A 72089-nucleotide genomic window follows, 5' to 3' on the forward strand; every position below is an offset into this window, starting at 1 on the left:
GTTGGCTTTTTACTGAGTGGGGGCGACCATCCTCCACACACTGGCACACAGAGCTACAGTTACCAGCATACATATGGATCAAATTGCTTGCTTTTGATTGCATGAATAACACATGCCATGCTTGATGCAAATTAGTAGAATTGTTTTTATTTAGATAACCTGGTGCCCATGGGTTCACCTTGTTCACGAAATTAGATGGTTTCTGGTTGGGTTCCACATACATGGGGGAAGTGTCTAATCACACAGCCCATAGTCACGTTTGAATGCCCTGGGATCAGGGGGGAGGGTAGGCCCTTTGAGTGAAAGGATGCCAGGTTTTAGAATTGGTAACCATACATAAATGCAATAGTGCATTGTAGATTAGACTACACTGGATTGCCTTGACATTCTAACTGCATGCTGCTTTTTAACTGACAATCAGTTATACAATAATTATTTAGGTATTGTTGTGTAGGCCAGGTTTTGGCTAGAGTAAATGTCCATGTTCACTTTGTGTAGGTATTTTTGTGTAGGCCAGGTTTTGGCAAGGGTATATGTCACTGTTCACTTTGTGTACATTTTTGTTTAGGTCGTGTTTTACCTTGCATGCCACGCTAACTAACCGCTAGAAGATAGTTTGCTTAAACCTCTTGCAAAGCCCCAAGGTCTTTATCACTGCACTAAATACTATATTGATGTGTATTAGTCAGCATTTGTCGCACACACGTTGAATAGGGGTGGAATGTAGTGATACACAAAATTGCAACCTTGCCAATCAGGGCTTTAGATGACAGCATTAGCCGCTGAAAGCCAATAGTGTATTCAAAGTATGTGCTAAAAATGCTGACAGTAGTCTGTTGTAGCACTTCCATTATGCAGTAGTGAGCTACAAGGAATATGCAGGCCTAGTATGAGTGATAGGTCAGATTATGCATTGTTGATAGACAGGCAGGGAGAGGGCCCTAGCTCTGTAGCTAATAGACATTTTTGGAGTGTTTGGAACATTATGGCACCTATATAGCGCTTAGATAGCCAGTCTTAAGCGCTATGAACACTAAGCTATGAGTGCATGTCTTTTAGAGCTTGCTCTGCCTCACTAACGGTAGCCCTGCATGGCCCCTAAGCTAATCTTCCTTTTCTCTGGGAAGGCACTGATAAGACATTCCTGAGCTTTCACGCAGATGGGCTCCAGGGAGGGGCTCAGAAGAAGGAGCATAGTGGAAATTAACAGAGCTGGGTTTTTTCCATGAGCCAGCCTATATTTTGCACAGGGAAAGTTCTGGAACTGTGCGTCATGGACGGACAGCACGAGATTATAAAATGCATGCTCACATGACTCGGGTCGGAGATCGTCCTGTGGACTTGGTTCGAGCAAGATCAAGTGCCCGGAATTTGGAGCTCTGCCGGCACCCAGCAGCGCTGTCCTCTGAGCGGGGCTTGTTACAGCTAGCTTATGAGGGCCAGGGTCTCCCAGTGCTGATTGAAGGGGCGTAAGACTGTGTTTCTCTATGTTTCTCTATGTTTTTCTAAGTTCTATGTTTCTCTATATTTTGCATTTCTCTAAGTTTTGTGCTTTGTAATCTTCTCTAACTTGAATCGCAAAATGTATATTCACTCACTGTTTAGAATAAATACTAAAACTTATTGAATGTGTCATTTGTCACTAGCATGAGTTCACTGCTCAGCACAATAGAACCTGTATTTTGGGCTGAATTGGGTATTTTTTGCTCTCAAAGGGCTGGCCCCGAGGAAGATTTTGCCCATATCAAGACACCCCTCTCGCAAACAGCCACCAGATTTCAAGAGCATATTAAACTTGTTTGAAATCTAGTCTATACTCATAGGGAAAAAGCCCAAGCACAACATAAGTCCACTTACAACAAAAAGGTAATCGTAAGATAATTTTCAATAGGACAAAAGGTATTAGTCCTCTTAACTAACTTGGGGGAAAAAAACTTGTCTCAAAGTAGCATGGGCCATATAAAATATTATAATGAACAGGGACCTGTACCTATTAAGGGAGCCCAACCTGACAGGAAACAAAAGACCCATCTCTACCACGTAAATCTCTTAAAAGAGTGGAAGGAAAATCCTTCTGCCGCCAATGCCATGATACTATCTTGTTTGATAACCGAAGAAATAGCAACTTTTAATGAATTCCCCAAGAGCTGTCTAGTCAGCAACAAGAAGATTAAAAAGATTTAGTTACAACATTCCCCGATGTATTCTCTGAGAAACCAGGAAGAGTGCAAGTTACTTATCACTATATCAGAACTCCCAAGGGAAACGTGGTCCATCTGAAACCATATAGACTGCCAGAAGTCCGCAGACAGATAGTGGTTGAGGAAGTGAACAAAATGCTAAGGGCGAATTTCAACGATCCCTCTTCAAGCCCATGGTCCTCCCCTATAGTATTGGTCACAATACCTGACCATTCCTGGAGGTTTTGCATAGACTTCCTCCAAGTCAACACCATCTCCGACTTAGATGCCTATCCCATGCCGCACATAGACAAATTGATCGATAAATTCTACCTTCCTATTAACCCTAGACTCATCCAAGGGGTACTGGCATGTCCAAGTGAATGGACCTGATAAGGAAAAAACAGCTTTCTCAATGCCCATGGGGCTATTCCAGTTGAAAGTCCTCCCTTTTGGTTTACACACTCATGGACAAAATATTACAGCCCTACTCTGATTTCTGTGGGGCTTATATTGAAGATATAGGCATTTATAGTAAAACTTGGAAAGACCATCTTTTCCATTGCTTTACTGTTATGGAAGCCCTCAGAGATTGTCAATTCATCCAAGTGCAAACTAGCTCAATCAGTCATGAAATACCTCAGCTTCTTTGTAGGGAATGGTAGTGTCAAACCTCAACGCGAAAAAGTGAAAGCTGTCCTAGATACCACCATGCCTAAAACTAAGAAATCTCAGAGCATTCTTCGGGTTAATCGGTTATTACCATAGATTTTTCCCTAACTTCTCGGACAGAACAGCTAGGCTGACAGACCAATTAAAGAACACTGAACCCCAGAAGATTAATTGGACTGACAATGACGATGTAAGTTACAACAATCTAAAACAAACCCTGTGCCAGAACCCGATCTTAAAGGTAGTAGATTTCTTGAAGGAATTAGTGCTGCAAACAGACGCCTCCCTTGCAGGGCTAGGAGCAGTCTTCTCACAAATTCTGGTGGCTTGGAACACCCTATATTATTCACTAGTCGCAAACTCTTCCCATGTTAAAACATGTACTCTGTGCTGGAATTAGAGGGCCTTGTTATCAAGTGGGCCATCACCCACGTTAGATACTGCCTCCTGGGAAGAAAGTTCACACTCATCATGGATCATTCTCCATTAGTATGGATAAGCTAGCAAAAGGTGTCTGGTCAAAGGATCGAATATAAAGGGTCGACAGGTCAAAGGATCGACACCAAAGGGTCGACAGGTCAAAGGATCAAATTTTTTTTAATTATATATTTTTTTTAGGTTTTCGTTTTGGAAAAAAAGGTGGGTTTTGCCACAAAAAAGGGTTTGGGGGGGAACCCCCCCAAAAAAAAAAGATGTAAAAAAAACGATCCTTTGGTTTTCGACCCTTTGGTGTCGATCCTTTGACCATTCGATCCTTTCACTGTCGATCCTTTGACCTACAACCCTAGCAAAAGTATCCTAACCATCGAGTCATGTCATGGTCCTTAGATCTGCAAACCTACTATTGCACTGTGGAGCACCGAAAAGGCAAACACCAAGGAAACATACATTTCCTTTCTCGGTTTCCTTGTGAAACAGATGTGGCTACAGTGAGTGCAGAAGGGGAACACTCATACCAGGGCGCTCGGAAAACCTCAAATAACGAACGTTGCAGAAACTATTATATACATTTTAGAATACAGTGGCAAGTATTTGCAAGCTTGAAAAAACTGAAAGCATTACTAAACATGTGAATTTTAAATACCAAACAAACTGAAAGCCTTACTGAATACTACACAGAATCAAAACAAGTAACAAGGATGACAGAATAAGTATTTTTTTAATGCTGCACAGAAAGAAAGCAAATGATGATCATATTCTGATTGGAATAAAAGTAACAGTACCACATAATGAATTGACTGAAATGCAAGTATGGGCAAAGCAAGTTAAAATCCCAAGAAAGGTTGAGAAGAGCATTGACTCAAGCCAAGCGGTCAAAGGGCTGCAGGTTAAAAGGAGACCTGTATTGTCAGGAGCCAGAGAAGTACTGAGAACATAATTAAGAGAATGGTGAACAAGGCAGCCTCAATAAGGTGCTAGAAGAAAAGTAAACATGATGCAAAAAATGACTCTTTACTGTTAAAGGAAAGCAATGAACAATGGTTGATAAAGCAGATGGAAAATGGGTATTGGTTGCATGACTTGTGATGGGTAGACTGTGTGGTCTGCCAACTGCACCTAGACCGAGGGGACTCCTGAAGGAGAGCAATACTGATAAATCTCGACCAAGAAAGGAGCATCGGTTGCGTGACCTGCGATGGGTGAACTGTGTGGTCTGTCAACTGCACCTAGACTGAATGCCCAACATAGCAAAGTGATTAAAAGGAGAAGGTAAGAGTGTTGGTCTCAAGAGAAGCAAGTCAGTAAAAATGTACATGAAGAGACTTTTGTGCTAACAAACGTGGATTGGTGAACCAGGGAAAAGTAACCCTGGTAAGAAGGTTGGGGATGATCCCAATCCTTGGTGAACTGTTTTGTTTTGAACTTTGGAATTTCTTAAACTTGGGGAAGAGAACCCTGATACTCTGTGTAACTGTCTCGAAAATGGGAAGGGAACCCAGAGAGACTTTGTGGAACTGCTTTGAACTTGGGGAAGGGGAGCTGGAAAATATGTCAGGAGCTGGAAGAAGCTCAGAACTTTATTTGGAAAACTATTGCCATCCCTTCACAGTGTTTCGCTGTAGTTGTGAGGGCAAGTATAGGTTTTGGGCACAGACAGACTTTTAAGTTGAACTTTCTAACTCAGACTTTCCTTAGTTTCGTTAGGTAGGGAAATCCCACATTAGCATATGGCAAGTTAGGCTTTCAACCATCCTGACATTTAAGTTAATTAAATCTTTCTGTTTGAATTTTGAATCTGCTGTCTGTATCTTGCTTCATGATGCCTTCACAAATGGTATCAGTAGTGGGATCCGGCTCAACCGATAGAAGTTAGGTTACCGTCAAATTTGAAAAGCTAAATGCCAGAGCATCGAACCCTGCAGGAGCCACAAAGGGCTCTATTGGGTTTGCTATCTGTAGCGGTAGGGATGAGCCTATTCCTCCAGGTGAAAGGAGACTGATACCCACTGATTTGATCCTAATTCCACCCCCTAATACCTACGTCATGGTGGCACCCAAATCAGGGCTGGCATGGAGGTTTGGAATTGATTTATTAGCTGGAGTTATAGACCCAGATTTCAGGGTTGACGTTAAGGTTTTGTTACAACATTGTGGGAAGGACCAGTCCCAAATCCATCAGGAGGATTAATTGTTCAAGAGGTACTTCAGAAGGTCTTATGCCCTAGGGTTAAGGAAGAATCCAGGGAGAATAAAACAAATAGAAGAACTCAAGGCTTTGGGGAGGCCAATGAATCATCCAATGGCCCTCCCAACCCGGAACCCAGAAAAGCCAGAGGACAAACCTGAGACAGTTCCAGACTTAGCATTTCCCTAAAGAATGATCCTATATAGGCAGAGGCATTTTTACAAGGCCTATCTGAACCAGAGGGTCATGAGAAAGGGGACCTTTTCATTTTTGAGGCATGGACTTCAATATAGAGGAGACAACCCTTGGGAGGGCTTGGTGAAAACGCTGTTGGTTGTCCCTAAGAGTCACAAGCAGGTGGTTTTAGAGATAGCCCATTCACATCTAACAGGAGGCCATTTGGGAAAGTCCAAAACTCAGGCCCAAATAGCAAATACATTTTACTGGCCAGGAAACCATGCGGAAATAAAAAAATGTCATTCAAGCCTGTGGGATATATGCCTCCACCAGTCTCCCTAAATCCGCTACCAATAATTGAGATTTCCTTCTCTGAGATGGGTATGGACATTCTAGGACCTCTGAAAAGCTTGCAACTGGGAAATAAATACATACTAGTCATTGTAGAGTATGGTGCCAGATATCCTGTGGCCTTCCCCTTGAGAGCCAACACAACATATCCTGAAATACCTGCTCCCTTTCTTTTGCCAAGTAGGGTTTCCAAAGGAAATATTAACTGACAGGGCTCTACTTTCATGAGTAAGATTATGGGGGAAGTTAGACAACTATTGCATATTACCACACTACAAACATCGGTGTATCATCCCCAAGCAGATGGCTCTGTCGAGAGATTTAATAAAACACTAAAAGCAATACTTCGGAATTTAGTGGAACAGGATGGTAAGTACTGGGATCAAATGATACCCTGGGCTTTGTTTGCAGTCAGGAAGAACCCTCAGGCATATACAGGATTTTCCTCGTTTGAACTCTTTTATGGACGAGAACCTAGGGATGTTCTGGACATGCTAATGGAAACATGGGAAGAAATGAGAGCAGTACCAATTCCACTCTCCCAAACTGCAACTAGGCTTAAGGAACATATGATGGATGTTAGATATTTAGTACAGACTCACATGGTTTTAAGCAGAACAACAACACAAGATCTCCTATGATAAAAGGTTTCTTTGAGATCTTTTTCCATAGGTGAAAAGGTGAAAGTGGTGTTGCCCACTTCTGAAAATAAGCTTATATCCAAGTGGTATGGACCATATGAGGTTCTGGAACAAATGGATCTGTTTAATTATAAGATCGCACAACCGGACCGCCGTTTTAAAACCCAAGTTTACCAAATAAATATATTAAAGGAATAGCAAGAAAATCCTTCGGAATCCCATGCTGTAATACTATCCTGTCTATTACCAGAATTGGACACAGATAACAACGCCTCCATTCCTCCTGATCTCAGTATAAATCAAAAGCAAGACCTGTATGACCTGATATGACAATTCATGGATGTGTTTAAAGAGGCACCCAGAAGATTGAAAGATATTTATCACCATATCCGCACTTCCATAGGCAAAGTGGTACATTTAAAACCTTACTGATTACCCGAAGCTAGAAAAAAAACTATCATGCAGGAAATTAAAAACATGCTTGAGGCCAACATCATCAAACCTTCTAATAGTCCCGGGTCCTCCCCTATCGTGTTTGTGGCAAAACCAGATGGAAGTTGGAGGTTTTATATAGACTTTCGAAAGGTGAATGCCATCTCTGCTTTTGACGCTTACCCAATGCCTTGTATCAATGATTTGATTGATCACCTTGGTAATGCTGTCTACCTTTCAACAATAGATCTAACGAAAGGTTATTGGCTAGTTCCATTGTATGGCCCTGATAAAGAGAAAACTGCCTTTGCTACTCCCATAGATTGTTTCATTTCAAAGTCCTGACCTTCAGTCTACATTGTGCTCACGCAACATTTCAGAGGCCGATGGATAAAATCTTACAACCATACTTAGATTTTTGTGGACTCTATATAGATGACATTGAAATCCGTAGCAAGACATGGGAAGACCACCTGTACCACCTTTACACAGTCATGAGATTATTAAGAAAAGCGGTCCATCGAAATAGTAGTAGGACTGGGTTGCTATGACAACCCATGTAAACTCAGGAAGTGAGCCCGCTTTCTCGCAACAGACGGCAGGACATTTTTATGCGCTCTGCAGGTAAGCCTTGGTACAGTTGACTGAGCAGATTCTCAGCCACTGATCAACACCGCGGCATTTACGCTTGATCGTCACTAAGACTATATTAGTGTACCAGTACGCCCTCCATGCATTTTTGCATACTGATTTAGCAACACGTGGAGTTTAACTGACGCGTAGCTCGTCTAATTTTAAAACGAACATCAGTCACGTATACTTGTCGTTCCAACAACGACGCTATAAGTTGTGATATCAGCACCACGGCACCAATGTTCGCCCGGAAAGAAGTATTAATGTTATTATTTCCGTGTACCAGTAGCATTATCCACGTAAGCTCGAATAGGAATCAGTCTTTCTGTTGAGATTCACTCGTGCCCTTGTCTATCATTGCTCAACTTAACTTGATCACACTGACAATGCTGCAGTTTGCTAAATCAATGCATCTTAAGTAGTGATACATATATGTATCACTGCATGAATGTATTACCTAATCCGAGATTTTTTGACCTGATTTTGTATAGGGGGATTCAACCCGGGATATTGTGCATCAACTAATTGGTACTATATGTTATGGGAACATAGGTAAGGCAACCATGGGTGTAAATCAAACCTTCTCATTCATTCTAAGGATTGACAATATCTTATTTGACTTGTATTTTTGATAGTGACATTCATTAATACTCTGTTTCTCTTTGTATTGTATTTTCTTTTGTTCATTTACCTCAAACCTCCTACCCTTCCGCCCCTCCTGTACTTTCTGTGATTATAGTGTGGCGCAGTTTTTGAAGTGTGGAGAAATACTTTGTACTGTGTTTCCAAGGGGTCGGGGTCAAAGCCCCTTACTTCCCCCACACCAACAGCGACACTAAATTGTATATCTATCACAGCGCATGGGAACTGTGTAGTTGGTACGGATCAAAAACCCCGGAATTGTGTTACTCTATATAGATGACATTGAAATCCGTAGCAAGACATGGGAAGACCACCTGTACCATCTTTACACAGTCATGAGATTGTTAAGAAAAGCAGCTCTAACCACCAACCCCAGAAAATGCAAGCAGGCCCAATCTGCGGTTAAATGATTATGGTTCTTTGCGGTGGTTTTTTGTGGTACTGTCTAGCACCAGCAAGAGAAGGTGAGAGCTGTTCTCGATACCCCCACTCCAAAAACCAAAAAGGGCCTTTTTGCGGCTAATCTGTTACTACTGTAGATTTATTCCGACACTGTCCATTTTACTAAAATTGCTGTTCATTTATATCACATGCTCATTATCAAAATAAATGAGCTTTGCAATTTCTGTACTGCTGCGCCCAGCTACCTTCGGGTCTGGTGCGCATTATAAGTGAATAAAACAAACAAATGCAAGTATACCTTATGTTGGTTGAGTTTCTACCAGAATGAGTCCATGGTGTGTCGCATAAAGTTTGAAGCCTGAGAGGGGATGGGGGTGTATTTGGGCTGGACCCAGAAGGGAGCTCACACTCATAATACAGGAACCTATGGCAAGTAGTAATTTGTCATAATTGTATCGTCTTGTTTAGCCAGATTAGGCATAAACCAGTGCTCACTGATGTCAGCAGCAATGTGCTGCTTGGGTGCATGCATAGGAAAGTGGAGCTGTTCGTGAGCAATGTGTAATAGCTCTATGGGTATCACTACTTTACCTGTGCTGTATTGTCTCCATATGCTATATGTGGGGTATAGGGGACATCCTCATTTTGCCCATAATGCTTTTTCCTCTGCCAGGGCTCTCTTGAAACCCAATTATATGCTCCTTTAATAATGCACTTTAAGCTTCTGGCAGTCTTCCTTACTGAACTGCTGTAACAATGTTTGGCTTTACTCTGAAAAGGGCATATATAACCTACCTGTTTTGCAGCTGCATTTCCACATGATATCAAGTCTTTCCCTTTAGAGAGTACTGCACACTCCTAATGGCTGCATGCATTTATTTTTTTATTGTTCAATTGTAAGGCGCTTATACATTAATGCCCAAAGGGCAACAGAGAGGGATCATGGGAGAAAAGAGATCGGGCATCAGCTCCCTGTTTAGTGAAGGATTTAACAAACAGAGAGTTGGTGCCTGAGGAACATAAAGACCTGGAGGGTGAGTATTTAGTGAGAGGCAGTTGTAGATAGCGTGGTCCCCGGCCCCAGACAGCCTTGTGGCTGATGCAGAGGGATTTGAATTTGACCCTTGCAGCAACCGGGAGCCAGTGGAGAGTTTTTAGCGCTGGAGAGGGGTAGTCCCTGGGCTTGAGGCCAAGGATAAGTCTTGCAGCCCTATTCTGGATTAGCTGATGGGGCCATAGGGAGGAAGAGTGAAGATGAAGGAAAAGGCTATTGCAGTAGTCTAGCCTAGAGAGAACCAGAGCTCTAGAGACATTGAGCTTCTGGAGGAAAGTGAGAAAAGGAATAATTCCTTGAGGAGATGGATTTTAAAGTGGGACTTCTTGGCAAGGTCCTGAATGTGTGGGATGAATGAGAGAGAGGAGTCGAAGATGACTCCATTGTTTCTGGCTTCAGATGAAGAAGGGGGAGAGCCCATAGAAGATGGCCAGAGTGAGGGAGAAAAAGAGGGAGCAGGAGTCCTGATAGGAAGGATCTCAGTCTTGCTGGCTTTGTGGCAGAGGTCATTGGAAGTACACCAAGACTGGATGGCAGATAAACAGTTTGGAATGATAGATGAAGGGAGAAGAAGATCAGAGGGAAGTTTGAAGAAGAGTTGTGCGTCATCTGAAAAAAACTGGAAGTTTGGGGAGAAGGTGGAAATGATGTGTGCAAGTGGGGCAAGACAGTTTTTAAAAAGCCAAGGAGAATGTTTGGAGCCCTGGGGGACTCAGTGGGTGGAGAAATAGGTGGGGGAGAATAAAGAGCCCAGAATTACCTGGGATGGACGGTCACTGAGGAAGGAGTTCAGCCAGTGCCTGCTACGAGGTTCCTATTGTATCATGGAGCTGTTTTATGAGGATGGAGTGGTTGACCATATCAAATGCAGAGGAGAGATCAAGTAGAATGAGAACAGCTAGAGAGTTGGAATCAAGAGATGCGAGTAGTTCCTCTCAGGAGTTCAGATCAGTTTCTGTGCCTCTGGATGCTTTGAATCCAGATTGATGGTCGTGGAGGCAACCAACAAGTTCAGTATGCTAGGTCAGTTGGGGGAAGACCAGAAAGAAAGGGGGTGATGGGTCTGCAGAAGGTTTTTTCAAGAGGGGCACACAAGGGAGTGCTTGGGGGAGATGGGGAAGATCCAGTAGCAAAAGAGTGGTTGCAGAAAACAGTAAGTGCAGAGGCAGAGATCAAATATCGTGCTTAATGGTTATGGAGGAGCAGGGGGAGACCTGTTTGGAAGAGACTTTCATGGAGCAGACAACTCTGTGAACCTCACCAGGTGCACCAGGCGAGGAGGAGGAGAGAAAGGCAAGAGGAGGATGGGAGCCATAGGAGGAAGGGGGTGGAGAAAGGGGAGAGGGATGCAAGGGTGCTCAGGATGTCCTGAGTTTTTGCAGTGAAGTGTGAGGCCAGTGCGTTGCAGAGGGCCTGGGAGGGAAGAAGTGAGGAGACTCCAGAAGGATTGGCTATTTCCTTGAAGATTTTAAAGAGTTCAGCTGTGTTAGATGCACCAGAGATGCAAGCCTGGATGTGGGCCCTTTTCTTCGCATGAATGTAGAGTCTGTATTGCGTTTGGAGTAGGTGACAGACCAGTTTGTCAGAGGGTGAGCCTGAGATATGCCACTTCTGTTACGCAGCTCTGCACTTGCATTTCAGGGCTGCAAGTTCGGAGTCATACCAGGTGTTACGCTTGTAGGCATGTTTCAGGTGGAACCTCATGACTGGGGCAAGAATGTCAATGGTATTAGTGAGGGCAAGATGGAGGTTGCTGAGAGCAGTCAGAAGTAGAGTCTGTTGTTGGGAGAGTGGGGCAGGTAGAGGTAGATGTGAAGGCAGGAGCTGACACTTGCTTCATTGGATGGATGTTCGTGGTTGAGGGTGGTAGGGCTGGGGGTGGTGCAGTCAGAGGGCTTATGGGACCCATGTGAGAGGAGAGTGGTCTGACCAGGAGAGTGGGGTGATCAGTGGGGAGGAGTGTGGATGAAAGCAATAGTGTCCAGCTGAGTGGGTAGGACCAGAGGGGAGGATGGATAGGGAGAGCTAGGTCATGGAAGAGGGTGGATGCTGTGATTGAGGAGTCAAGGTTGATGTTGAAATCACCCACAAGAAGGAGTTTAGAAGTGGTTGCGAGGTAAGAGGAGGAGAAATCAGCACATTCAGCAAGGAACAGGGTGGTAGAGCCTGGAGACATGTAGATTGTGGCAATGGCCAGAGGAGGGAGGAGTGATGACCAGCTTGCAGGCAGGCTCTCAAAGGAAGAGTAGGGCTGGGTGGTATGAGGGAAGAACGGACCCACTCAGGGGAGATCAGAGCAACTCCACCACCAGCACGGTTAGGGCGAGGCTTGGAGACAATCTTACAGATATCGGGGGGGAAGGGAGTCAAAAGCAGTGACAGAGCTGGCATTGAACCACGACTCGGTAACAGCAAGGATATCTAGGTCAATGTCTTCAAGGAGGAGGCAGATGTCAGCAGTGTTTGATGGCAGAACGAGCATTAAGTGGCAAGAGGTCTCCACCTTTGAAGATTTTCCAAGGAGGGGCACTGAGGTGTGGTACATCAGTCGGAGGAGGGGGGGACAGAGAGAGAGTGGAGGAAGAAGTAGCAGGCGCTGGTCAAAGAGGGGGTTGGGTTGAGGACCCTGAACCAAGGTAGTACCAGTGTGAAAGACATTAATGATACACTGGATGATGCGAAACCTGCCAAGAAGACTTCCCATTTGGTGCCACCATTAACGGGAGAGGATGTGTAAGGCGAGAGTGTAGAGATGAGTAGTCCATAGATCTGTCGAGGGGACAGAGAAGAGGTTATCAGTGAAGACCTGTATTTAAATTGCACAGACAGGTATCTGTGATAAGTAGCCCAGGGCTAGTGGTCAGGATGTCTTTTTTATGCTTTTTTATTGCAGACTTCGTGAGAGGTAGGGTAGGTGATAGTGTAGCAGTTAGAGAAGATAGGTGAGATGGTAAGTTCCATAGGGGCGGCAGTGGATAGTTGAAGGAAAGAGGAGTGGCTACACAGCACAGTTCTAGCACATACTCACCAGGTGGCCTTGTAGTTGCAGAAAGGACACAAATTGCAATGCAAAAGGGGTGATGTTAAAAACACACCTAGATGTGCATTTCATAAAGGGACACAAAATGCAGTGGAAGAAGAGGTAGATTAGGAGGTGAGAAAAGGCAGCAATAGGCACAGTTTCGGTTCAGAAGTTGGTAGTGGAGGAGGCAATTGAAAATTTCAACCATCACTCACGGGTAGATCTGTAGAGAGCATAGAGGTGCAGGAGTTCAAGTTCATGCGGTAGCAGGCTGTAAGTCTGGAGCCTGCTTCATAGTTTGCAGAGGGGGGGGGGATGGTGGAGGCCATCCGAGCCCAGATGTCACGACCCACATCCAGAAACCCCCCCCCTGGCAAGCCCATGGGCCAGGAGGGGTCTTGGCTCGGGTCTCCAACAAATTTAGGCATCCTTTGCCCAGGCCCTCTTGGGGCCAGTCCTGGTGCCTTTGGCGCCAGTCTCATACTTAATAAAGACGTGTGTTTAGGGAACTACTTTATTTCAAGTGCCAGCCAAAATGGAGGCATCCACATAGATTGGCTCCTTGGAACCAAGCTATGCGGTATAGTGTTTTGGGTGTGGTAGCCTAGGAACTACTTTACCTGGACTACTTTCTTGAAGCTATTTAAACCACACCCGACTTGTTTAACACGCTTCGCGTTACTTTGCAATCCTGCAACGCGACGCTCATCGTGTTCAGCTGTACCCACGAACCTCGGAAGAACAGCATCTGTAAAGAGACAAAAGGACATCGTTAACAGCAGCAGCTTACCTGTAATTTCATCGTTAGCTGTCCACAGGTCCTGCGAACAGCATCCTAGGATCGAGTCTCCCGAACCGGCGGATCTGCAAAAAAGGAAAAAACAAGACATTAGACACTTTTACAACATAACGAATTGTGCCGAAAAGCTTACCTCGCAAGTCGCCCCTTGACCAGCATCGCCTCGGGATTTCATACACCGGGTGAGCACCGCGATCTATGGGAAAGAAAAGACAACAGGTTAGCAAAGGCAAGGCATCATAGCGCTGTGCATAGCACCTACTTACCGCAGGAAGGCGCTCTTAATACGCCATAATTTACTGGCGAGACCCAATTCAGCCAATGCATCACATTGGACTTCCGCGCACCTATGGAAGAGAAAAAGACATTGTTTAAACCAAGAAAGGCATGGAAGAATAACAATATACAACAGCAATAAGACCTACCTGAAAGACTCAAAACGGGCCAGCATCAGTGTAGTAACTAGATTGCATTCGCCCACAAAGGACAACACGCCCCTGCCAAGTAGGCAGGACGGAGAGCACACCTGAATTAACAACAAAGTGAGGAGAGGTCCAGAGGGGCTGTGGGCATACGGGGTGGTGGGGGGTTGGTTACCCCAGTTGCCCAGTCTTGAACATTGCTCACCTGTATTCCAGGCAGAACTTCCCCGCTGGTCACACCTGGGAAACGCAGAGAAGGATACCAGAGTCCCTACGGCTGGGTGGCATCCCCGTGGATAGACGCCTCTACCTGGAAACAACCCAACGATGCAAAATCCTACCATGCCATCCACTACCTCTACTCCGGTACAAATCATGTAACCGGGAACAGTTCCTTGGGCTCCACCGGAGAGATTTGCAGGTGATCCACGGAAATACGCAGCTTTTATGAATCAGTGTCGCCTTCACTTTCTTTGCAGACCTGGAGCATTCTCAAATGACCAAGTTCGGGTAGCCTTTGTTTTATCATACCCGAGTGGTAGCGCAGCAGATTGGTCGGTACCATTGGTGACCCATGACAATCCTTTATTACATGACTTTGGGGGATTTTAGAAGGAAATGGAAAATCTTTTTGCTTGCTTACCCGAGAACAAGCAGTGGACAATGAACTCCTTTCCCTCGACAGGGGAATCAGGACTTGTTAACATACATTGCTACTTTCAACAGATTGGTTGCTGAAGCTAGGTGGCCTGAAAACAAAAGAACCACGTTGTTTCATCGGGGCTTACGAGGCAAATTAAAAGACGTTCTAGCTCAAGTGGTTGATCCTCCTAGAGACTGTTCTGAATTCATAGATTTGGGCATTCAACTAGACCACCGGTTGCAAGACCGAAAAGCAGACCGTTCCAAAATGGACCCTCGGGCTGTGTAGGTTCGATCTAGAGACAACGTAACTCTAGTGCAAGAAAATACTGTGGAGCCCATGCAAATCGGAGGGGTACGGCCTCCACTAACAAAACAAGAGCGAGATAAAAAGAGACAACTATGTCTGTATTGTGGAAAACCAGGGCATTTCCTGAAGGACTGCCCAGTGAAACCTTCAAGAAAAATCATCAGGGCCACGGAAAAAGATGAAGAGAAGGAATCTAAGTTGGAAAACTACCCAGCTCGGCAAACGTAGAGGTCAGTTTGTCGAGTGAGAGAAAAGAGCCACCGACTTCACACTTTGCAATACCGGTGTGTCTTGATATGGGCAAAATCTTCCTCGGGGCCAGCCCTTTGAGAGCAAAAATACCCAATTCAGCCCAAAATACAGGTTCTATTGTGCTGAGCAGTGATCTCATGCTAGTGACAAATGACACCCTCAAAGTTTTAGCATATTTATTCTAAGCAGTGAATTTCATATACATTTGGGATTCAAGTTAGAGAATATTACAAAGCATAAAACAAAGAGCAATGCAAAATATAACTTAGATAAACATAGAGAAACAGAGAAATATAGAGAAACATAGAGAAACACAGTCTTACGTCCCTTAATCTCAGCCCTGGGAGACCTGGGTTTCTCATAGAAAAACAAGGCTGGAGGACACCGTGAGAGCCAATTCCGGGCACCTGACTGTACACGAATCAAGTCCACAGGCGATCTCCCCCTGATCCATGTGTGCATGGATATTTTATAATCTCTTGCTGTCAGTCACCATGACGCACAGTTCCAGAACTTTCCCTGTGCAACTGGCTCATGGAAAAAACCCAGCTCTCTCTGAGATGCTCCCTGCTCGCTCCTACCCCCTCCCTTGGTTCCCATCTGCGCTGGCTGAGGAATGTCTTATCAGTACCTTCCCAGAGAAAAGGAAGATTAGCTTGGAGCCAGGGCTACCGTTAGTGAGGCTGAATATTCTAAGGGAAGCAGGGATGTATTAACCCCATCTGCAAGCTCTAAAAGGCATGCACTCATAGCTTAGTGTTTATAGCGCTTAAGACTGGCTATCTAAGCGCTATATAGGTGCCATGATGTTCCAAACACTCCAAAAACCTATTAGCTACATAGCTAGGGGCCCTCCCTGCCTGTCTATCAACAATGCTTAATTTGACCTATTTCATACTAGGCCTGCATATCCCTTGTAGCTCACTACTGCATAATGGAAGTGCTACAACAGACTACTGTCAGCATTTTTAGCACATACTTTGAATACACTATTGGCTTTCAGCGGCTAATGCTGTCATCTAAAGCCCTGATTGGCAAGGTTGCAATTTCGTGTATCACTACATTCCACCCCTATTCAACGTTTGTGCGACAAATGCTGACTAATACCTATCAATATAGTATTTAGTGCAGTGATAAAGACCTTGGGGCTTTGCAAGAGGTTTAAGCAAACTATCTTATAGCGGTTAGTTAGCGTGGCATACAAGGTAAAACACTACCTAAACAAAAATGTACACAAAGTGAACAGTGACATATACCCTTGCCAAAACCTGGCCTACACAAAAAATACCTACACCAAGTGAACATGGACATTTACTCTAGCCAAAACATGGCCTACACAAAAATACCTAAATCAATTTTGTATAACTGATTGTCAGTTAAAAAGCAGCATGCAGTTAAAATGTCAAGGCAATCCGGTGTAGTCTAATCTACAATGCATTATTGCATTTATGTATGGTTACCAATTCTAAAACCTGGCAGCCTTTCACCCTAAGGGCCTACCCTCCCCCTGATCCCAGGGCATTCAAGCGTGACTATGGGCTGTGTGACTAGACACTTCCCCCAGGTAGGTGGAACCCAACCAGAAACCATCTAATTTCGTGAACAAGGTGAACCCATGAGCACCAGGTTGTCTAAATAAAAACAATTCTACTAATTTACATCAAAGCATGGCATGTGTTATTCATGCAATCAAAAGCAAGCAATTCAATCCATATGTATGCTGGTAACTGTAGCTCTGCGTGCCAGTGTGTGGAGGATGGTCGCCCCCACCCAGTAAAAAGCCAACACCTGCTGATTTAACAATGTTTGCCATACAATGCATTGTGTGTATTTAGCAGTCTTGTTGACCTGCCCTATGGCAGACAAAAATGTCTTCATGTCTAAAATTCTGTCATCTTCAATTGGCTGTCAATACTTGTAGCAGTGCTGGGCATATCAATGGGCCCCACTAGGCCAGAAGTTCTATAGCAGAGCTGGCATCAGAACCCATAGTGGCTAGCTTATTGTGCACAGTTTCTATGTCACAAGCATATAAAGCTCCTGCAATGAATGAATCTAGCTCCCTAGCTACGCGCACTCTAGTGATGGGCCATAGAAATGGACTCCATTTGTGGCAGCTTGGTAGTACTAAGGAAACATTGCCTCATGATAAATCTATGTCTAAGTGTATCACTGTAATAATGAAGGTGTGCATTACCAGCCTACAATTTACATGTTGTCTTACTACTGGAAAATCTAACAGGTTCACAGTGTCTACCTTCTGTGACTTGGAGAATACCCTTCTTCAAGTGGGATATCTACCATATACAATATTAACTTTAGCCACAAACACCATACTACTATCCGGCAGTGGCTGTTTCATCACACCATGGAAAAAATTCATTTAGTCAAGTTATAGTCCATAAAATCTTGGCGAGAACACTCGCTGCAGTTCTTGGTCAGAAAAACATCACATTAGACAAATTAAACAAATGGTATCCATTCAGTGACAAAAGATGCCCGACAATGTGCCAGGCCAGTACACTAGCAATTCCATGTGGATACTCATTTGTAGCGCTTTTCCAAAGAATTATTCCAAATGTTTACAATCAAAAGGTGACTCTTTGCATTAGTGTGCTGGAGACAGCTGTCCCCACAAAAACATGAAACTGGTTGGTTTAACAAAAAACCGTGTCACACTCTGTGTCATAAAATCAAACATCAAGTCAGTCATGGTTTCATTTACCTGCCTTAAGCTGGCTGTAAAAGTATCCAGTGTTTCAAAGATTACCATTTCAAATTATAGCTCATACACTTGGCAGCATTACTTCAATTAAGAATCTTAACCTACGCACAGGTGACTTTGATGTGCGCACTCATCTTATCTCAAAATTAATTACACTCCTGCTTGCATAATTCTGCTGCCCCAACAGTTCATAAATCATTCTCCTGCCTACGTGCAATGTAGAATATTTTTTTTTTTTTCAAAAAACAAAACATCTCTGGTTAAAGCCATTCAGTTGGAAGAGTAAAACCATTTGGTTTTTTCAGATTCATCTCAACAGTGCATTTAAAAACCATTTTTCAATGTGTTAGCATTCAATTGCTGTGTCACACAGCTGTATGTGGTGCCTGATGTTACAGTCCACAATTCATTGTCCATAGTCCTTTAAACAAGAACGGGCAAAACATGTCATTTAAATGTGTAGCATCAAATACTTGATAATTAGCCAAGTCTGTATCGTGCCAGTTCAGCAAAAGTTATTACTCTGTTGGACACTATTCGCAGGTTACAGCATTGAGTGCGGTGCAGGGCACGTTAAAGTTGAAATAGCATGTCGCAGTGGCTCGCTTTCTCTGAGAATGCGTCTGACCCTTCTTTGATCAGTGTCACCCACAAACTGCATATTCATTTTCTGATATTGTAAAATGTCTTGTTGTGCTTTGTCTAGGCAAAATACAAACAGAAATGTTAGGATGTCATCAAAACTTCAATATCAGCGTTATCCACCCCTTCCCATGATACCACCCCCATCTTCAAAAAGTCTCATCAGGTAACTACACACTTTGTCATTGCTACTGCAATTATTTATCACCTTTCTGCATGTTTCTGGGGGCTTATTTACACTCAACCATACGGGGTGTAACTGCCTAATCACAAACTCATTTGTGCAATGCAATCATAGCTGGTCAATGGTACCTCAGACTGATCTGTGCTTTTACAAAGCCATATAGTAAGTACCCAGGTCGCACAATGCTTTTCTTTTTCACCAAAGCGATCACAAATGCCAGGCGCCAACTTGCTTCCAGTGTCTCATGATCTTGATTCAGTTTGCCCTGCTGGCATCACTCCATTTTTCAAAGGTAAAGTCTTTCAGTCCAATACCGCTTGCAGTTGTACGAGCAGCTTTGTTTATTTATCTTTCTTTTCTTAGCAGTGTCTTTTCAAGCCTCTGGTTTTTTCACTTGTCATTTTTTCAAAGGGCGTTTGCTGTTTTTGAACCACCCCTTTGAGTGCGATAGTCTAAGCCAGTTTCTTTTGTTGCTTCAACAAATCATTCATTCTTGCACTAAGCCGTGTGGCTTCTGGATCATGGCTAATGTGCAGTGTTCATGTTGTACTTCAAAGCCCCGCTCTGCATGTTGTCTCTTGCAAAACGGCTAAGCACTTTTGTCAGTTTTGCTTCCATCTGGAATGCCATAATGTCTTTGTCAGTTACTCCATCCCCTGGCAATGTAGCTTGCAGTTTGCCAGATGTGTATTTTCTCTTCTCAAAGCGCCTAGAGGTTTCTTCTCCAGTGCACAGCGCTTTACTTCAGTTCACATCACATGGAGCATTGGAATGCAGCTTGCACAGCAATAGCGTTTCACTTCACATCACATCACATGGGAATGCGGTTTGCACAGTAATGTCTGTTGGAATGGGCAGCTGTCTTTTCTTGGCCCATTCACAGATGCATAGGTAAATGTTCAGATGTGATGTGCCCGTCTGCCATCCTGCATGAAGCCTTTGTTCCCTACCACAGTTTACTGGGCAAATTCTTTACTTTTTGAACAGCTCTCTGTTTTTTGCTCCCCCTTCCTCAGGAATGCAGGCATGTTTATCTTTCGTGTGCACCTGGCAGCGCCATGAGCACGCAGCTTATCTCTTTTTGCTCTATAACTCTTACACTGTGGCGGCTTCACTCGTTTCAGACAGTTCACCCAGATTAACTCTTTCTTGTACTGTTTCTGCTTTTGTTTGCCTTCACGCACCTCGCCCAAGACAGCTTCAAGGCACAAGCTCTGCACACACAGCAAGACTCTTGTTTTCAAAAGCGGCACTTTTCTTGTCATTTTTCTACTCCATGTAATTTTGCAAAATGTCAAAGCGTCTTTTTTTTTCTTGTAATGTGCGATCTTTCAAGAGAACTCACAACCCATTAAATCTTTGTGCTATCTTATCACACACAGATGTTTCATTCTGTTGTACCATTGCCAAACTATAACCACTCAGTTCAGTGCATTTAAAAAATAAAAATGCCAATGTTTAGTGCAGCTCCCTGCACGTTTTTTTTTTTTTGCAAGAACAACCCACACTCTATTGCTTGTGGGCTGTTTAATGTGTCAACAACATTTTTTCCCATGTATCACAGTCAACAGGACACTATTTCCAAATCATACATCACTTATAAGGCAACAGCACAAATCCATGGCATAGCATGGGGACAGTCAAAAATACTCCAGGGGCAATTTAGAAAAATATAAATTGTTTTTCTCCCCAAACCATTGCAAACTGATTCTGCAATTTCAAATCAGTACACAAAAATCGAAAATCCAAATAACATTCACTCACTTTCCTTTTAAGTGAGTCTCTCACCCAATATAAGCATGGCACAGCCTAAAATGCAATATAACCATTTTAGTGTGTTTCCTTTAAACAGAATTTGCCACCATTAGCACATGGAATTTTACAGTTGCCAAAAGAAAGAAAAAACTCTTTAGGCTCTCAGCACAGATGTTACTCATTCTCCTAAGCATGGCTCATTCCCCTTCAGGAATGCCAACACTCAAAAGCATACATCAAAAAAAAAACGAACCTTCGCCTCCGAACATTACAGCCCCCACTCGCTAGCACACTGGGGCTGAGTCAATGGTTAAATCACTATTCACAATTTGCATGTCAAATCCCTGCAATTATTTTTTTTTTCCTGCCCTCATGACAGAATAGAGATGAGAACTCCGTCTCATTATGCATTCCAAATTACAACTTTAAACTTGGGAAACCACATGATAAAATTCTTTTTCTAATTGAGCATACATCTTTCTTAACCATTCATCGGAGTGCTTTAAACAAAGCCATTTCCCGCTCGTTTATTGCCTTGTACTCCCTGGCACCAATCCCATGCAATAAGTCAGTCACGACTGATTTACTGAAGGGAGTCTTAACCACACAAGCTATCGGCCACGGCAAGCCGACACAACATTGCTGCCTTTTGAAGTCTCAGAGCTGCAGTGAGACCATCAAGGAAATGCGACAGCCTGCTCCCCACTCTACACTGTGTTCTCTCACACCATTTGTCATGTCAGCATGGCACTGCTCTTCACAAATCCCACAAAGCTGCCACCAAATGTCTTGATATGGGCAAAATCTTCCTCTGGGCCAGCCCTTTGAGAGCAAAAATACCCAATTCAGCCCAAAATACAGGTTCTATTGTGCTGAGCAGTGATCTCATGCTAGTGACAAATGACACCCTCAAAGTTTTAGCATATTTATTCTAAGCAGTGAATTTCATATACATTTGGGATTCAAGTTAGAGAATATTACAAAGCATAAAACAAAGAGCAATGCAAAATATAGCTTAGATAAACATAGAGAAACATAGAGAAATATAGAGAAACATAGAGAAACACAGTCTTACGTCCCTTAATCTCAGCCCTGGGAGACCTGGGTTTCTCATAGAAAAACAAGGCTGGAGGACACCGTGAGAGCCAATTCCGGGCACCTGACTGTACACGAATCAAGTCCACAGGCGATCTCCCCCTGATCCATGTGTGCATGGATATTTTATAATCTCTTGCTGTCAGTCACCATGACGCACAGTTCCAGAACTTTCCCTGTGCAACTGGCTCATGGAAAAAACCCAGCTCTCTCTGAGATGCTCCCTGCTCGCTCCTACCCCCTCCCTTGGTTCCCATCTGCGCTGGCTGAGGAATGTCTTATCAGTACCTTCCCAGAGAAAAGGAAGATTAGCTTGGAGCCAGGGCTACCGTTAGTGAGGCTGAATATTCTAAGGGAAGCAGGGATGTATTAACCCCATCTGCAAGCTCTAAAAGGCATGCACTCATAGCTTAGTGTTTATAGCGCTTAAGACTGGCTATCTAAGCGCTATATAGGTGCCATGATGTTCCAAACACTCCAAAAACCTATTAGCTACATAGCTAGGGGCCCTCCCTGCCTGTCTATCAACAATGCTTAATTTGACCTATTTCATACTAGGCCTGCATATCCCTTGTAGCTCACTACTGCATAATGGAAGTGCTACAACAGACTACTGTCAGCATTTTTAGCACATACTTTGAATACACTATTGGCTTTCAGCGGCTAATGCTGTCATCTAAAGCCCTGATTGGCAAGGTTGCAATTTCGTGTATCACTACACGGTGATCTTAATTAATAACCAAAGGTCATCAAGAATGCATGCCGTTGAAGCATAAATCGACAGCGGAGCTGTTGGGAATTATATAGATCAAGACCTGGCTGCAGAGATGGGGCTTACCTATGTCCCAAGCCGACTACAGACAAAGTGACTATGGTGGATGGGACAGAAATCGCTTCCGGACCTGTAACCCAATGCACAGCCGAGATAACCTTGCTGTGCCAGGACGGACATCGGGAACTTATTTTGTTCGATCTCATCAAGGCACCTCAATTCCGGCTCATACTAGGGATGCCATGGTTAGTCGCTCACAACCCTTTGATTGACTGGCGGGCAAGGAAATTAACCTTACCCAGCGACTACTCGCCAGCCTGTTATTATCGAGAACAGAAACCTGCTTTCAGTATCTCTACGCCTCCTGGAGCGTCGGCATCAACCCTGGGAGTAACTAATACCTTGCCTGAGGAATACCATGATTTCCGGGATGTATTCCAGAAGGACCAAGCAAACACGCTGCCACCGCACAGGCCCTATGACTGTCAGATCAACCTTGTTCCAGGTGCTCAAGTCCCTTGCGGTAGAATCTATGCTCTTACAGAACCTGAAAACCTTCATCTGAGGTCTTATTTAGACCAGTACCTTGCAAACGGATTCATCCATCCATTAAAGTCCCCTGCAGCCAGTCCTTTGTTCTTCGTACCGAAAAAAGAAGGGGACTTAAGAACCTGTATGGACTACTGCGCATTAAACCAGATCACTGTGAAGAACATTACCCCTTGCCACTTATCCCTGAAATGCTGGACCAGGTCAAAGATGCCCAGATTTATACCAAATTGGACCTTCGAGGAGCGTACCACCTGGTCCGGGTCAGAAGCGGAGACGAATGGAAAACTGCTTTCCGTACCAAATACGGTTTGTACGAATATCAAGTCATGCCCTTTGGGTTATGCAACGCTCCCGCAGCATTTCAATATTTCATGAATGACATCTTGAGAGTTAATTGATGTCTGCGCCCTAGTGTACATAGATATCCTAGTTTACTCAACCTCAAAACAGGATCATATCAAGCACGTCCGTTCAGTCCTCACCAAGCTCCATGAACATCGTTTATATGCAAAACTTGAAAATTGTTTTTTTCACGTCACCGAAGTTGAGTTTCTGGGTTTTATTCTTCGTCCAGGAGGCATCAGAATGGACCTGCATAAAGTAGACGCTGTTTTGAAATGGCCATCACCAACGTCAGTAAAAGGGGTACAAAGCATGTTGGGCTTTGCGAACTTCTATCGCCGCTTCATACCAGACTTCTCTCAGGTCGTACACCCGATCACTGTATTGCTACGAAAAAACAACAAATAATTTGCCTGGACCAAAGAAGCAGAAAAAGTTTTTCAGGAACTGAAGAAAAGGTTCACCTCTGCGCAAATCTTATATCATGGAAACGGATGCTTCCAGTATAGCAATGGGAGCTGTCTTCTCAGAAAGAGATCCAGAAACCGGCCAGCTACATCCAGTGGCCTTCTGGTCAGAAAAATTCTTGCCTCCGGAGATTAATTAGGCCATCACGGAAAAAAACTCTTGGCGATCAAATCCGCCTTTAAAGCCTGGCGGCACTACCTTCTGGGGGCCAGACACACCATTACAGTTATCACGGCCACCAAAATCTGCAATATATTAAAACAGCTAAAGCCCAGTCTTCACGCCAATTGCAGTGGGCCCTTTTCTTCGCCAAATATGATTATGTCATCACATTTTGCCCAGGGATCAAGAATGGAAAAGCTGACGCACCCTCTCGTACAGGCACTGATGACAGTGTATACAACCCCAGACCCAGTCCCCATCATACCGGAAGACAAACTCTTGGGCCTCACTACGGCCTTAACCCAAGTAGAACTGAGAAAAGAGATTCAATGAACCATGAATCCAGATACTTTCCTTGCATGGCAAGCGTAGGGGGAACAATATTCCATCAAGACCCAATTCAGCCAATGCATCACATTGGACTTCCACGCAGAAAAAAAAGCATTTAAACCAAGAAAGGCATGCAAGAATAACAATATACAACAGCAATAAGACCTACCTGAAAGACTCAAAACGGGCCGGCATCAGTGAAGTAACTAGATTGCATTCGCCCACAAAGGACAACATGCCCCTGCCAAGTAGGCAGGACAGAGAGCACACCTGAATTAACAAGGTGAGGAGAGGTCCAGAGGGGCTGCAGGCATACGGGCTGGTGGGGGGTTGCTTACCCCAGTTGCACAGTCTTGAACATTGCCCACCTGTATTCTAGGCAGAACTTCCCCGCTGGTCACACCTGGGAACCACAGAGGAGGATACCAGAGTCCCTACGGCTGGGTGGCGTCCCCGTGGATAGCAGGTGAGCATAACGCCGGACAGGGACAGACAGGGCCTTTGCTGAGGGCCTTCGGGGTGTGCCAGCTCACACGCCTGCCGGTGCTCCTATCGGCCCTTTGAATCAGCGGTGGGCTGATCACTGCAAACCAGCAAAAATGGAAAGGAAGGCACTCTGATGCATTATAGGAGGAGTGCGGCGGCCATGATGGAATACAGAGTGCCTGTTGTAGGTCGAGCCCAGCTGGGCAGTGCAGGCACTGTGGTGGCAGCAACAATGCGTGATGGGGGCGTGGCTACGAGAGCCATGTAGGAGGACGCGTTCCAGCGGAGCTCCCGAGATCCTGAACAGATCCGGGCAAATTAGTGCGGTGTGACTGCTTATTGAACACCGACGACACGCATGCCAGCGTGTGAAAGTGCTACCTATGCACTGTGAACTTTTGGAGGACAGAGCAGCTACGACGGCGAAGATTGGAGAAGAAAAGCCGAGAGACGTTGAGGACAAAGGGTGACTCAAAATGGCCGACGTAGGCCCGAGACGGAATAGAAAAGAGTAGCGGGAATACTTAATGAGACCAGCGGGCAGTGCGCCCACTCATCTGAAAGACCTGCACATCCCTGGAATCATGTCAAGTAGGGCAGCGCGACCCAAAGCGAAACAGCCCACGCTGGATGATTTCACCAGGACGTCCCCGGGCCTGGACGCCGCCAAGAATAAAGATGCATCGGCCGTGGGTGGCTCGACGCCTTCAAGCTCTAATCAAGAAATCCTGGCTGCGATTGCGGACCTGAGAGCAGCTTGGGAATCGAAATTAGAACTGGCTGTCTCCGAATTAAAAACGGCATTGGACCTCAAAGTTGGCGAGGTCCAGGGGGACGTCAATTTGCTGAGACAGGACGTTAGGGTTCTAGCAGAGCGCACAGAGTCCCTAGAAAAAGAAGTTGGCCCGAATACGGCGGACTGCGCCACCCACAAGGCAAAACTGCACGCCCTAATTCAAAGGGTGGGCAACTTGGAGAGTAGAGCGGAGGAGGCGGAAGGACGAGCCTGTCGCAACAATATCCGCATTGTGGGCCTACCGGAGGGGACGGAGGGCCGTGACCCTACTGACTTTGTTGAGACCATGTTACTGCAGGAGATATCCGGAGGGGCCTTATCCCAAGGCTTCGCAGTGGAACGAGCGCATAGAGCCTTAACGAGGAGGCCGCCTCCCGGAAACCCGCCTAGACCTATCATTGCCAAAATTCTTAACTACCGTGATCGGGAAAGAATATTGGAACATTTTCGAAAAGGAGGCACAATCAAAAGAGGAGCAGCAAACATCACGGCGTATCCGGATTACACTTTAGCGGTGCAGCGGAGCCGCATGAACTTTGGGACTGTAAAACGGAGGCTGAGAGAGGCAGGCTATAAATATATGTTGCTCTATCCTGCAAAACTGAAGGTTATACAGGCGCATAAAACTTTATTTTTCGAGACCCCAGAGGACGCCATGGAGTGGCTCGATACACAGGGGTGCCCCCAGGAATCGGCGGACCGGCTCAAGAAGGACTCGGAGGAGCTGCGGAAGGCGTAAAATGGCGTCGCAAGATGGCGCGACTCATGGACTATCAGACTTGATTATAGTCGGTTCGGAACCTTCGGTATGGAAGGTCAGTTGGTTGTACTGTTTGTCGCAAACACTGGGATTATTATTGAACGGGAGCCCCATGGAGCGATACTCTTTCCCCACAATAGCTTAGGTTAGGTGGCCATTATGGCGACCTCACCCTACTGGGCTCCGTGCACCGATCGGTGATTGCGGAACTAGATGTGGGGGTGCCTGAGCTCTGTTGTTGAAGCTGGGCAACAGTTGGGGTGTGTGATGTTGGGGGGAGGGCGGATGAGGGAGGGGACAGGGAGTTGGGGTTTGGTTGTGTGTGTAGTTAGTTGGGGAATGAGCTTATTCGAGGAGTGGCTGCAGTGGGACGCCTTCTGTGTCATGCAAACTGTTAGGGGTTCCTGCAAATGGGGTGGGAAGACACATAATTGCCATGGGAGACCTTAAGATTGCCACCTGGAACGTCCGCGGACTCAATAATTACCTGAAAAGAAACAAAGTCATGTTGTATCTTAAACGACAGAAGATCGACATTGCCCTGATACAAGAAACGCACCTGACCCAACATAAACTAGATCTTGTAAAGAAAAAATGGGGTGGCACGGTGGTGGGCTCTCCATACTCGGCCTATGCCAGGGGTGTGCTGATTTGGGTGGCCCCGCATGTTCCACTTAGAATTCTACGAGAGGAGGTAGACACGGAGGGTAGGCTGGTAATACTAAGGGCACTGATTGAGAACAGAGGATTGAGCATTATTAATACATATGCCCCCAACCAGAATACTGCTATATACTTCAGGACTTTATGTACACGCCTGGGCCCGTGCGCAGAGGAACCGATTATCTGGGGGGGGGGGGGGGACTTCAACTGTGTTCTTGACCCCAAGATAGATAGGTCCGACAGTAAAGTGGACAAGCCCACCCCGGCGGCTAGGGCTTTACGGGCACTATTAGACGATTTTGGACTAGAAGATGTCTGGAGATTGAAACACCCCACTGCCTTGCAGTACTCTCATTATTCGGCCCCCCAACAGTTGCATACGAGACTAGACTATTTCTTTGCCATGCCAGAAGTGGCGATAGCAACTACTCAGATTGAATACAGAGCGAAGGTCCTGTCGGACCATTCGCCCTTGGTGATGGCCTGGCAATATGGCCGCCCCAGAGGGCGGATACCAACATGGCGCCTTCGGGCGGAGGCGCTTAGAGACCCGGTCTTCAGAGAGGATATTAGAGAGGCGATTATACAGTACTTTGAGGAGAACACAGGCAGTGTAGATTCGGCCAGTACACTTTGGGAGGCCTTTAAGGTGGTATTGAGGGGCGTCGCTATTTCCAAATCAAAGGGCCTGCAGGGGGGAGTTCTAGCTGAGCTAGAGAAAGTGGAGAAAGAATTGGAGCGTGAATGTACCAGAGCGGGGGGGATACAGATTTAGTACTTGAATTACAGCAACGATGCTCGGAGCTTTGGGAGCGGCTTTGTGACCTCAACTACAGGAAATACGTGGAGAGGCAGCATGCAGGCGGTGATAAAACTGGTCGCCTACTGGCATGGCTTTATAAGAGGGAAACCCCTAGGGCCCCGATCATGATGATAGAAAGGGAAAATGGTGAGGAGGCTCACACTCAGGAAGAGGTTAACACTGCTTTCCTAGACTATTATAAAGCGCTGTATGAGGACAAAGGGGAAGACAATCTGGATAAGATCAGGGACACTGGAAGATATGGAATTGCCTAGAATTAGTGCAGAGGAAAGGGAGGAGTTAGATGGTCCCATTACGCTAGATGAACTGGAAGAGGTGGTGAAACGGCTACCCACTTGCAAGACCCCGGGCACTGATGGACTCCCCAGTGAGTTTTATAAAACATATAGCGCAGAGATACTCCCCCCTATGCTGGAGATGTACAATGAATCATTTGAGGGAGGCCGATTGCCGGACACGCTCAGAGAGGCGCTGATAGTGCCGCTTCCCAAGTCTAACAAGCCGAGACAACATTGTGGGTCGTATAGACCGCTGTCGATGTTGAACCAAGACAGTAAGATCCTGACAGCGGTCCTGGCGGACAGGCTACGCAAGGTCATCGGCAGACTAATACATTCGGATCAGACAGGTTATGTTCCTGGCAGGAATATAACCCATAATCATAGGCGGCTCCACAGGGTGATCGAAGAAGGGAACAGAAGGGATGAGGAAATGGCAGTGATTTCCCTAGACGCAGTCAAGGCATTTGATTCGGTGAGGTGGCCGTGGCTGTTCGCAGTCCTGGAGGAATACGGGTTCGGGCCAGGCTATATCAGATGGGCGAGGCTGCTGTATAGCCAGCCAACGGCTAGGGTGCGTACGGGATCGGTGATATCCGACAAGTGGCGCCTTGGTAGGGGTACTAGGCAGGGATGTCCTTGGTCCCCGATGTTATACATATTGGCTCTGGAACCCTTAGCGGTATATCTTAGACAGCAATATGACCTGGTGGGCATCGAGGTGGGAGGAGAGAGCCACTTGATATCCCTATATGCCGATGACTTGCTGCTGTACCTAAAATATCCAGAGGAGAACCTCCAGTATGTTTTGGAGGTCATGCAGAAGTATGCCGAATTGTCCGGCATAGCGGTTAATCCCGGCAAGTCGAGCATGTTCCCCCTAGGGTATTATGCGAGGGTCCCCACGGAACGTTTACCGGTATTACCCGTGCCCTGGGCGACCGAGTCCTTCCGATACCTCGGAATAGACATATATCATACTGTGGTAAACGAACATCTGCACAATACTGCAGTTGCTGTGGATAACATCCGGGCATCCATGCGATTTTGGGAGAAGCTGCCGCTGGCGATGATGGGGCGGGGGGCGTTGCGCAAAATGGTTGTCCTGCCTAGACTGTTGCATTTCTTCAACAACATACCATACTTAATACCTAGGAGGTTCTTTGCCAAACTCGACAGTATGTGCAGGGACTTCCTATGGCACGGCACTCGCAACCGAGTGGCACTGTGGAAGCTGCAAAACTTTCACGATAAAGGAGGGATCAAATTACCGCAATTTGAGGCCTATTATTTAGCAATATGTTACACAGTGGCTCTCTGATGAGGAATCTCCCGAGTCTAGGTTGGTTGGGACAGATTGCGCCCCGTTTTATTTGAAGGAGATCATCTGGGTCCCTAGACAGGACTTAAATGTTCGTCCTGGCATGCTATTACTTGGGTGGAGAATGTGGCGTAGAGCATGTCGGCTGCTGGAAAGCCCGGACCCGTGTTCGCCGCAGGTGCCACTGGTCGCCTTGACTGCGGGGGATAGCCAACTTAGGAAAATTATCAGAATATACTGGGAATCGGTTGGGTTGGCCACGTTAGGAGATATATGGCAAGATGGGGCCATCAAGGATTTTGCAGACCTAAAAGAAGAGACTGGGTTACATGGGGGCCAATACGTTACATACCTCAGATTGGTACGGATTATCCGAAAATCTTGGCCTGAGACGGTGTTAGCGGAGGATCCAGACGCCCTGATCGACACGATATATGATATATCTGAGGGCGGACACGAGATTTCCAGATAGTATGAGGTGGTGATGTCCCGGGTGGGAAAGGACCTATTGGATTTGAGACTAGAATGGGAAACGGAGGTGGGGACACAGATGACTGATGGGATGTGGGAACGGGCTATGGGATATCATAAAAAAGTGTCCAGAAATGCTAGATTACAGCAAATCCAACTATATATCATGCATAGAGTGTATATGACCCCCAAAAGGATAGCTAAGTTTACGAACGCAGGCAGACAAGCATGTCCGAAATGTAGCGAGGAGGACGCGGACATGACGCATATGTTCTGGTCCTGCCCAGTATTCGAAGTCTTCTGGGGAGAAGTGTCACAGAAGTTAGCGGACAAAGGGGTCCTGTTAAGCATTGACACGGCCTGGGCTTGCCTCCTAGGGGGGTTCCCCAGACCGAAGAACACCAGACATCTGGGGAAACTGAGAGACCTAGCGTATATACTCGCTAAGAGGAGGATAGCCATGAACTGGAAGCAATGTTACAAACCCAGGATAGAGATGTGGTGGAGGGATCTGCAAAAATGGGCGGAAGCTGAAACCATGGTCTGGCAAGAAGCATGTAGTAAATGCGGGGAGGAGGATGTGGGCAACCTAGTAGCCTGGAGGCTGTTAGTTACTGGTCTGTTTGGGGTGCAGGGGGAACCTGCTGCCTCGGAGGAGGAAGACACCCGACCGCTCCAGGTCGATACAGAACTACCCTGTTGATAAGCTCATGGGGGCGAGGGGGGGTGCAGTGTTGTGTTTTCTTAATTGTCAATTATCCTATTGTACATAATACCTCAGGTTTGTTTTGTACTGTTTTCATTTAAAATAAAATAAATATATTTAAAAAAAAAAAAAAACAATGCGTGATGTGTCAAATGAACATCAGTGTTCATTGTAAAGTGCCCTCAAGTAGACATTCCATACAAATACCCCAAAAGCACTCTGGAGTGTGTCATGAAAACACTGCACAAGTCCTGCTGGACAAACTTGCCACTGATTCAGCCTTGTGGTGGTCGATGGAGGAGGAAGGATACTCTGGCCTTTCGATACTTTTATTAGTTAATGTTAAAGGTATTTCAACCGGGGGGGGGGGGGGGGCACTGCTGCGTGACTTCGAAGATGGCCGCTGCCTGAGAGGTTCCGGCTTCGGCCGTAATATCCTGCGTAAAATCCTCTGCTTCTGGAGCCAGCTTGACCACTGGAGCCCGCACCTGTGTACATGAATACTTGGGGCCACCTCTGAGCCCAAATCTGGCGGTGCTGACACGCAAGGAGGAGCAGTGTGGATGCTTGCGTGCCACAGCCTTTGATCTGTTGAAGGTGGTGGAGGGGCAGCTGCACTGTAGTGGATGGCAGGCTGGCCTACTGGCACGCGCAGTATAACGGTGCCTGCCTGGCGCCATGGACATATGCACCCTGGCTGAAACTAAAGGAGGGAAGAGCGAGTGGAGGGAAGGCTCTTTGTATGTCCCTCACGTGAAGAACCTGCCAGTCTCCCTGCCCGAGCACTGTTGTGCCGCACGCCACAGTGGGCACGCTGTCTGACGGTTGCACTGTCTGCCCCATTGCGTATGGCAACAGCCCCGCTGCAGGAGACTGCCACTCTCTCTCCTGCTCCAGAGTAGGCACGGACTGCGATAGCTGGAAACCCCGGTCTGGCTGGAGCAGAGAAGGGCGGGAGTGGGCACTGAACGGGGTCCTGCACCATCTACCGAACTCCGATACTGCGGACATCACTGTCAGCCACAACCAAGACCTGCATGAGGAGCGCTGGAGAGCTGAGGCTGTCCTGCTCCTCACCCCATACACAGAAGAGGGATTCTCCTACATGTCCTGCAATCGGCTGGCTGCTGCCACTCAGCCTGGGTCACGAAGGCTCAACAGTGAGTGAGGCACTCACCCTCCACCCAGGCCGTGACTCTCTCCAGACTTTGTGCGCAGACCTTGGAGCTCCTACACCATCCTTCGAGCCTGCATCTCAACAACCTTCACTCCCTGGCTGGTCACAGAGTGACGAATAAACCCCTGGGGTGCGCGCCGCGTAGGATGCCTGTGGCATTTGTTGCTGGTGTGCAGCTGTAAATACATCAGACCGGCACTAGGAGATTCGTGCCTGGCTGCTGGGACATACTGGTTGGCACACAGACTGAAATAGTGTGGACCAGTGCTGGGCAGCAGCGGTGGGAGCACTGAGGAAACCGCAAGTGCGTGGGGCCCCTGCCCAACATGCTGGTCACCGGACCTGGCTGAACATCAGCTGCAAGTCACTCTCCCTACCCCTCCAGATAGATATTGCGGGCTCGGGACGTGCGAGTGGTTGGTGGGGGGGCATTGTTGGCATTCACGTATCGGACATTGAAGCCCAAGAGGCCCATGCACACCCCTGTGACTATCCGACTGTTGGGACCAACCAGAGGGGAGCTCCTCCGAATATAGCAAACACATTACTACTTAACGCCCTCTCTCTCTCTGCCGTGGCGGCCTGGTCCCCTGCTGGGAACTGAGCGACAGCCTGCAGCAATACTTCCTGCCGTGGTCTGCAGTACTATGGTAAATCCAAAGAGGCAAGCCAGGATGGAGCAATTTGCCCGCTCCAACCAGCCTCGCCCAGCAGTGTTGGCCTCACCGGATCAGCCCCAGTCCCTCTTGGACATAGCTGCACTGAATCAAATGCCACTTGCATTAAAAAAGCAGTACGGACAACCTAGGGGCAAAAATCGTGTACGGTCGATGTCTCTGCCATACAAATAGCTAAATTATGCAGATTGGGGACGGTGAGGAACAGTTACCCACACTGCAGCGGTAAATGGAAAAAATACAACAAACTATGAAGAAGGTCCTGGCCAAGAATGAAGACCTGGAGGGGCGCTCCAGATGAAATAATATACGGATAACGGGCGTGCCAGAATCCATTGAAAACATGGAGAAGTTTGTTGAAACACTATTGGTGGAAATCCTTGACAACCCACCGCTCACCTCAATGTTCATGGTTGAAAGAGCCCATCGGTCCCTGGCCACTCGACCTCCCCCGGGCGCCCAATAATAGCCAGGATCTTCAACTACAGGGACTGACATTTTGTGCTCTTCCAGGGAAAAGGGGGAACTGCGCTGGCGCTCAGCTATTATCAGACTATTCCCGGATTTTAGTCCTGGGGTGCAGGACCAGCGAAAGGCATTCCTAACAGCCAAAACAATCTTGCACAAAAAGGGAGCTAAATATGCAATGCTATTTCCCGCCAAGCTTTGAGTTCAGCATAATGGGTCCACAGTCTTCACCTGAAGCAGCGGAGCGCTTCACACCAAATCTACCCGACGCTGGAGAGTCGCCCCGACACTCGCCGTGGCATTCCCAAGCAGGCGAGGTGGTGCAACGATCCCCGTTGTGTTCTTTATTAATGTCTCCAAAAAAGAATAAAGGGTCCGGAGGCCCCCGAGCAGGACCCAGTAGTGATAGCTCGATGGCCGCTGCAACATGGAGCACACGGGTCGCCTCCAGCGCTCCTCTACTTGCAGCCACTGCGGACTGTTCTGATTGAAATTTGGGTTTAGTTGGGGGTTGTGGGGGTGGGGCTGGAGCCGGTAGGTTGTTTCTGGTGTGGGAGGGGAACATATTGGCCTGAATGTTTAATGGTTCTGGGTGTCAAGTTCTCAAGGACGACTGATAGCTCACACAGGTTGCAATACCACAGCACAAACAGGTATTTGGGGCATAACAATGCACAGTAAAGGGGCACACTATATAACGTCGCTATACACAGCTCCCCTGCAGATGTGACCAATCTAATGTCTGATGGGCGTGACCCTGGCATTGCTTTCTTGGAACTTAAGGGGGCTTACCAACCAAAAGAAACTGCAACTAATCGCAAATTATTGCAGGAAACATGGGGCAAATGTGCTATGCCTACAGGAGACTCATCTGGTTCATGGCGCTCCTCTTCCTAGACTACTGGGATGGGGAATCCATAGGTATGACTCCTTTACCTCGCACTTCAGGGGGGTCCAGGGGGGGTCGCCATTTAGATATTTTTTATTTATTTTACATTTATAAAGCGCACACAGCCCGCAGGCATCGAGGTGCTGTTACAGGAATGGTTTATTTTTTTAGTTGCTTAATTGTGTTTTTTTTGTCTTAGTTACGTATTTATAACGCGCTTAAACATTGAGGTTTCTAAGCGCAGACCCGGAGATCGAACCGGTTGTTGCTCCGTGTCGTCTTGCTTCCAAGACGCGCACGCTGCCGCTGTGCTATCCTCCCGAGACAATACATCTCTGCAATATAGACTACACTAGCAGATCAAAGACGAGGAAGGACTATTTATCATGCTGGCGGGAGAGCTGCTGGATACTAAGTTCCTCCTAATAAAAGTCTATGCACCAAACACGGACTCTCCCGAGTTCTTTCACCAATGTGCCAGACACATACACAAGTTCCGGGACTATGAGATCATATGGGCTGGCGACTTTAACCTCACCCTTACAGTAGATCTTGACAGATCGGCAACAATACTATCGACTCCCCCACAGGTGGTCAAAGCATGGACCACAATTTCCCAATATCACGACCTATGACGTGTGGCGGTGCAAACATGTGGATGCCAGGAAATACATACTTCTCCGGGGTGCACGACAGCGCTTCTAGAATAGATTATATAATGGTCACTGCTTCCATGCTGCGGTCTGTCACTGAGACATCCATCCTTCCCTGGACTGTGATCACTCACCGGTCATGGCCTGCTTTGTGGTCGACCCGGCCCTTCAGGCCCGCTCCGTTGGCGGTTCAGGGCCGCTGCCCTTGAGGATGCTGCATTCCACTCTGAAATTTTGCAAGAGATTAGCACCTACTTCCTAAATTCATGAAGGGGAAAACAGGCAGGGATTACTTGGCACACCGGAGTTACATACTGAACTACGTGCTCAAAAGGGAGGAGCTCTTGCATTTGGCCAACAGTGAGGACAGGTTTATTGAGACCCAATAATGGCAGCGAGGCACAGGAAGGGCAATCGCCCTAGTAGGACCCTGGCTGGGCGATTCATAAGGAAAGCCCGGACACCAACATAGCCAAAATAAAAAGCCCTGAGGGGCGGCGTATTAAGGACCTGCAGGGGATCAACACCACATTTAGGGCATTTAGGGAATACTATGAACGGCTATACACCACCCGTCCCACTCAGGACATGAATTGATACAATATCTGGATGAGGTTGCTCTGGGCGGGCTGGTGTGATCTCAATGCCCCCATTAAGGAAGATGATACGCAATGCAATTAAATCGCTACCTAGTGGAAAGGACCCCTGTTTAGATGGTATAACAGTAGAATTCTATAAAACTTATGCCGACTAGGTGATTCCACATCTGCTGGTCATGTACGATAATGCACTGGCCAGCGGTATCCTGCCGGAGTCCACCAGATCAGCCCTTGAAACAGTTCTAAAACCAGGTATGGATCCCAAATCGGTATCATATAGGCCTTTATCACTAAAACACTGACAAGAAGAAACTAGCGAAAGTGCCCAGAGACTGCATTCTTCCACATGTGCCAGCTCTGGTTCTCCCCGACCAGGCCAGCTTCATTCCGAGTAGATCCACTCAAAATAAAGTTAGGCACTTATTTGCCCTCACGCACAATGGTGGTTGCCGCCCTCGACACCAAAAGAGTGTCCCTTTCTCTTTGAAGTCCTTTGACATTCTGGGTTTGGGTTTACGTACATCAGCTGGGTAAGATTGCTGTACACAGCCCCCGTGCAGCTATATACACAAATGGGTCCGTCTCGACATACATTTACTCCTCTTGTGGCACTCGCCAGCGTTGCCCTTTTTGCTCTTGCGATGGAGACCCTAGCTCGTCACATTTGTGAGTTACATGCAATCAGTATATATGGTGACATGAGCTTATGCTGGTATTTCTAGGATTCTAGAAGTTCTGCTCCCTGTGCTTACTTGTTTCTGTATTTTACCCGTGGCACTCTTGATTTTGTTATTGACTGTGTGGATTGGTTAGTCGAAGTAGTGAAGGGTATCTTGCGCCGAGAAACACTTGTGTACAGGTGCGTTATAAATGATGTATCGGATCTTCCTGTAGTCCGGGAAATACGGAATTGTCGAAAATACAGTAACTAGTAATGAAGAGAGCAAGAGAAGAGAGTTGTAGTTGAACATCGCGCTCCTTCTATGCTCCGGTGGAGGATATATCGGCCTGCATGTGTTTAGGGAGAAAGATGCTGTCTTTTGTGTAAGAGTGAGAAGTAGAATTAAACTAAATAGCTAAGAGGTGATTGCGGTGAAAGCAAGCAAAGTGAGCGATCGACAGGGAAGACTAAGAAACCAGGAGAGGGGGGGGGGGGGGTTCCTTGGGTGGAAATCTTGCCACAGGTATGGCTTGTGTTATTTTTTTGTGATTATTTTGGTTAAATTGGGGTGGAGTATGGAGACTCCTCAGGTATTTCCTAGCTATAAAAAGGTGAAGATTTTAAAATACCATTGGGAAGGGTGTGGGAATTCATTCTGCACTGGTCCCATATGGGTGCTAAGTGGTTTCTATGGGCTAACAGTTTTTTTAGTTGGGTTCCTGGAATCAGACCAGACATGGCAGGTACAGATTGTTCTCGTTTTGGCCTACTGTCCCTGCAGGAACCATTGTTAAGATTCTCCTAAAAGCCATAATCCAGAATAACAGGGTGGTTTCTCTCGGGTACAGAGAGGAAGGCGGAGCGTGGCACAAACGAGCAAGTGTTCAAAGACATTGAAGACACACGAGAGATGGGAATGGGCGACTTGCCACATAGCAAAAGATCAAAGGGAAGTACCACATACTATGCTCGGCGTTAGAAATACATCACCACATTGGAAGGCAGATTTGGGAAACGTACCAACCATCCACATAATGTGGGGCTGTTGAGTGATGGAGCAGTACAGAAAAATAAAACATGCTGCTATATTACCACAGGTTAAGCAATACCCCATGTGTAGAAAGGCTGACCAAAGGGTGAAACCATTATGGCGTTAAGCAAGGCATAATACAACCATGTGTCCCCCATCTACCCTGTGAAGGCAGAGGTGTCCACAGTTGGGAGGTTGGGCCAGGATTTGCACCCTCTCAATATTGTTGAGGTGGAAGTCCTAGCAGTACCAAATTCCACAATTCTCCAATATCCATACTGGGTCGACCCACTCTTGGAGAACCTTACTATGTCAGAAAAAGTGGCTGTTCAGGGTGCTATGATAGGGAAGAAATGCATCTTGAGAAATTGGAAGTCTGATGGCATCTTGGAGCTAGAGGTGTGGTTCAGATATGCATGTCCTAACTGATATGGAACTAGTACTATACAGAAAAGGGAAGAATGAGTTATTTGAAATGATCTGGGGGAAATTATATGTACTAAGATTATGTGAATGTGAACATTGGGGGTGAGAAGTCATTTTAATTTTGTTACATTAATTGGATATAGGTGTACGGTTTTATTTGGTTTGCTTGATATGGTCCCAAGATGGATTAATTTCTATATTGGTAAATGGTATCCATGCTCCCTTGAATATAATCTGACAATGCGATTTTCATGTACCGTTTCAGCAGCCCAGTCCATCACGTGCAGCATTGCCAGAACATGTAATACAAACTATTGCCTTCCGTGTAGGTACGGTCCTCGGTACCCAGCACGTCTGATGCATCTCCCCACGAGGCTTTCCATTATGCACCTTCTGTAGCCCCCTGCAACAAGACTTTCCAGTACGCATCTGACACCTAAATCCCGCGTGCATGTCTGATGCAGCTCCCAGCAACACGAGACTTTTGCTGTACATCGCATGTCTGTCCAAGCACTAGCGTCCAGATACCTGCAAAAATAAGTTGCTCCATACATAAGCGTTTGTTCTCTATATACTCTGCACCCCCACCCCTTTTGCATGATATGGCATTTGTAACGCGCCTATACACAAGTGTTTAAAGGCGCGATGAAGGGGGGAGGGGGAGACAAGGGGGAGACAGACAACGATCCTACTAGGCCAGCGTCATTCAGGGAGGACGGGAAAAGTGCAAGGGTGAAAAGGGAGAGGGTAAAGTGCAGTACACGGTTAGTAATGAACAAGATAAATAGGGCCAGCTGGTGGCAAGTGCAAGATAAGTGCAGACAAGTACTGGGAAGGGGGGCTGTAGGGATACAGAGACAGTCCCGCAGTGCAGGGGTTGCCAAGAAGGCAGTGCAGGGGAGAGTGGCTGGGCCAAGGACCGAGATTGGTGAGTGGCCCAGTTGCTGATTCAGTAGTTTCAGCGATTTAGTAGGGGAGAGGGAGAGAAAGCAGAAGCAAAGAGGAAGGTTTTGAGGTGCTTCCAGAACCTGAGATGGTTTCAGGGAGGCAGGAAGGCTGTTCCAGAGGGAGGCCCCTGCTGGGGAGAGAGATCTACCCACAGCTCATTGCTTGGAGAAGCGGCTGACCCTGAGGGAGTTGGAGGCGGAAGAGCGAAGTGCACGGTTTCGTGTCACTGGGCTTATAAGATCTCCCCATTTCTCTCCACTCGCCTGGTCGAGCTCTGAAACACCCGTGTATGTGCGCGATATGAATAAATATCTCCATAGGGTACTAAAGCAGCGTCACTGGTGCCGAACTAGAAGCGTCACCCCGACACAAGAGATTTGGCGGATCCAAGTGTGAAGAAATGGCATCCAAGAAAGCATGGGTGCCACAATGACATGCATAAGGGGGTGGGGCGAGGAAAGGTGGTGGGTTGCAGGGACGGTATCAAATGATCACGCGAGTAGAGGCACGTGTACTGCAAAAGTTGAAGGCGCACCACTCGGTGGTATTGCACCGATGGTCAACGTGGTGCTGTAGACACCGATTTGGTCCCAATAGCATCACAAGGGGGCATTCTCAAGGGCACTGTACAAAGTGGAACAGGTTCGAGGGTATTAACAAGTGGGGCGGACCAGGGACATCACAAAAGGAGTCGGCAAAGTTATCCCAATGTAGTACTGGATGAAGCCTAGGCACCGTCCACCGGGCCAAGCTCGCTATGGCTCCGGTTCCAGGAGACCGTTCTCTGGCCGAGACGCTGCCCTACTGATCACCTGGAGTATTTAGTCTTCCCAGCTGCACGCGCGCTTGAGACGACATGGCATTTATAACGCGTCTATGCACAAGTGCTCACGTACTGGTGCCATCATGCCTAAAAGTGATCGGGGTGATAGTTAACCAGGGCAACTCGACAGTTCACACGGAGTCGTCAACTAAAGCAATTAAAGAAACAAAAATCTAATCGCGTTCCCTTTACCCGTACATGGCCTTGCCTGCACTTACGGTCATACCCAAGTGCTGTTCCAAGACACGAGTACAAATCATTATCGGCACCAAAAGTACAAGCGCTGGCAAAGCCACTACTAGTGCTGTGGCATTACCATTCACCGAATATGTGTTCCTGCATTTTTGGCCGCCTTTTACTGCGGGGCCTGCAGGTGGTTGTAGCAGAGCATCGCGTCTTCCTCGCTCGAAAATGGCAATGGTGGCAAAACACCAGAAGCAACATCCACAGCATGTCAAATGACTAGGGTCTCACCACAAGCCCTGTATCCAGCCAGATAACAAACAGCAATGGTGCAGGGTATTCAGATACATTTTTAGATGCCAATCACTACCAATGAGCCTGCCCTTTAGCAGTACTAACGGAGCTCATCACAAAATGATCATAGAATTGCCAATTAAATAGATTTTATTCGTCAGGACTCAATGTGTTACAGTACGGATAAAGTAAAGTGCAATGCTGTTCTCCTGCCCTCCCCAGATTCAAGTACTCTGAAATGCCCAGAAAGTGCTCAGCAGCCTCCATGTGGAATTGTGTCTGAACAGCCACTGTTACAAAATGTGTCCTTGGATCGACCACGACGACAAAACCCGCTGGAAATGTTTCCATCTTTAATCGACTTCTTCAATGGTGGGGCCGGATGAGCCACCACTGCCAGCTGGAGCCCCGCCTGCTCCGGGGAAGCCACCGGGCATGCCACCCGGCATTCCACCTGGCATACCACCAGCACCCTGGTACAGCTTGGTAATGATCGGGTTGCACACTTTCTCCAGCTCCTTCTGCTGATGCTCAAACTCCTCCTTCTCAGCAGTCTGCAAGAGAAAACCGTCCGCATGAGCCACAAAAACACAAATGGTCCCACCAATTTACCATGTTCTCTGCCCACCCACAAAACCCCATGGTCACTCAGTTCCAGCCCACTGTCACACACGATGCCCATGCCACTAGAAATCCAAACCCCTTTGAAAGATGGCACCTCCGATAGAATGCACTTCCAAAAGCGCCCAACTCACGGGTAACTTTGCCCCACCCCGCCCTCCCGTGATGAACACCGTGCCGCTCAGACATCCAAGGAAGGAACTCGCCAGCATCAGCCGAGCGGCTTCTGGTGGAAACTACGAATGACTGGAGTCCAATTCATCACAGCGACACGTTTAGGCGCAGACCCCAAGAGCACCCATCAGAACATACCTGATTCTTATCCAGCCAGGCAATGATTTCGTTGCACTTCTCCAAGATCTTCGTCTTATCGTCATCGCTGATCTTCCCTTGCAGCTTCTCGTCCTCCACGGTGGCCTTCATGTTGAATGCATAAGATTCCAGGGAATTCTTGGAGGATACCTTGTCCCGTTGCTTTTCATCCTCAACTTTGTATTTCTCGGCTTCCTGGACCATGCGCTCAATATCTTCCTTGCTCAATCGGCCTATAAAAAAGAAGTGCGTTAGTACCAGGCAGTAACCCATCACAGGCAGCATCAGCAGAAGCATGTAAGGTCGCTCAGACATCCAAGGAAGGAACTCGCCAACATGCGCCCAGGGGCTTCTGGTGGAAACTACGAATGGCTTTGGAACAAAATTCATCACAGCGACCAAAGTAGTGAGACCGTGCAACTTAATACTGCCAACCTCCCCACAGCCCGACCTACCTTTGTCGTTCGTGATGGTGATCTTGTTCTCCTTGCCAGTGCTCTTGTCCACAGCAGACACGTTTAGGATGCCATTGGCATCGATGTCAAACGTTACCTCGATCTGAGGCACCCCGCGTGGCGCTGGAGGAATGCCAGTCAACTCAAACTTCCCCAGGAGGTTATTGTCCTTGGTCATAGCCCTCTCGCCTTCATAAACCTAGTAAAGAGCATATAGAATTGCAGTGGTGAATACAGATGCTTACGTTCACTATAAAGTAGCTAAAGCAGAGGCGGAGCAAAGTTACGCCCGCCAAATCTGCAAGGGGCCAAGGCACAACCAGACAGCCGCCATAGAACTAAAATGCATCGTAATTTAATGTAGGGATGGAAGGGCTGCTGCAACAGCTGGGTCATAATCGCATTACACCGCGTTTTGGGGTGGTATTATTGCTAGGCGGGAGGAAACACGATTCAGTGTAGCACCATATACAGGGTCGCTCAGACATCCAAGGAAGGAACTCGCCAACATGAGCCCAGAGGCTTCTGGTGGAAACTACGAATGGCTTTGGAACAGAATTCATCATAGCGACCAAGTACCCCTTCACACAGGTATGTATATACAGGAGATGGCAGCAAGAAGCACACGTGGGGTTACCTGAATCAGCACTCCAGGCTGGTTGTCCGAATAGGTGGTGAAGGTCTGGGTCTGTTTGGTGGGAATGGTGGTGTTTCGTTTAATTAATACGGTCATGACTCCGCCAGCCGTCTCAATACCCAATGACAAGGGGGTGACATCAAGCAACAAGAGATCCTGTACGTTCTCAGACTTGTCTCCCGACAAGATGGCCGCTTGCACAGCTGAAAGAAAAGCGAAAAGTCACGCCATGCCAATACACCACAAGGACACAACATAAGCCGGTAGCGGCAGTCCGTGAACTCACTCACCTGCACCGTAGGCCACAGCCTCATCAGGGTTAATGCTCTTGTTCAGCTCCTTCCCGTTGAAGAAATCTTGCAGCAGCTTCTGGATCTTAGGAATGCGGGTGGACCCTCCTACCAGTACAATATCATGTATCTGGGCCTTGTCGAGCTTGGCATCGCGGAGAGACTTCTCCACTGGGTCCAGGGTTCCTCGGAACAAGTCTGCGTTCAGCTCCTCAAAGCGGGCCCTGGTGATGGAGGTGTAGAAGTCGATGCCTTCGTAGAGAGAGTCGATCTCAATACTGGCCTGTGTGCTGGACGACAGGGTGCGCTTGGCGCGTTCACAGGCAGTGCGCAGACGACGGACCGCCCGCTTGTTATCGATGATGTCCTTCTTATGTTTGCGCTTGAACTCGGCCACAAAGTGGTTAACCATTCGGTTGTCGAAATCTTCACCACCCAAGTGGGTGTCTCCGGCAGTGGACTTCACCTCAAAGATCCCATCTTCTATTGTGAGGATGGACACATCAAAAGTGCCACCACCAAGGTCAAAGATCAACACGTTCCTTTCGGCACCAACCTTAAAAAACAGACATTAGTTGGTTAATGCAACTAGTTATATCTTAGTGGCATATAAACATGGACCCACAGATGCAGCATAGCACCCACTATCAGAGCCCAGTCACAAAGTGGTATAGTAGCTGAAGCACAGGGGCCCGTGACCTCACTACCATGGTAGATGGATAGCAGCCTATACCCAAATGGTTCCAGGCATGACGGGGCAAGGGAGGGGGGACAAGACAACGATCTTACGAGGCCCAGTGACATTGAGAACGTACGTGTGGAGGTGGAAGGGGAGAAGTGCCATGAGGAGCATAGCATGTACACGACAGGATCAAGCAACAAGTGTGGCCAGCACGTGGCAGTGCAGAAAACCTGGTAGATTGATGTGATGTACGAGTATTAGTCCAGCCTCGAGACCCAGAGCTCTACAATGAGCTACTGGTGCAATAAGAGCAAAGGGAGAACCCGAGGTGCAGCCGTCGGAAATGAACCGAGGTTCTTAGAGGTGGAAGCAGGAAGACGCCCATGCAGTGGTGGGTAAGGGTATGCCAACTAGAAGGATATGGGCCTTGCTTGCATTCAGGCATAGATCATTGGTGGCACACCACTCCTAGGTGAAGCCAGACAACCTAGAAGGGAGCCTGAAGGCGAGCATCGTCACCCACAAGCACTGGAAGATGGAGCTCCGAGAGCAGCAAATGGTGGGCTATAGGTGCCAGGTATTGGTGAACAGCCAGGAACAAAAAATTAAACCCCCGGGGAACACCAAGAATAGAGGATCTGGGAGGGATGGTCAGATGCCCAGGTTATAAAGCCGGTTGAGCAGGATGGCATTGTTGACTGACGATGGCAGAAGTTGAGATCAAGTACAGAAGGGATATTAATATTAGAAGGGATATCCCATAGATAGATAAAGTTCATAAAGCAGGTCTTAGGAGAGCAGTTTCTATGCTTCCGGCTGCCCTGAAGCCAAGACAGCTAACAGTGTTACGACCTTAGATTGGGAGATGACCAGCTTTTCCACGAGTTTTCCAGGAAAGGAGATACTAGAGATCGGTCAATAGTTAGCCAGAAGGCTTTGAGCAGAGGTGCACACGGTCGTGGGGGCGAAGAGTGGTCAGCAACCAGGTCTGAGGGTGTGAATGTGGTCCTTGGTGATTTGGTGGTTTCAAGATTGGACTTTCTAGGAACTTCATCAGGGGAGAACAGAAGGCAGAAAATGTAGGCGTGTCGGCTGCAGGAAGGGGAAATGGGTAGAAAGGGTGTCCTGGGTTTTAGAGATGAAGTGAGAAGCAAGGGGCAGGAGGTAGACGAGGCCAAGTATTCTACACATGACAAATCTTATTTCTTAAAATAAAGACCAATTCAGTTTAACTGCCTCTAATTTGCCGATTCTATGACTGGCAAAAGGGCAAAACCGAAGTGCACTAATGCAGCCATTACTTGGGTAACCGGCACTTTTTCCAGCCAGTAGCCTCTTCCCACAGCCATGCGCCCATTCCATTACAGGGAGGCTAAAAGCGGAACTGGCAACTCCATGGCAGATGCACCAATTCACGTGCCTGTGCTTAGGACAACAGTATGTGGTTGGCATGAGCCTAGGTATTGTTGCACACCCCGTTGGCTACAGGTGACCCACTGCTTTTGGTCATTATTGAAGCCCACTAGACTACCATTTTCGGGTTCAATTGCAGGGGATGGTTGGCGCGTTATAAATAACCCATCATTTCAAAACGGTCGCTCAGACATCCAAGGAAGGTACTCGCCATCATAAGCTTTTCAACTTCTGGTGGAAACTACGAATGGCTTTGGAACAAAATTCATCACAGCGACCGGGGTAAGGTGCATTAACCTGGCAATGTCAACATTAGAAAAACATGCAGTAAGATACCACAGCCACAAACCTTCTTGTCCAAGCCATAGGCAATGGCGGCAGCCGTGGGCTCATTGATGATTCGAAGAACGTTCAACCCAGCAATTGTGCCCGCATCTTTGGTCGCCTGACGTTGAGAGTCGTTGAAGTAAGCTGGAACGGTTACAACAGCATTTGATACAGTCTGTGGAAAGAGGAAAATTAATTTAACTAAAAGGGGAAAAAAGCAAGTGCAACGCAACGGGAGAAGAGGTTGGGTAGGCACTGGTCGCTCAGACATCCAAGGAAGGAACTCGCCATCATGAGCCCGGGGGCTTCTGGTGGAAACTACGAATGGCTTTGGAACAGAATTCATCACAGCGAGCAGGCAACCGCCAGCCAGCCGGAAGACGAGCTTACCTTGCCCAGGTAGGCCTCGGCGATCTCCTTCATCTTGGTGAGCACCATGGAGGAGACCTCCTCAGGGTAGAAGGACTTGGTCTCGCCTTTGTAGTCCACCTGCACCTTGGGGCGGCCGCCGTCACTGATGACGTTGAAGGGCCAGTGCTTCATGTCCGACTGCACCACGCCGTCCTCGAACCTGCGGCCGATCAAGCGCTTGGCATCTGGAAGGCAAACAGCGTGCAAGCTTCAGCAGAGCACCCAGGCATGTGGGGTGGGGCGGGAGCAATCCCCGCCGCGGTGGTCGCTCAGACATCCAAGGAAGGAACGCGCCATCATGAGCCCGGGGGCTTCTGGTGGAAACTACGAATGGCTTTGGAACAGAATTCATCACAGCGAGCAGCGGCGGGCAGAGGGCACTGGATGCATGAATGCATGGGTGCCAGGCATGCAGCAGCAGCGGGGCAGGCTACTCACCGAAGACCGTGTTGGTGGGGTTCATGGCCACCTGGTTCTTGGCGGCGTCGCCGATGAGCCTCTCGGTGTCGGTGAAGGCCACGTAGCTCGGCGTGGTGCGGTTGCCCTGGTCGTTGGCGATGATCTCGACCTTGCCATGCTGGAAGACGCCCACGCAGGAGTAGGTGGTGCCCAGATCAATGCCCACTGATGGTCCTTTCGACATTGTGCCTGCGGGAGAGAAAGGGGCAATGGCCGGGGATTAGCAGAGGGTAAGAGCGCGGCGGCAGCAGCTGCTGGCCGGGGGGCGAGAGCCGCAGCCTCCATTACACGCCGCGCGCCCGGAAGCAGCGCAGCTCAAAATGGCCGCCACGGCGACGCCGGCCGCGTCACTTCCGCCCCCAAGGGGAAAGAGCGGGCGACGGCAAGCCGCCGGGACACTGCTATCCATCCCCCCGCCCCCACAGGGCCACTGCTACCCCTCTTCACCCCCGCCAGATAACAAGGTCGCTGCCGCCCCCCCCCCCTTGCCGCAAACTACAGGAACACTGCTAGTCCCCTCCCCCCACCAACCAGAGACACCGCTAGCTCTCAGTCACCCCCCTTCCCCCAAACACTGCTAAACGCCAACTACAGGGGCCCCGATACTCCTCAGTCACCCCCCTCCCACAGAAACACTACCCCCGTCCCCCAATGATCACAAGCGGTGAGAAGTCGAGGGATTCCCGAGTGCTAGCCCGCCCGGACCACGAGAGCGCTTCATGCATTGCACCCCGTGGAGGAGGGACGGTCATTGTTAAGGGAGTGCGCCACGAAACCCAACGAGCGCTACAGTCCATCCCGCAGCACCTTACAGTCCCGGCCGGCGGAGGACGGAATCCAAACGATGCAAAAGCATAAAAATAGCGGGATTGTAGAAAAGGAGGCGCCTGCCGCCGAGGGCCCCTGCTGCGCGGCCTCACCTGCTCGTCGTCGCGGTGCTCCGTGCGCTTGTTTCGGGACAGGGGCTGGTATCTGTCTGCGGGCCGCTGGCGTCTGAATGGGAACCTGCTCCCCGCCCGGCTTCAATATATAGTGCGGGGAACCTTCCAGAAAGGGAACGCCCCAAGCGTCGCGTCACGGGGCTCAGGCACCAATCGGCGCCGACCCTGCCGGAAACTCGGCTCAGGCGCGCGAGCTCCCCAGGTGCGGGCAGTGGCAAAGAGGAAGGACATTTATGGGCAGAGCGCCGGGTCATCGCCGAGGAGCCCGTTATATCAGCGTGTTGCTTTTACCCCATACCAAATGAAGGGAAAAAGCGATTTAAATATTAAGAATATCTCTTTACAAAATATACTTTCATTTAAACGACGTGTTTATTTATAAATAAATATAATACACTCTGATTTTTCCTATCCAATTAACTCACGTTCTTTCAGTTTCTAAAGTTGAAATTTGTTAACATTCTTTAAAAATGTGTTCTATTTTTGTTGGCGTTGTTTCTGCGTAAAAAGCGCAACTTGAAAATGTCGGCCGGATTCATTCCGATGCCTCCTGTCTCGGAGGCGCGAGGCTTTCTTCTCTGTCTATGGCTGTCATGCGGCAAAGCCGGCCGGGCACCAGCTGCCTTTCTTTACTGCGTTGTGTAAGGCGGGCGCGCGCGCGCGTCCGGCGTTGCTGCGGCAGCAGTGCGTGGAGCAGGGCCAACGGGTTCAGGACCGTAGACATCGATGAAGGACGAGCTGTCGCGCAGCCTCCTTAACAACAAAGCCCCATGTTGCCATGTTTCCTATTCGGCTCGTGGAGTTACTTAATTATATCGGAAAAAGAAAACTAATTCCGGCAAAAGGCCTGTTTTCCTTCTAACAAAAAAACTACGTTCACCACCTTGCACTGTATTTCGGTAATGTGTATATAAAATAAAGAAGAATATATCTTTCTGTCTCAACAGGAAAACTATTTCACAATAATAATTTTCCACTTGAGTTCCAAGTAGAATGCCCATGTTCTCAGCCGCGTTTCCGCAGAAAGCTGTCTCCTGCTAAGGGGGGGGCTGCTGTTTCAAGATGGCGGCCTCCCTGCTGGCCCTCTCCCAGCCACCACCCCTCCCCCGCTCCATTATAGGCGCATGCTCTGCCCTGTTTATTTGTTCTTTGTTTTCTCGTTGCCGAGCAGTCTTGGGTGCGGGTAGACGCGCCTTTCTCATTTTTATTTATACCCAATGATTCCGTTATTCATTTGCGGCATTAGTTATTGCGAGACAGATTCATTTCAGTTGTAATTAAAATTGACATCATTAAACAATTACATCCATACCACCGTTCTTTAGATTAAACATACCACTCGACCTTTTTTAAAATAGACTTAATAGAGGATCATTATTTTTGTGTTTTTGGGGTGTTATACTTTGGCAATCTGTGGAGTGATAAGTGAACTGACTCCATACTTGGTGCAATCCGCCAGAAGCGTGTGAGTTAAGCTTTAATTTAGTGCTTTAATGCACTAGTAAACAAACACTAATCAAATAAAAGTTTTTTCTACCATACCCCTCAACCTATTCTGTCACCAGGGCGGGTAAAAAGAGAAAGATTTGTTTCTAGCAGGTGAGTGTTATCTCTGCAGCACGTCGTGGGCAGTCACATGTTGCCGTCTGTAACCACAGAACGCTGTGTGGTGAGACGGCTGTGGTCTTGTGTGTTGGCTAAATAAAAGGGGCGAAACAGCCCACACCCAACACGGCCCAGCACCAACAACCACCAGAGGGGCCCAGTGCCCACCTTCCGTCAGGGTCAGCTTGATGTAGGGATCCATGTTTGCTGGCAGATGGGCAGATACCCGAGGGGCCGGACTCACACCGCCAAGGTTTCCCAACTTCATGAAACCAAGCCCAAGGGGCACTCCATGGCCCGCAGCCACGCCGTTCCACGGCCACCCAGTTCGACATGAAAGCAAGCCTGGCAACCCTAGCCCAAGCCGGGCACATTGGCTCGGACTGCTTGATAAGTTCTTTGAAATAGCGGAGATAGATGATCAAGCTAAAAGAAAGGTACTCCTACTCTACGGTGGGAATGAAGTGCACAGGGAATATCGAGTGCTGCCACCGTGGGACAGGTCATATTGAGCTGCAGGGAGAGCCCTCTCTGACTACTTCGACCTATATGACATAGACTATGAAAGTTTCCAACTCTGACAGGTGGCGCAAGGGTCCGCTGAACTCATCGATGCATTTTACACCCGGCTGCGCCAGTTAGCAACAACGCTTGTGTTTGTCGACTAGAAGGGGGATCTGAGGGGCCAAATCATTCAAAAGTGCTATTCGAACAAGTTGCAAACCATATCTTAAAAGAGCCTGGGATTCCTCTGACACACATCCTCGAGCTAGCGAGGGCCCAGGAACTGGCTGAATCTCAGTCAACCAAAATGGAGGTAGCCATGAAAGTGGTGCAGATAGAGCAGGTGCATACTGTCAGAGCGCAGAATATGAAAACAGCATCAGTGGCTGGGGCGGGTCACACAACAAGAAGGAATAAGGAGCAGGTACCGAGACTGTGCGAGTTCTGTGGAGGGGTTCAGCTGCATGTAGGGATATGCCAGCAGTGTGGTCTGTGCTACAAGGTAGGACAATACCCAAAGCCTCCTGAGAGTCAAATACCAGGGAATCAGAGCCCTGGCATGAAGATGCCAACAGGCAGGAGGAGGACGCTGGGTAGTGCAGAGACCAGGAGAAACCGACAGCCTCACTGGATTGGGACTACGACACAGAGGAGGTGTTTGATGTAATTGTTAAAAGTCTCCAGTGTACATAGTTCCAGTTATCCAATGCTTCTGTGATTGCATACCATTCTGCATAGAACACTTCCCTTGGTAACAATTATAATGTAGAGACATTATAATGTTATTGAAGGAACTGAATGAGTTGAAGTTCTGGTCAAAGGGAGAGAGCTGCAGCCTTACCTGAGTTACTGAATAAAGCTTCATCAACCTATCCAGTTGTGTGGATATTCACTTGGAATATAATAGTGTTCTTCCTGTCGGTGCAGTAACCAGATATACCAGCAAATGACCCAGGGCAGGAGATGAGGATACCACCAGGTGACACAATGCGGGAGCCGAGGTTCCAGGCAAGAGGCTCAGCGGCGGCCGAATGGAAGGGATGAAAGAAGAAGGTCCAGAGGGCCTGCGCCTGTCAGGGCATTAGTGCGAGTGGTCAGGCCTAAGGGGGGCCAAAGTCCTCTAGGGCTGGTTTATGCTAGTTCATGTTGTTTAAAAATAAAGTTAATATTCATGTTTATGCCCTTGGCATGGGATGTTATTGCTGCAGCCCGCCATGGGGCAGTCACATGTTGCTGGTCTGTGACCACAGCATGCCGTGTGGTGAGAAAGCTGTTGTCTCGTGTCTTGGTTAAATCAAAATGGGGGGGCGGCTTCCCGCTCGCCAGTTATTGCAGCACCAACTCTAACTCTGTCACTTCTGTAGGACCTGGCTTCTCCAAACCCCACAACAGTAGGCATACATGCCAACATCTTGCCACAGCTGGGAGGGACATTTTGTAACAGAAAATGGGAGAATGTAATTTTCCCATTGAACTGAATTGGGGATAGAAATATTTTTGGAGGGACAAAGTAAAGGAGGCACCATTTTTGGTGAAAACTTAGCAAGTCTTCTGCCCAAATTGTGTGGGTTGTGAACTGGAGGCTTCCAGTCTTTTAAGATGAGTAGCAATACCCTGAAGATGGGTGGGGATGCAGATTCTACTCCTACATCAATATGTCAAGATGACAGAAATCGTTTGGCAAAGTTTGTCTGTTTTAATGCAAGTCTTAAAACATGGAGTACAACGAACATCAGCTATCGCTCGATACTCTGACTCTCAACTACTTCATAAAAAAGATGGGTTCTTATACCCATAATTGGTCATAGCTGACTTGTTGGCCTGCGTCATTACCAACGTCATCCTACGTGGCAAACTTCAGAAACTTATTGGGAAGCGGGATTGGTTCTAAGTGAATAACTAATTATAGGTACTATATCTGTATGGAGTAACGGAGAAAGGTAATAGGATAGCTAACATCAGGTGGGGCAACTAAGCCCTCTCTCCAAAATGGCCACTATGAACGTCACTAAATGTACAATGTCCCATTGGCTACACAAGCTAAAGGACCCCTAACTGTGTGGTCCTCTATAATTGGTTGGCATCTTACCCTGTCAGTAGTTTCCACCTATGTGAGCAGCATGCAGACTGAACAACCAGGTGCGGATAAGCTCGTCTTGATACCAGCTTCCCACCAATTAAAACATCATCCATCATCACCTCAATGGTCCAGTGTCAATTAGTACTTTGAAGTTGGCCTTGAGTTTGTACTGTTCGCTGAGAATTTTTAAGGAGTATGAGTACTATCCGGCTTCCGTGCGTACGTGTGACCATCTCGTCCGCCCAACTTCCTTCCATCACGTGACTGGACACCATGAATTGAGCCTTTTCGTGTATTTGATTTTATTCTTCAATAGTCCTCTGATGTCTTTTATTTTTGCTTGTCCTTCTTGAACAGGAGCTTCTGTTCTTTCACGTTAATTGTATCCAATGTCACCCAATTCCTAGTTTGATAAAACCGTGGCTTTCTTGGCTCAGTGAACTCCTTAGCTGAAATGGATTCTATTTAATTCAATAGCTTTTTGTAACTGCAACACTGGACTGAGGCTTTCTCACGTTGTTCAGTACTGCTTTATACGAAGTGGAAACATTCATTCTTCACTTAATCCATATGTATCTATGAGGTATATAGGTATATGTTGGCACTTGCAGCGGTCTAATCTATTTAAGCATGTAGCTAGCTTCATGATTGCTTTGCTGCTTGCGTTTCATTGCATCTGTGCACGTTTAAACTAACTAAATATCTTCATCACATTTGTGGCATAAGTTTCTTCAACTTGATCCCAAGATCTCACTTATCCTTGGTACTTCTTTGTACCTTATAAATCGTCTGCCGGGGTCGGCCACCAGGGGGCGCACGGATGGAGACGTTCCCCGTGTGAGCTCCGCGCAAGGGTCCCGGAAAGTGGGTTGAGCCCCCACCACGAGACCCCTGCCGGCTGGAATAGCGTCGGAACCTGGTGTCGGAACCACCCAGGCATCGTCTGGTCCCAACTCCGATCGAAATCGGACCTTGCATTCTGGAGAAATACTCTCCCGCGTCACATCGAAGGGGGACGGGTGAGGCCTGGAAGCTTCCAGCACACGTCGCATCGATACGATCCCACGGAGCCTGCTGCGACGCGGATTCCCGGTTCGGCTGAACCCCACGAGAAGGTACGTGCAATCAAATAGACGCACGGACCTGCAGGAGGTTTACAGGGAGTGAGCCACCCACGGGCTTGAACGCAGGAGACTCGGTCCCCGACTCTAGGCCGTGGCCCCTCCTGAGCCACGCGACCCACCTCAAAATCAGTGGCCAGTCCGCAGCGACCCCCACGTCGCGGTGGCCTCACGCAGGTGGAGACCACATACGCGTCCATAGTGGACCTCCCCTGGACTCCGGGCCGCGTCTTACGCGCCGAGCCCCGGTGACCCGTGCGCGGGTTCCCTCCCGGGGCGGCGGCGGAGGAAGGCCCTTTCTACGCGGATCTGCCAAACCCTCCCCCGAACTTTCAGCCCTTCTGTGGGCTCGCCTGAGAAAAGACACACTCAACGTGGGACAGACACAGCCCCATTCCGGGGTACTGGGACTACGCGCGTTGCGCAGCACGGCGCCTCATATTTCCACTTTCCCCAGGCTTCAGTGGGCTGAGGGTTGGGCCCCTGGTGTCCAGGGCGTGTGCCCTCCTCGGCCCCCATCGTGACCCTAGCACCTGCTGGTCCCATTGAACTAACACCCCGCCTGGCCAGGACTTTTCCTGCGGGGACCTCCGGACGCAGCTGCAGGTCTCAACTGAATCTATCTGGACCGCAAGACGCACTACACTACTGGAACTCTGTGCAGACGTTGACCTGAGAGCACCCCACTGTATGGATGTGACCCCACTACTCATGGACCCTAAGGACAAACTGGCAAAGTATAAGTTTGCCCCATCGCAGGTAGACCCCCAGGGCCCTGACGAGCAAATGATGGCTTCCCAAGGGTCTGAGGCCGCCGCGACCAAAGGGGACGTAGCTGACCTACTCAAAGAAATGAGAAGTATGAGGGCAGACATAGGGGGTCGGATTGACAAGATTACGCAAAGGATGGATAAAATGGATGACAGAGTGGAGCAGCTCGAACACAATCAGACCTCCTTACACACGCTGGAAGCCCAGATGGACCTTCGTATTGCACAGTTAGAGCACAGGGAAGAAGAAATAAAGCTGAAAGTGGACGATCTTGAAAACAGAGAACGCCGCAACAACATACGTGTCCACGATATTCCTGAAAAAGAAGGAGAAACTGACCTTGATTTGAAACAAACCATTCACAGCATCCTAAAACTCCTCTTTAAAGACGATCTGATAGACGAACCCAAAATTGATCGCATTCACAGAGCAGGAGGCAGGGCAGGGGGCCCACGTTCAGTCCTAGTCAGATTCCATAACTACGCTGATAGGACCCGCATCTTGGAAAAAGCTAGAAATGCCCCGCCACTCACCATGGGTGACACAACTGTCTCTCTTTATCAGGACTTATCATCACTCACGCTTGCCCTGAGGAGGAAATGTATCCCAATTACAAAGATGTTGAAGGACAAGGGAAACAGATATCGCTGGGGTTACCCGTTCTCTCTCACCTTTGAGTGGCAAGGCTCGACAATAAAGCTCGCTTCGGAAAAAGAAATTACAGACTGCACAGCTGATCTCCTGGGCGACCAAGCAGAGGACTCCTCCCAGGGAGATCCAAACAAAAAAGGAGCTGAATGGCATATCAAGGGTCCCCGTCGAAGGCGGATCCAAGGGTCCAGGAAATTTCGGAGGATGAATAACTCGCAAGACATGGAACATTAACTTGGACAGATGACTTGTGTGCACAATTGCTGAGGATAATGGCTTCTTCTGATGGGCACTTTTTGCCCGACCATGCCACTTAGGACCCCGCCCGGGGTGGCGCATAACCAGGTCGCAGTATCGATTGGGATGCTACTCGCATATTGAAGATCATTGTTCCACATGTCTCCCTTGAGGCGCTCCTCGACTGCAATATGTTAACCTGCCCGAGCGCATGGAGCACTCGATTCTGTATGCATGAGAAACCTGGTGAAGGATATGAGGTAATATCCACGCAGTGAGGACACCCTGGGGGGGGTTGATAGTACTATTCCGAAGCTGCGGATTGTTAGCGTTTTTTGTATGAGTTGTTTGTTGGGGGCTCACTGTTATATATGCTTGTAGTAAGATGGGACCGCTTGTTCTTGCGGTCACCACTGATGGTCCGAGTTCGACTGGGTGAGGTTAACCCAGACGGATCGGGCGCCGATCATAAAGAGGACAGGGGGAGGTGGGGAGGGGGGGAGGGGGGGGCGGGTGGGGAATATTTCATCGAACACAACTCAGACTTGGAGAGAGGAACAGCACAATATGCGTAAATGTGAGGGCTCCACACACGAAAATGGCATGGAGACAGGCGTTCTCGAGGTGCACATACACGTACATAACTTAAAATGGCACGTACACTCTGCACGGACACGATACGTATCTGCACACTTAATGTCAAGGGACTGAACTCCCCTACCAAAAGATCCATGGTGGCCAGAGAATTTAGGAGATCGAAAATTGACATTCTTTTCCTTCAGGAAACGCGATATCGAAAGGGTGAGGAGAGAGCGATCCCATCCCGGGAAATTGGCCCCACTTTTTGGAGCTCGGGCACTTTGAAGAAAGCGGGAGTGGGGATCATAATCCGCAAAAGCCTGCGGAGCACAATCATGGAGACATGGACAGATCAGGAGGGGAGGGCTCTCATAGTCATTGTGAACATAAGGGGCACGATAGTCACCCTTGCCACACTTTACGCACCTAATCAGGGGCAAAACAGATTTCTACATAGAATCAGTGAGAAGGTCTTTGGAATGGCCAGAGGACACACGGTCCTCGGTGGGGATTTTAACACATGGATGGATAGCTCCTTAGACAGACAATCTAAAGCAGATACAGTAGACCCGCCCGGTACCAAAAACGAGGCAAGCATCAAACTTTCTCTTGACCTCTTTGGCCTCACTGATTCCTGGCGCCACTTACACCCGTTGGAGAGAGGCTTCACTTTCCATTCCCTCCCCCATGACACACTTACGCGCATTGATTACATTTTCCTCTCAGAGCTCCTCTTGCGCATCTTGCAGGCAGCTAGTATACAAATCTCCGCATGGACGGACCACGACATGGTGATGGTGGATATACCCTGGCACGATCTGGCCCCACGAAACTCCAAATGGAGATGTAATGATTCCTTATGGGCTGACTCGGTCTTCAGGGAAAACTTCGAGACTGAAATCAAGCAATTTTTCCTTATCAATGATACAGGGGAGGTGGGAAAGACATACGTTTGGGAGGCCGCCAAAGCAACGCTGAGGGGAATACTAATAAAGGAGGGAGCCGATAAAAAACGTGAACGTGCCCTGGTAGAGGCAGATATAAGGGGAAGGCTTGGGAAGGCCCAGGATATGGCACAGTCATCTCCATCCGAGAGGTCTGTATATATTGCTGAAGCCCGCCGTCTCAGGGAAGAGTTGAAAATACTCATCGCCGGTAAGACGGCCCAGACCCTGCAATATCTCAAGCAAAAATACTATGAGAAGGGCGACAGGGCCGATGCTCTCTTGGCTGCCCGCCTTCGCGCGCAAAAAGCGGAGAGATGGGTTGAAACGATTGAGAGACTGGACGGCACCCTCACGGACACGGTAGTCACAGCCCCCGAAGAGATACAGGAAGCATTTGCCAGCTTTTATGAAGACTTATATATGTGCGACCCGCCCCCCCCCGTAGGGAACATAGACACATATCTGAAGGATTTGCGGATCCCCACACTAACACCCACTGAAGCGGATTCCTTAGACATGCCTGTCCTTGAAGAGGAAGTCATAGAGGCCATCAAGAGGTTGAAGACGGGGAAAGCCCCGGGGGACGATGGATTCACACCTGGGTTTTACAAAACGTTTTCCCCCTTTATTGCCCCTTTCCTTACGTCATTGTTTAACCACATCTTTATCACAGGCCAAGCACCTCCATCCTTCTCACAAGCCCTCCTTGCTGTCATTCCAAAAGAAGGCCGTGACCCCAGGCACTGTAGCTCATACCGCCCCATCTCCTTACTTAACATTGATGCGAAGATATACGCCAGAGTGATTGCGGCCCGGTTAGAAACATTCCTCCCTAGATTGATAAATTCCGACCAAGTTGGATTCGTCCTTGGCAGACAAGGCGCGGATATGATGAGGAAAACGCTGCATTTAATCCATGAAGCGCAGGAGATGGAAGGAGACCCGTCCCTTCTGTCTCTCCATGCCGAGAAGGCCTTTGATCGGGTCTCATGGGAATTCCTGGAGAGGGTACTGAGTTCATATGGTCTAGGACCACAGCTCTCCCGTGCCATTAAAGCACTTTATAGCTCCCCCATGACGTCAGTGGCGGTGAACGGGGGATACTCTCGTTGGTTTCCCCTTGAGAGAGGCACAAGGCAAGGTTGCCCACTGTCGGCAATCCTATTTGTGATGTCTCTGGAGCCACTGGCACAAAAGCTGAGAAATGACACCAGGGTTAGGGGTATCACAGTGGGCGACCGGGAATATAAATTGGGCCTATACGCTGATGATATTTTGCTACATGTGACTGACCCCTTAGACTCGATCCCAGCGGCATTTAGTATTATTGAGGAATATGGAGAGCTCGCGGGGCTGAAAATCAACACAGGGAAATCTGTCCTCCTTCCAATAGATAAACGCAGAGACTCGGATGCCAAGCGCTTCACCCCTTTGGGAGTAAAAGTCAGCCTCACTACGCTCCGATACCTGGGTATTAATGTCACCCGTGAACTTGGATCCTTATATGAGGCCAACTTTCCCCCAATGTCCCTTGCTCTTCAGAAAGATGTCCAGAGGTGGTCCAAACTTACCATTTCATGGCTAGGGCGTTTAAATGCTATAAAAATGGTCCTGCTCCCTAAAATACTGTATCTCTTTCAAATGCTCCCTATTAAAATGCCCCCAGAATACTTTACAGATACGAGAAAATTGATATTAAACTTTCTATGGCACGGCCAGAAGCCAAGAATCCCGAGATCTCTCCTTCAACTCAGAAAAGATAACGCTGGGGTGGGTCTTCCAGACATTGAGACATATTATAGAGCCACTCAGCTTAGAGTCCTTGTCCCACATTTCAGACAGCAGTCTGAGCCCCAATGGATAGCACTCGATAATTATCACCTTCGTCCCTTCATCATGTGTTAATGGCTATGGGTGCCCGGACCACAACTACGTAATACTGTCAAATCTCACCCCATCATAGGCACGATATGGTCAATATGGAAACCAGGGAGGAAAATGGTGGGTGTCACAACATGGCCCGCCCCACTGGGGCATCTCTGGTCACCTGGGATCCGTGACGCAATTCCCGAGCCAGGAAGTTTTGAAACATGGTACCAGGCGGGGCTAGAAAGGGCAGGCCAATTGCGCCGAAACGACTCCTTCATTACCATTCAGGAGTTGCAGGAAGCCCTAGGCATAGGTAACCTCTCGGTCTTCCTGTATCTTAGACTCAAGGGGGTAATGACTAGATCAGTATGGAAACAACAGTTACAGAGAGACCTCACACCGTTTGAAAAGATCCTTGATTCATGCACAAGCTCCAAAGGCCTGATCAGTGCTATGTACCTTGCACTCATTGATATTGATATTAAACCCTCCTTGACACTCAAAGGCAAATGGGAAGTAGACATGGGCAGGCAAATCTCTCCAAAGCTATGGTTACAAATGTGCAGACGAACGGCGAAATCATCCCTATCGTGTCAATACAAATGACATGCTATCAAACTACTATACAGGTGGCAATACGACCCTGCCCGCCTGGCCAAAATGTACCAGGGAGTAAGCCCGAATTGTTGGAGGGGATGTGGGAGGCGGGCCGATTACTGGCATATGTGGTGGGGATGCGCACAGGTCCAGATCTACTGGTCAGAAGTCCTTAGCTGGATCAGGGACCTTGACGGAGAGGAAAGAGAGAAGCACCCACTACTCGTTTTGTTTTCCTTAACTGAAACTGGGGATAGGATGGTGGTGGCGTGCAAAATGGTACAGGGCCTACTGATGGCTGCTCGAGCATGCCTTACCATGACATGGAAAAGGCCCACGCTCCCCAGCAAGAGTGAATGGCGAGCAGTCGCACTGAGCATATACAGAATGGAATGCCTGACTGCAGCATTGCACGGGGACCGTGCCACTGTAGAGAACACTTGGTTGGAGTTTCGCTCCGCATATGCTTCGTGAAACGTGCCTGAATTACGCTTTACCTAAGGTTATTATGGTTTAGTGCCTGAAATGACTCGAGTGCGTGTCACCTGAATCAATGCATGACTTCTATGCCCAACGCCATGACTAAAATGGCGGTTTAGTGGTTTTGTTTAACGCTCTCTTTAGTTCCAGGTCTGTTATCATGTGCGGGGGGTGGGAGTTGAGGGGTGGGATATAATTAGAAACAAAGGTTCGGTTTTCTTGTTATCCGAAATAAGAGATTGTAACTCTACTTACATGCTCGCTTTCTTTGTAAACAAGAGATGTAAACTGCATTTATGTGATTGTAAAGCTTTCGAAAACCAATAAAAGTGAAATTAAAAAAAAAAAAAAAATCGTCTGCCTTTCTGTTCTGGTTATTGTGGTGGGCGGGCCGGTGCCTCGGGCCGCCCTGTACTAACACGCACACGCATACAAGCACTGAGACATGACACATGCGCCCATAATTTCCAAGGTCCCGGCGGCAACCGCCGCACGGACGTTCTTTATTCAAAACGCGCATGCGCGGCCCAAAACGAGGCTCGCGCATGCAACGTCACATCCCTTTTTTTCTTTAATTAAAACAAACTTATATCAAACACAACAGTCCAACATGGAAAACAACAAATGTACCCGTACGGGTCGCTGACCTGACTAGGACGCCAGCTCAGTCTCCTGAGTCCAGGACATAGTCCTTAAGCTGAGCCGGCGGCCGGCGATTATGTCGCACCGGATATCAGGGACTGTTCTGGGGGATCGCTCCTGGGCACTCCACCCGTGGCAGCCCTTCCGGTGGGGCATCCGTTCCGGGGATCTCCACCCCCGCTTCCGATGGGGATCCCTCGTCAGGGCCTGTCTCATCATCGGGAACGTCCACCTTCTTAAAAAAAGATTGGTTGCGGGTGATGGTCCCTCGCTCGTTGGCCGCGGTGACCATGGTCCCCTTCACGTGGGTGACGGTCAACGGCTGGGGTTCGTATGGTAGTGCCAGCTTCCCTTCCGGTCGTCGGTTCCGCACTAACACGGAATCACCTGCGGCCATCTCCTTATCTTGCAAACCTCTCCTTGCACTTTCCTTCATGTTGCGTGCCGCTCGCTCCTCCCGGACTTTCTCATTGTCAATAACCCCGGGCTCTCGGCCCTCCATCTCAGGGATCAACCCTCTCGGGCAGCGTCCAAACAGCGCTTCGGCTGCGGCGACCCCCGTGGACTGGTGGGGCGTGGCTCTGTATTCCCTTAGGAACTCGACCAATTTCTGCCGTACATCATTACCTCCGTTGGCAGATATTCTGAACACTTTGTTGAGGATCCGCATCATTCTCTCAGCTTCACCATTGGCTCGAGGCCAGAGGGGCGAGCCCTTCCGATGTTGGATGCCTTTTTCTTTCAAGTACTGCGCAAACTGATTTCCCTTGAACGGGGGTCCATTGTCTGAGCACAACAGTTCGGGGAAACCATGCGTGGCAAACATTCTGTCCAACGCCCTAGTGGTGTGTTCAGTCGCTGTTGATTCAACCACTTCCACCTCCGGGTACCTCGACCATTGGTCGACCACCGCCAAAAAGTACATGCCCCTTCCTGTTGATCCAAAGTCAGCATGGACGGTGCCCCACGGCTTCTCACTCCGTTCCATGGAACTGATGGGTGGAGCCCTCTTGACCGGACTCGCTGCTTGGCAAGGCAAACACTTCTTCACAAACAATTCCACCAAACTTTCCAGATCGGGGAACCATACCTTGGGCCTGAGCCGTGCCTTTGTCTTGGCGATACTTTGGTGTCCCGTATGGGCCAGTTCCAGGACGCGGTTCCTCAGGGCTTGTGGAATGACTATTTGCCTTCCCCGCAGCAGTAGTCCATCTTCCGATATCGAAAGTTCGTCCCTCACCTTCCAGAGCGCCTGAAGGTCCTTCTGAGCCCTCGGTTCCTGCCTGAAGTTGTTTTAGAGCATCTCCTTCCAGTCACCACTTCTCACCGCCACCTTGACCATCTGAAACACTTCATCCATCGACGACTCCTCGGCCATGGCTACCCTGGATAGAGCCATGGGCATCACGCTCTCCACCACGTGGCACACCAACTCTTGGCAATGTAATACTTCACTGGGGCCTTCCGCCCGCTCGTGATTCGGGTGGCGTGAGAGGTAGTCTGCCGGATTATTGGTCCCCAGTCTATAGACGAGCGTAACCCCGTACTCGATGAGTGATAGCATCCAGCGCTCTATCCTGGGGGGAGGTTTCGAAGATACGCCCGCCAGGATGGGCAGGAGCGGCTTGTGGTCAGTCACAACAGTAACTGGCTTGCCCAGAATGTACAGACAAAAATGGCCGCAACCCCACAGAATGGCCAACACCTCTCTCTCAATCTGCGAGTAGCGCTTTTCCGTGTCCGATAGAGCTTTACTCGCATAAGCAATGGGGTGTATGTCTCCTCTATTATAGGCCTGCATAAGGACAGCCCCCAGACCCACTGGGCTGGCGTCAACGACAATCTCCAATTCTGCGGTGGGGTCAAAGTACGCCATCGTGTCCCGATCAGACAGAGCTTTCTTGATCTCCTGAAACGCCTCCTGCTCTCTCCTGTACCACACCCAGATGGCCTCATTCCTGGTCAAGGCCCTGAGAGGCTTGGACAGGGACGCCAACCCCTTGATGAAACGCCCGCAGTAGTTGACCATCCCCAGGAAGCTACGTACTTCCGTGGGAGACTGGGGCGACGCGGCTTCGCGGATGTCCTTGACCTTTTCAGGATCTGGCAAGACACCGCTGGCATGGAATATGAAGCCAAAAAACCCAATTCTGTCCTTGAAAAACTCACATTTATCACGGTGCAGAGTGAGACCCAGCTCGCTCAACCTTCGCAGGGTACACTCCAGTCTCTTCATGTGCTCTGCCTTGGACTCTGCAAAAACCAAAATGTCATCACTCATATTGAGTACACCTTTTATGCCAGCCAGCACCCCCCTGATGGCATTTTGAAAAACCTCTGCCGCAGAGGAAATGCCAAAACTCAGGCGTTTAAACTGATAGAGGCCCTCGTGTGTAGTAAATGTTATAATATATCTGGAATCTGGGTGGAGCTCTAGCTGGTGGTAGCCTGACCTCAGATCCAGCTTCGAGAACACTCTGGCTCCTTGTAGTTCCCCCATGATGTCATCCAGGGTTGGTGTGAGATGTCTTTCACGTTTAATGGCGGCATTCGGGAGGCGCATGTCCACGCAGATGCGTACCGCCCCCGGCTGCTTTGGTTTCGGTGCCACTACGATGGGCGAGACCCAGGGCGTCGGCCCCTCCACCCTCTCAATGATGTCCATTTTGACCAGAAGCTGAAGCTCCTTCTCCACTTGCTCCCTGAGGTGGAACGGGATCCTTCAATGTTTGAGGGCGGTGGGCCGGATGGTATCATCAATATGTAGACGCACTGGGGGACCCTTCAGCTTGCCCACTCCCTGAAAGATACCGGCGAATCTAGTCAGCAGTTGGTCAATGTCCACCTGGTACACCTCAAGGGTAAAGTGCACCAGGTCCAACGCCTCTGACGCAGCACAACTGAGAAGTGAGCAGGATGTTATGGTTGACCGTGTCAAAGGCAGAAGAGAGATCAAGTAATATGACGACACAAGGGGTGTTAGAATCAAGGTTGGAGAGCAGGTCTTCGCGGATGCTCAGGAGAGCAGTTTCCATGCTTCTGGAAGTTCTGAAGCCAGACTGATGGTCATGAAGACAACCAACAGATTCAGTGTGGAGATTAAGCTGGGAGATGGCCAGTTTTTCTAGGAGTTTGTGCAGGAAGGGAGTGATGGAGATTGGGCAATAGTTAGCCGGGCAGGAGGGGTCGGCAGAGGATTTCTTAAGAAGAGGGCGCGCAAGGGAGTCCTTCGGGGGGGATGGGATCCTTGGCATGAAGATCATCATGATCACTGAAGAAGTCTGGCTTAACAGTCTATGTTCATATGGAATAGCATCAAAGGCTTCTATTGATTTAGCTGAAAAGTAGTTCTCCCTCTTCATTCGTTGATTTAGTTCCACAGATCTCTTCTTTATTAGATGAGCATCTGCTTTCGGGAAACTATCAATGTTCAGGTCACCTTTGGGAATCACTAATGCAGGAACATGGACATTCACCAATGTGCAGATTCCTTCCCAGTCTTTAGGCAGTCTGATGTACGCCTTAGATCCACATGCCCAATAATGATCCATGATTACTGCTGTCCCGATATTCACTCCTGGTGCATCGAAGATTCGATCACAGTTCTGATTTTATCCCAGTTTTCTTGTACCATTGTTCATGAAGCACACTTTAGAACTGTCCAATGGTAATATCTGCAAGGGTGCAAGGGTCCTCCTCTGTCTTAAACCCATGTCAGCAGTTTAGCAAGTTTTGGCCATAGCGGCTTCCATAACATTTGTGCATTCTCAATTGTTGGTTGGTAGTGACCCATTATTAGCCAGTCTCTGCAGATCACTACTCCATCTTCCCATCCATCTGGTGATAAGACAGTTCCCCAAATCTGCATCTGGCCTCTGTTCTTCCATCTGCGGACGTCTTCTGTAGAGTGTCCTGGAACTTTCCGTTTTTCATTTCGCTCTCTTCTTATTGCAGTTCCTTTTATTCCAGGCTTCTCATGTCTGATCACAATATTCTTTGTTTTGGCATTGTTTCTTGTCTTTATGTCTTGAACATAGTCATCTTCATTTAGATCTGTTACTTCAGTTGCCCATTTAAGAAAGGCTGTTCTACCCATGAATTGGCCTCTGGTGCTACAGAAAGCTAGGTGCACTATACAACGTGCAGTTAGGACATCTATTTCAATAGCTGTGAAGATCTTTGACTTCCCCATGCTGTATGGCAGGAGTGCACATACAAAGCATTCTTCATCTGACGTCCGTCTTCGAATGTCTTTCATGTGTTGGTACCATATGTTATTTCCCCAGTGTGCTATGCTGTCCAGATAATCATTCAGATCATAATTATCTTCTTGAGTGCTTCTTTTGGTCCTCAAAGTCTTCATGTAGTTCCTTATAACTACATCTTTGAATGCATCAGTTTAGCTTCTTCTGACTGGTCGATTTGCAGGATCATCTATCCGGGTTCCCTCCATAGAAGAAAGTTCAGCAAGTCTTTCTTTATCCATCTGTCTTTTTCTGGCAATAGCAAAAAATGGCCATATAGATTCTGCTATAATCTCTGCTTGTGATCTTTCTGTGGGACTTGGGCTTGGGCCTTTCTTTGCTGGACCAGGTGTGTCAGTATGCATCATTTGTGTAGGCCCAACCTTTGTCAACCCCTTATTTTGCCTAATCCGTCGACCCTATCTCTGGCATTTAAAGGCAGTGTCTGAAACAAGTGCTGTGTGTGATTTATTACTGAAAACATCCATCTGAAGCTCAGATATCTTCCCATTTTTTCTTGGAGAGGAATAACTATGTAGGGTTTAGGATGCTTTGTAGTTACCATGCTCACTGTTTCCTTCTGCTCAGAAACATATACAGGAGTCCTTGCATCATGTGCTTCTATATAGAAAGCAGTTCTCACTGTCAGTGAAAGCAATAGGAGTATGAAAATAATGCATGTGTAGATAATACAGTGGTAGGTGATGCGACAGCATCTACTTCTTGGACAATTTGTACATCTGTCCTCATGGGGCAACACAATTTTGCTGTTTAAATTCCCCATCTCGATCATTGCATAGGTCACTGGAGCGGGAAGGATCAGAGTGACTCATACCTTACTGGAACCAACAAGGTAATCTGTGTGGATTAGCAAAAACAGAAAAACAATAATAAATGCTGAGCATGCATATATTATGCAACAATACATGAGACCCCACCACTGGCGTCTCTCCACACGTCATTGTGTCTGACACTTTCTGGAATGGCATTATTCTCAATGGCCACATCATGCCTGTGTGCTACTTTTAAGGAAGGAAAACACTTTTTAATCAGGTATCCTTGTTAGATGCTCTGGTAGCTGCCGAATTGGATCAATTATCGCTGCAAGCAATCTTCTAATCGCAGGGCCATTCTAAGGATCCTGCATAAAAGTATGTATGTCAGTGCTACGCCCAACAAGAGCAGAGTAAGCTTGGAGTATAAAAATGAAGACAGCAAGAAGGAGTCTATTGATATCGACATCAGATAGAACCATGAATCTGACCAAAGAGAAACTCAGTGAGGAAGGAATCAGGGAACTGCTCCATTTTCCAGTCATCAAATATAAAATCAAGATCTGGCATTTTTAGCACATGAGTACTTTCTAAAGTCCAATTAAAATTATTCCTGTGGCTCTAGAACAGTTGCTTTCTCACTCCTGCTATCTATAAGGAGTGTCCGGGATAAGCCACAGTCCAAATACACACTTGCATTTACTTAATCAGCAATCTTAGTGTTCAACTTCCACGTCATCGATCGAGTCTGCATGTGCTGAACTACTTCTTCTTGTCTTGCTTCCAAATCGGGTGGGGGTGTCCCGGTCTCACCAGCATACGGCTTCACGTCACCCAAGTGGATTCAGGCACGCCTTTCTTGAACCAGATGGAGTAATATTCTGAACTATAAATGATCCACTGAGACAGGGTTCATGCCACTTCCTTGTGAAGTTGCGTATTAGAACTGTTAAAAGGGATATCATATTATGCCTCCTTTATTGTATGTATTGGCCTAAGCCCAGTCGCTCTGTGAAGAAATTTGCGTTGCAAGGTTCCGACCTTAGATCGACCTAGCCGCCATTTTGGGAACATCGGCCATTTTGATTTCACCTCAAAGTCACTCTGTATTCTAAAATGGTGGACAGTGTTCTCCTGCTCATAACCTTAGCCACCCTGACCATTACACAGGTTAATGCCTAAACTGCCTGTAGGCTTGTGAAAACATAAAAATGATATGAGGCTGGGAAGCCCAAAAGGAAACACACCAACACAGGTTACAAAGGACATACAAATGCTTTATTTAAAAGCTACAACAGTTACCAAAGTCAATTGACAAACGGATAGCTATTCGGCTCTCAGGGTAACGTAACGAACTTCAACGAGGGTTCGATGCATTAGTAGAGAGACCGTACATTGGAATACTTGGGTCTTTTATATGGTTTGTCCAGCCCTTGGCCAACCCTCTCGTGGGTTAACCATTCTTGGGATCAGGCCTAGGGTTCCTTGCCAGGTCAATCCTATAATTTATGCATTTTGATCAGTTTTGCTGATATAGTTGTACATTTACACATAGGTCAGCAATAGGACAAGGTCTCAGTTCGCGACCCCAACAAGTGGCCTGCAGGCATATTAATTATTCGTGTGTGCGGAGGTCACAACGGCCAGAATCTCACTCAGAATGTCATTCAGCCTCCATTTTGATGTTCAGGGTGACTTCCACATTACAAGAGAACCTAAAATGGCGGCTAAATCCAAGATGGCGACTTACATTACTTTTGTTAAGGTCAAGACCTTGCCGCAGAGTCTATTCGCATGATATTTTAGACAACTTGGCGTAGGCCAATACACATTCAATTACTGCGATAGGAGACATAATATTATTTCAATTACAACAGACCCTCCTTTTGGCCTATGCCAAGTGCTAATATCATTTCTAATACTTTTGCAAATAACTCCATGCATTGTCATCCATACATCCCGAATCATTGTCTGTAATGTCTATAGCCATTAGGTCGTTCATCAGAACCTCTTGTAACACGAACTCTTTAGATGCTGTATCTGGGGCATATATTCTGTGCCCTACTGTGCTCACTGCTTGAGCACAACATCCCCCTAGCATTACACATATACTTGGTAGACATTGAAAACAGCAACAAAGGAATAGCTGGATCCCCAAAATAACCAGAATGACAGAAAGCACCTTCCAGCCCCAAGATCGTAAAGAATCCCAAAACCAGGTGCTAAGATTCCAATCTCCTACAGGGATATGCACTTCAGAACTAAGGATATGCAAGTTCTGTATTGCTTTAAAAATTGTCGGCGAGGAATCTGGTACGAAAATACAGCAAGCGGACCCCACCAATTTGCATACTCCACCTCGTTCTGCCAGAATGACATCTAATGCCATCCGATTTGGGAGTGCTATCAATCTTATTGCTTTTTGTTCTAGTGTCATATTGTAGAGTATGTCCGTGGTCCGGTTGATCGTTCTCTTCAGTACCCTTGCTAATCCCCTAATGTTCTCAGAGTTTGTTATCTGTCTCCAAAAGGGCACAACTGATTTTGCTATATCTCCCAAAACGTGCCCAGGGGTATCTCCGTTCTCGTCCCGCCGTGGGCGAGCCTTAGAAACCTCCAATGTACTAGCTACAAATACCCCAGGTAACAGGATTCCTAAATAACAGGTTCCCTGCCAATCCTTGGGCAACCAGGGAAATGCTAAACTACCACAAACAAAATAAACAGGCCCCCCTACATACAGAGGCCTGTTTTCTCCAGTCAAATTTACAATGTTCATACAACCTTCAAAATCTCCCATTGGCCGAGTGCCATTTCTTTGTACACAAAAGGGGACTGAATCAGGGCTATGATTTATAGAGTAGGAAGGAGGCACGGCGTCCTTATTGCCTATCGGAGCTATTTTAAAGGAAATTAGAGTTTGAAAGGGAAGAGACAGTTTATCAGACGGCCTAATAGAAGCGACGTTAGGTTTACTTCTATTTGCAAAAAACGAGCATCCCAGGGGAGTTAATTTGCGTTTCTCAAAATCATTCAAATTAGTTCCATCAAAGTTCCCTGAGATGCTATCATTCCAACGGCCAAAGAATAGTGCTCTAAGAGAGGCATAGCAAGCAGTCGTTAAAGGTAAAGGGTGAATATACCATCCTAGCCCCTTGTTCCCATGTTGCGGTAAATGAGTGCAAATCCAACAATTACTCTTATTAAAAATGGCATGCGTTGCATTCATTACTATCATTAAAGTGTTATTATGATATTTTCGTCTATGCTGGGAGTCTCTAGGGGACAGAGTGTGAAGGTGTACAGAGGGAGTCAAAGCAGTAGGTGCAATCTCAATTGGCAGTAGAGGTTTTAGAGGGTACATTTCTTCAAAGTACCAAAGTCCTACAGCAGTAATTGCACAAATACCAATTATCATTAACAAAACACAGCAATACGTTTTCGGGGCCCAGGCACATTGTTCATTGTCCAAGTTGGTCACCCCCCTATTCACAAGTCCAGTGCAGGGAGCAGCAGTGGAGTTGGCAGGCATTGCAGTTCCTCAATCAACGACCCCAATGTTCGTTGCTGGCGACACTACGGTCACGCGACTTCTTAGTCCTTCCCAACCCTAGCCAGCAGAATCCCCTTTCTGTTCCTTTTGTTCAACAAAAACCTTCTTATACAAAAGGAAACATTTGATCACTTTTCTTTTTCCAAATGCACGGAAAAACCCGTGCCGTAATTCTATTTTCTTCGTCCAAGGTTGTACCTGATGGTTCCCAAGACCGTTTGATCCGGAAATAAGGTGTCGTCACTTCCTGAGGGAAGCGGCGTATCGGAGGCGACGGAAGTCGCAGAACTTGAAACAGTGTTTTCCGGAAGTGATTTTTCAAAAGAGTGCGGAGACGAACTGGATTGTTCCCCAAGCTCCACAGGCTCAGAGAAATTCTCCGACGCACTCACATCGCTGTTTGCTACTCCAAGATCAGAGACTGTAGCATCAGCGAGGGGTTCTGCTTCTTCTGTAACATGTGGCGTCGGGTGAGGAAGTTTCTTGACATGCGTCGCGTGGATCCAGTGTTTTTTCCCAGCCACCCGCACTGCTGTCCGGGTGACCAACAGCACCTGGTAGGGTCCCTTCCAAAGAGGAGCGTGACAGGAAGACCTTTCGTAGGCCTTAATTAGGACCCAACTTCCAGGCTGGATATCGTGTCCTGGGCCCGTGAACCGTACAGGTAAAGCTGAGTAAACCTGGTGATAAATGAAATACAGGTTTTTAGTTAACTGGTTACAGTAGTCTACAAGCAATACATTTTCCACCTCTCTCAGGGCTTTAGGCTTTGGGAGACCCCAAATGTTAGCAGGTCTCCCCATCACTACCTCAAATGGAGAAAGCCCAGTCTTAGTTTGAGGTGTGGTACGCATAGCTAATAATACAATAGGTAAGGCATCTGGCCATTTCAGTTTGGTATCGGCACATGTTTTTGCAAGCTTATTCTTTAAGATACCATTATGTCTTTCTACCAACCCAGCACTTTGAGGGTGTCTGGCTGAGTGAAATCGTTTCTCAATATGTAACGCTGTGCATATCTGCAAAATTACTGCTGCAACAAAATGGGGCAGCAGTAATTTTTTACCAAATTACCCTTGGGAGCCCAAATTGAGGAAAGAATTCTTTTACCATAGTCTTTGCAGTGGTCATGGCAGTAGCATCCTTAACGGGGAAAGCCTTGACCCATTTACTAAAAGCACAAATAATTACAAGAACATATTTTAGATTGTTACACCGTTCCATCTCAATAAAATCAAAGTGGATGACCTCGAAGGGAACAGAAGGGGGCCCAAAGCTTCCCCTTGGAGTTACTGTCCCCTTCCCCACATTGTGCTGTAAGCAAATCATACAGTTCTGGACGTGACGTTGTGCAGTCTCCAGAATCTTGTTATTCACCCAAACTTGTTCTAACATTTTCGTGATCTGCTGAGCACACACATGTGTAGGACCGTGTGCCATCGTAACCATTGCCAGTACATATGAATCAGGGAGCAACCATTTTCCTTCAGATTTATCCACCCAACACCCATCATCATCTAGTTTCCACATTCCTTCGGCCCACCTTTTAGGTTCTTCTACTATGGCATCGGTTTGAATATCTCGCACAGACCCAATACGTTCATCCATTACATAGGCATCTTTTGTTTCCCTTAGAGCATACATGTCCGTGCTAAGGTCTGTGGCTGTTTGCCTGGCTATCAGGTCCGCAAAAGCGTTCCCTTTTCCCACATCATCTATGACCTTACGATGTGCTGCACATTTCATGATCGCTAACTGCCTAGGGAGCGAGAGTGCCGAGAGCAATTGCACTATCAAGGGGCCATGCTGAATCTTGGTCCCATGTGAGGTCAGGAACCCTCTTTCCGACCAGAGCCTCCCGAAGTTGTGAGCCACCCCAAAGGCGTACTGGCTATCAGTATATATGTTTACTATACGCCCTTCGGAGAGTTCACAAGCTCGGGTCAACGCTATAATCTCTGCGGCCTGCGCGGAGTTATACGTAACACTCTTAGTTTCAACAACTTTACTCAACGTAGTAACTGCGTAAGCAGCTGTAGATGTACCATATGGAAGTTTGAAGCAGGAGCCATCACAAAACAGCTCCCCTTCTGCATTGTCCAAAGGAGTATCTATAAGATCTATCCTGCCCTTCGTTTCTTGTTCGGTGGTATACAGGCAGTCATGTAATTCTTCATCACCGCAAACAGTGTTTTGCGGGAAAGGTTGGAGTTCAGCCGGATTAAGAACACAACACCTCTTAATTTGAATGTGAGGGGCAAACAGAATTAATTCATACCTTGTTACCGTGCAGAGGTGAGGTGTTGCGTTTGGGTTTTGTTCAATAGGATATCTACAGAGTGAGGTACCATCAAAATCAAATCATGGCCTAGGACCATTCCCTCACTCTGTTTTACAGACACGGCAGCAGCAGCAACAGCTCGCAAACATCTTGGCAAAGCGCATGCGACAGGATCAAGGGCGGAGGAGTAGTAGCCGCACGGTCTATTCTTCCCTCCGTGTTCCTGTGTTAACACAGCCAAAGCACATCCATCACATTCATGCACAAACAACACAAAGGCCTTATCATTATTTGGAGTACCCAGAACCGGTGCAGAGCATAACGCGGTTTTGAGAAGCTCAAATGATCGTTGATGTTCCAATTTCCATGGCAGTGGCAGAGAAATGCCCTTCTTCGTGAAAGCCAACATCGGTTTTATCACTAGTGAAAAGTTCGGGATCCACAACCTACAGTAAGAAGCCATACCTATTAGGGCTCTGACTTCCTTCTGTGTATTTGGAACAGACATGCCAGAAATGTGTTTTATTCTTTCAGGTGTCAATCTTCTCCCCTCCTTTGACAGGAGGTAGCCTAAATAGGCGACCTCCTGACAACAATATAGAAATTTTTTGAGCAAAGCTTTATGACCATTTTTAGCTAGATGAACAAGCAACAGTACAGTGCCTTCTTTACAAGCACTTTCAGAATCTGCAGCCAAAAGCAAATCATCGACATACTGAAGTAGTGTACAAGTAGGTGGCAATTCAAGGGTGTCGAGCTGCTCTTTCAAAGCTCTACTATAAATGCTTGGACTTTCAGTATACCCTTGAGGTGCCCTAGTAAATGTAAATGAACGTCCCCCCAAGGTGAACGTAAACAGATATCAACTCTCCTTATGTATAGGAATGCTAAAGAAAGCATTTTTTAAATCCACAACTCTGAAGTGCGTAGCCGTAGCAGGGATCATTGTCAATATCGTTGTTACATCAGGCACAATCGGAAATTGTGGGGCAACGACTCTGTTAATAGCACGAAGATCAATTATGAACCGGTATGGGATTGCATTGTCGCCTTTCTTATATACAGGCAAAATCGGACTGTTACATAAACTACCTGCAATCTCTTCGATCACCCCACGATGCACAAAATCGGAGACAATACACTTCAAAGCACGCTCGTCCTCAACTGATATTTTATATTGCGCAATGCGTGGTAATTTAACTCCATGTTTCAAAACTATTTTAATGGGCTCAATCTGTAGTACCCCGACATCATTGTCGTCAACCGCCCATAAACATTCCGGAACAACGCTAAACTCAGGAGGCAATGGTCGAGTCAGAAACTGAGAATTGGGAAGTTGCTGTGGTGAAACCGTCAGCCGTACTCCATCAGAGGAACAATGAATTACTGCATTCAATTTCTTTAACAAATTTAACCCCAGCAAATTCTCTCCACAGTTCGAAGTCAGAAGAAAGGGGCAATGGTCCGTAAAGGGACCCAAAGAAACAGACACAGGCGAAGAAACCGGACAGACAATTGGAATACCAGAAAACCCTACAGAAACATTTGTTTGCCTTGACAGTGGAATGTTTGGAACCCGAGAATGATCAATGGAGCACTTCTGTGCTCCAGTGTCTATCAAAAACTGGTGTTTCCTATTCCCTACTAATAATTCAACGTAGGGGCCTCTCTGATTAACGGGAATAGGTGAAGGTTCCAAACCCTGCTTCGGGCAGTCCTAATGAAATAAAGTATCGTCGGAAGGAAGCTCTTCGGAAAGGTAGGCAGCAGAAGGGTGATCAAATATGTTCCTCGAGTCCACACTCGAGGTCTGATTTTCCCGTGAAAAAGGTTGCTGAGGATCTTGCAAAAACGGACCTCTATCAGGGCCCCCTGCTCCAGGGTGGCCCCTAGGTCATCTACCCATACTCCCAAACGCACTGTTTGACCTTTGTCGAAGGACGGGGCACTGTGCTCGCCAATGACCTTCCTGGCGGCAATAAGCACATTGATTAATATTCACAAAACCCAAAGGAGCATTTCCTTTTGGGCCATACTGACCTCTGGTCTGTGTCGTGCCTCCTCTGGGGTTTCTAACAATTTGGTGTAATAATACTTTAGTTTTCAAATCTCCTTTCCTCTTCTCTATTTTCTCCTTCTCATTATTAACACGGTTCTCATAATACTGAGCCATGTGCAAAACTTCAGATTGAGATTTTGCCTGCCAAGCGCTCTCAGAGGACATAATCTGTGACTGGATGTTGGGCAACAATCCATGTACAAATTTGTCCACAAACAACCTTTTCCCAGACTCTGTACCCAAATCCTGTCCGCTGAAGTCAGAAAATACCTGCTCAAATCTATTAAAGAATTCGGTGGCGCCTTCAGTTTTCCCTTGAACACAGGCCGTAAGCTTGTCCCAAATAATTATTTTCTCTGGAATTATAGTTTTTAATTTTGCGACAATTCTATCAGGTAAAGTAAGTATTGCCTGAGGTGGTTTCTCACCAGCTGGTCTTTCCCCATCAACCCTAATCATATTAGCCCACGTATCTCCCAACCCTGGCACATTGTCTATTGTCCGAACCTGCTTCCATACATCCACAGGTAGGAGTACAGGGAATAGCAAGTCAATATCACTTAAGGTGAACACAGAGGACTGCAAGACGGACTCTATCTCTTTGTAAAACCCTGTCAGGTTTTTCCTGATATCGGGAACTGATTGTTTAATAGTGTTCACTTCCTGTCGTGAAAACGTGACGTGAACAAAGTGCGATACATAATGCGCAGGGATATCCACAGCGGGTGCACCAGTCCCAGTGTTGGCGGGAATCTCAACCTTTGGGACGAAGGTCGGAGAAACCTCTCTCATAGGCAACTGAGATATAGGTACCTCCGGCCACTTACTAAGCAACAGAGCCAGGTCGAGCGCTAAGGCAGCCGAAGAAGTGTCGGGCGAAAAAGCCCTTTTACAAATCCCCAACAACTCTATGGGGCAACTAACCTTCTTTCTTACACATTCTTCTTGCAGGTACTGTACCATTACCTGAATTACCTTTCTTTGAATTTCTACTGTATACTGACTATACGTATCATATACTTCATCTGGCGGAATCGATGAATCCGAGATCCATCGAATCGCATCTTTGGTACAAAGTCGTACTTCCTCAGGTGCCGATCTATGACACGGAAGGAACCGTTTCTGTACATAC

The 72089-nt window shown here is 47.6% G+C and overlaps 1 protein-coding gene and 5 non-coding genes across 6 annotated transcripts; all 6 read right to left on the minus strand.

The window, feature by feature from the left end:
• Positions 1-39548: 39548 nt before the first annotated feature.
• HSPA8 (heat shock protein family A (Hsp70) member 8) lies at positions 39549-46208 on the minus strand. The gene is made up of 9 exons (XM_069614087.1): positions 45944-46208; positions 45003-45212; positions 44544-44749; positions 44176-44328; positions 41732-42287; positions 41442-41644; positions 40805-41003; positions 40350-40582; positions 39549-39970 (listed from the first exon to the last, which is right to left on the minus strand). Exons 2-9 carry the CDS (start codon positions 45205-45207, stop codon positions 39770-39772), a joined length of 1956 nt encoding a protein of 651 aa, XP_069470188.1. The 5' UTR covers positions 45208-45212; positions 45944-46208; the 3' UTR covers positions 39549-39769.
• Positions 40653-40747, minus strand: LOC138490554 (small nucleolar RNA SNORD14). Its single transcript, XR_011275501.1, has one exon. It is a non-coding gene; the product is annotated as a small nucleolar RNA SNORD14 (small nucleolar RNA).
• LOC138490550 (small nucleolar RNA SNORD14) lies at positions 41281-41375 on the minus strand. The gene has a single exon (XR_011275497.1). It is a non-coding gene; the product is annotated as a small nucleolar RNA SNORD14 (small nucleolar RNA).
• On the minus strand, positions 44009-44103 carry LOC138490549 (small nucleolar RNA SNORD14). Its single transcript, XR_011275496.1, has one exon. It is a non-coding gene; the product is annotated as a small nucleolar RNA SNORD14 (small nucleolar RNA).
• Positions 44413-44507, minus strand: LOC138490552 (small nucleolar RNA SNORD14). Its single transcript, XR_011275499.1, has one exon. It is a non-coding gene; the product is annotated as a small nucleolar RNA SNORD14 (small nucleolar RNA).
• On the minus strand, positions 44830-44924 carry LOC138490553 (small nucleolar RNA SNORD14). The gene has a single exon (XR_011275500.1). It is a non-coding gene; the product is annotated as a small nucleolar RNA SNORD14 (small nucleolar RNA).
• Positions 46209-72089: the final 25881 nt, after the last annotated feature.

Source organism: Ambystoma mexicanum, chromosome 9 (assembly GCF_040938575.1).
Source record: "Ambystoma mexicanum isolate Mex_15411 chromosome 9, UKY_AmexF1_1, whole genome shotgun sequence".
NCBI lineage: Eukaryota > Metazoa > Chordata > Amphibia > Caudata > Ambystomatidae > Ambystoma > Ambystoma mexicanum.

Excerpts from the sequence above, each read along its gene's own strand:
- HSPA8 (XM_069614087.1), bottom strand. The coding sequence starts at position 45,207 with ATGTCGAAAGGACCATCAGTGGGCATTGATCTGGGCACCACCTACTCC. Across the intron at positions 44,329-44,543 it reads CCGAGGCCTACCTGGGCAAG|ACTGTATCAAATGCTGTTGT; the intron begins GTAAGCTCGTCT and ends CTCTTTCCACAG. Across the intron at positions 39,971-40,349 it reads CCTGGCTGGATAAGAATCAG|ACTGCTGAGAAGGAGGAGTT; the intron begins GTATGTTCTGAT and ends TTTCTCTTGCAG.